The sequence below is a fragment of the Helianthus annuus genome, chromosome 4 (genome assembly GCF_002127325.2).
Source record: "Helianthus annuus cultivar XRQ/B chromosome 4, HanXRQr2.0-SUNRISE, whole genome shotgun sequence".
In the NCBI taxonomy this organism is placed as follows: domain Eukaryota; kingdom Viridiplantae; phylum Streptophyta; class Magnoliopsida; order Asterales; family Asteraceae; genus Helianthus; species Helianthus annuus.
Window position 1 is genome coordinate 143,618,467 of NC_035436.2, and position 72,089 is coordinate 143,690,555.

The 72,089-nt window shown below is 38.1% G+C and overlaps 1 protein-coding gene and 2 long non-coding RNA genes across 3 annotated transcripts in view; all 3 read right to left on the reverse strand.

The window, feature by feature from the left end:
* Nucleotides 1-3,973: 3,973 nt before the first annotated feature.
* On the reverse strand, nucleotides 3,974-6,622 carry LOC118491352. The gene is made up of 3 exons (XR_004891417.1): nucleotides 6,461-6,622; nucleotides 5,399-5,482; nucleotides 3,974-4,016 (listed from the first exon to the last, which is right to left on the reverse strand). It is a non-coding gene; the product is annotated as an uncharacterized LOC118491352 (long non-coding RNA).
* A 2,819-nt stretch (nucleotides 6,623-9,441) lies between these two features.
* On the reverse strand, nucleotides 9,442-12,058 carry LOC118491353. Its single transcript, XR_004891418.1, has 3 exons — nucleotides 11,897-12,058; nucleotides 10,835-10,918; nucleotides 9,442-9,484 (listed from the first exon to the last, which is right to left on the reverse strand). It is a non-coding gene; the product is annotated as an uncharacterized LOC118491353 (long non-coding RNA).
* Nucleotides 12,059-69,698: 57,640 nt separating this feature from the next.
* Nucleotides 69,699-72,089, reverse strand: part of LOC110881157 (replication protein A 70 kDa DNA-binding subunit A-like) — a 2,719-nt gene continuing 328 nt past the window's right edge. Inside the window, exons 3-11 of the mRNA XM_022129513.1 lie at nucleotides 71,926-72,009; nucleotides 71,746-71,842; nucleotides 71,264-71,391; nucleotides 71,083-71,167; nucleotides 70,842-70,980; nucleotides 70,558-70,769; nucleotides 70,339-70,453; nucleotides 69,961-70,038; nucleotides 69,699-69,866 (exon numbers count right to left, since the gene is read on the reverse strand). Of these exons, the coding sequence (XP_021985205.1) occupies nucleotides 69,699-69,866; nucleotides 69,961-70,038; nucleotides 70,339-70,453; nucleotides 70,558-70,769; nucleotides 70,842-70,980; nucleotides 71,083-71,167; nucleotides 71,264-71,391; nucleotides 71,746-71,842; nucleotides 71,926-72,009 (1,106 nt within the window). The remainder of the gene's footprint in view (nucleotides 69,867-69,960; nucleotides 70,039-70,338; nucleotides 70,454-70,557; nucleotides 70,770-70,841; nucleotides 70,981-71,082; nucleotides 71,168-71,263; nucleotides 71,392-71,745; nucleotides 71,843-71,925; nucleotides 72,010-72,089) is intronic.

The following is a 72,089-nucleotide window of genomic DNA, read 5'->3' on the forward strand; positions in this document are numbered from 1 at the left end:
TGAGTAAATCTCGGGTCGAGATTTATTTTAAGGGGGTGAGGATGTAACACCTCGAATTTTTGTGTCCAATAATGTGTTAACACGTGTCATTTGTTTACACGTGGCATTGATATTAAATAAAGGACTAATATTGACAAAACTCGAAAGTATATAAATTCGAGGGTTATAAATGTCAAACAAGGGTAAATATACTGTATAGTAGCCCTAAATGGTGCTTGTACCTTCGAACGAATAAATCATGGATCGTACGGAAGCGAAACACGGAAGAAAGTGAGAGATTACGAGCTACAGGGGTTAACTGTGTCAACATGTTTAATTATACCTCTGAGTGGCCCTTTAACGCTCCCGAGGCTTTGTAACAGTTTTATACGCTCACTAGAACATACTGTATAAATTCCGCGAAGTTCCGTTTTAAAGCAAGAAAGTTATGACCGAATTCGTATGAGAAGGGTTAAAAGCGTCAACAATGAAAGTTAAGACTTTCTGAATAATTAATAAACTAACCGGGGACTTAACAACGCGGGTAAATAACAAGAGGTCCTTAGTTGTAATTAACCGAGGGCCAAACCGCAAAGTTACCCCTTCAAACCCGAAAGGTCAGGTTAATCATTACGAAAGATTTCGTTATTAATTACCAGGATTTCGTAATGATTATAAAAGATTTTAAAAACTTGAAAATCCAACCTCTCGCGACCCGCATTAAGTTTCGGGTTAAGTTGAGGCGGGCCGCGAGCCACCTCTTTTACTCGCCTGATATTTAAACCTCAGGCGACCCGCATTAAACATGCATGGAACTCCCATGCGGGCCGCGTGGGACGCCCAGATGCAGAATGTTTGTAGTTTCTTGCCTTTTGAGCATTATGAACGATCAAACACCAATAAATGAGGCATGGGCACCCTATACTTGACCCATAGCTCCAGGGGACACATGCCCATCATCCATGATCAGTTGTAGGCTGTTGTGTGTTGATCTTGAGCTCATTTTTCACTATAAATAGTCATGTTGTGGTCATAACATTCACACAACTCAAACACTTCTATCTGATCATTCTAAGAAGCTCTCTAGCATTCTCTTCTGCTCTCTAAGCAAGATATAACTTCTGTAAGTCGTTCATACCCATTTTGGTCTTACATTTCCATAGTTCTAGCTTATAAACTCAACCGTCGTAACTAACGGTTGTCATAGCGATAAATCACAAATGGTCCAGTGAATTGTCGGATCAAAAGTAGTTTTGAGTTGGTATTTACGTGGGTAATAAACCCCTAAAAGGGTTTCCTCTGATCACCACTCTAACTATGTCAAATATCGAGTCAAACGCGCACTTAAAAAGTCAACAGAAAGTTGTTTTGCCATTTTGTACATAATCTGTGATGTATATGCTATGAAACCTGTTTTGATAATCATAAAACATAATAATAAGTATGTAAACTTGTTTGCGCTCGTTTGAATCGACCATTTGCTATATTGACCCGGTTCGGAGCCGAATGTCGCAAAAGTTTGACTTTTGCTTTGACTTCAGTTCTGACCCGTTTTAGTGAGGTATAGATATGCCTTAGGACTCTCTTAGGACCAGGTTACATGGTGGTATAAACCTCTGTGATCGGTTCATGAGTTATCCGAGTCTTTTGCACATTTCCGATTAATCGCCTAAAAGTTGACCGTAACGCCATTTTGAAAATAAAACGAGTATTTCGGACATGTGAACGGACCAGAACCTTGCTTACTAAATTATAAGCATGTCCTTAAAGTTTCACGTCAATCCGAGGTCTAGAATGGGAGTTATGCTAAATAGCGCAATTAAAGTAAACTTTTGTAATAAACGGCGCAATTAGCATAACGCCTATCTAAACCAATATTTCGTCACCAAAACTTTTACCCACTGTAGTAAAATAATATTTTGGGAATTTTAAAGATTTTTAATAATTTTTACCTTGCTCATAACCTGCGGTTATGGCTACGGTTCGGTAAATACCGAATATGCCCTTTTCGGCCAAAACTTGAGTTCTACAAGGTCTTTTGACCCGATTCCAGTTGCTACTGATTTTAAATAATAAATAAAGTATTTTAGACTTTATAAACTGTTCGGGAAACTCAGATTTCCTGTAGAACTCGAAAAGCTCTTTAAAAGTCTTTAAAATGACCGAAAAGCCCCTACGGGGCATAGTATTAACTTAAACTCGTTACGGGCATCACGGGAGGTATCCTACTGATACCACAACCTCTTTGAGGCATATTGACTTAGGAAATAAGCGTAAGACTCTCATGGTTAACCGTTTCGCCTATTGCGCGCACGGTTCGGCTTATGAAACTAGTTTTCATAATTTAGCCGATACGGGTCAAATTATATTATTTGAACCCCAAGATCCAGAGTGTGAACCATAAACCCATATAAAACACGTCTCTGAACTTGTTGGGTCAGAATCACACTCCATTCTCGGTTTTCGCCTTTTCGCGCGATTAAACCATATTTATATTCCGGAACCAACCGGTCTAGGCCACGGCCAATATAAAGACCCGTTAGGATTCTAAGAGGTTAATTAAAACCTTCGTTCCAGATTAGGAGCACAGTAAAAGCTATCGGCGATTTAATCAAATTAAGGAATAATACTTGCAAAGGTAAATACTTTAACTTATTTCCCCTATATGGGCTTGGGTTACGGTATATTAATACCGCTTGATTGAGCATTATATTTTTCCATCGCTTAGGTGGTTAATTAAATAATATGATCGGCTCATTTAAACAGTTTTGTTTCTTAAAAGCCTTTGGGGGGTTTAATGACCGTTGTCCCGGATATCCTTGGCATCATTTTACGAAATGGCCACGACCATCGGCATCCCGGTGTAGGCGTACACCCGGTATATATTGTCGACATTAAATTAAAAGACGTAGCCGTTGGTTTTTATACTACGGTTTTACGCAATGTGGTGTGTCTATAAATCTTTAACCCGGCACGCCCCGGGCTACTGAACGCATAAAAGAACATGTAAAACGTTCACAAGATTTTAATAATTTTCGCAAGTTATAAAAGAGTTTGTGCCTTGTGCATTCAAATCAATTTTAATAAGCATTTTCAAATGTGTCAGTTGAATGTATTTACCAGTGTAAACTGACGTATTTTCCCCAAAAAGATTAAGTGCAGGTACTATAGGAAATGGGCTGGTATTAGCTTCCTAAGCATCACGAATAGTCTCGCAAACTCGATGCCGTATCTGAATGAACAATATTTTATTATTATTTTGATCCGCTGTGGATATATTCGACTTCTGTAATACATTTGATATTACAACCAGAGGTTGAAGTATATATTTATCTTTAAGCTTCCGCTGTGCATTTATATAATTGTGTGGTTTGACTATATTGTTGCCAACATCGTCACGGTAATCCCCCACCGGGCCCACCGGTGAGACACGTGGAAATCGGGGTGTGACATTACCCACTCGACGAAACTCCCTAGTTTCGTCGTGATCACCCTTTTGGCGAAACTCCCCCGTTTCATCGTCAACCCCATCGACGAAATTCTCTAGATTCGTTGACATGCGTTTCGTCGACAAGCAACTATTACGTCAAATTAACAGTTTCAAACACAGAAGAACCCTAATCTCAACGCAACGATCTATCATCAACATCAAACCTAGCCACAGATTGCTACCAGATCATTGGCATATACAAGACTATAACACATGCTCGTTTAACGTTCATAGGCAGGCGATAACATGATTTGCAAATATCAAACAGACATAAACAGTTATTAAATCTGTAAGACCCTAATACGTATTTGACTAAAAGTCGCAGCGGAAGTTCAAGCCACAAACTTTCTTTCATTATAGACACCTTAACTTATTTAAAAATTAACTTTAACATAACTCTTTCACATAAATCCATCAATCGACTTATTTACTAAGTAAAAACATAGCTTATGTTTACTACATTATATACATCAACGTTCCCGTACAATCTCACTAGTGACTCGATCCTCGATCTCTGTTCCTTGATGATCCTCATGACTCGTACTACCTGCGCTCACCACATTAAATTCATAACATTAGTACGCATTATAAACATACAAGATTTATTCACGTTTACTTCTTGTTCCGTTAATTCTTTACATCCCAGCTTTCCATCTGATCGTACATTCCGTGGTGAGACTTTCTCATTGTACCTGCGTTACACTTCGTTCACAAGGCACACTATTATTATCGTCAATACTCAATTTCATTGAATACATGCGTATATACTTTCATACATACTTACATATGTGCATCCGTTCACACATAACTACTTACAAACCTACGTACCTACACTCATACGTACGTTCCTACATACGTGCATACCTACATACATACATACATTCATTCATACATACCACTTATATTCACACATACATACATACCTTCATACGTATCTACTTAAGGAAATTCTTAACTTAGAATCCCACATTTAGGTACCATATTACTTCATATTCTTTAGGATCCCACCTTTGGGTACCATATTACTACATATTCTTTAGGATCCTACCTTTGGGTACCATATTACTACATATTCTTTAGGATCCCACCTTTGGGTACCAAATTACTACATATTCTTTAGGATCCCACCTTTGGGTACCATATTACTACATATTCTTTAGGATCCCACCTTTGGGTACCATATTACTACATATTCTTTAGGATCCCACCTTTGGGTACCATATTACTACATATTCTTTAGGATCCCACCTTTGGGTACCATATTACTACATATTCTTTAGGATCCCACCTTTGGGTACCATATTACTACATATTCTTTAGGATCCCACCTTTGGGTACCATATTACTACATATTCTTTAGGATCCCACCTTTGGGTACCATATTACTACATATTCTTTAGGATCCCACCTTTAGGCCCCCTACCCGTCGGCGACGCCCTCTAGTTTTTGCAGTTTTCTGCAGGTTCGTTTCGTCGTCCGTACGCACTAAAACGCACGTAACTTTTGAACCGTTTACCCGTTTGACCTCCCGTTTCTTCCCACATGCTTGTAAATTCACATTCTATCATATGAACTTAAAATCTTACCTCCGGATTACGGAAATCCTTAACTTACATACATTCGACTTAACTATTTTCTAACTATTTGACCCGTTAAGGGTATTCGCGCATTAATTGGTCTATGACTGACCAAACCATCATCCCCACTTCCATACTTGTCCAAAACATTACTCTAATCGAATAACTTGCTTCTAAACCACTTTTAAGTTCGTTTACCCCAAAATACCCATCATGGGCATTTTGGTCAACCTTAAACCCATCATTTACGACGAAAGACTTTAACACATATTTGACCTCAAACATCATATTTAATTCATTACAACACTTTATTACTTACTTGTACTACGAAGTGATTACGGAAATCACTTACCTTGTGCATCCGGGTTCGTATCCGATTCCTTGCCTCCTCTTGACCCGTTAGCCTTTCATGCTTGAGTCCGTCTTGACATGACTCCTATACTTTCATGTCACCAAATTACATTTTCATTAGCATACATCATTGTACATGTTAATGATCATATCAACCGCATATTTCACATTTGACTTCCTTTAGTCACAACTAACAAGCATGAGACATATAATCAATTTCATATCCTTTCAAACTAACGTAATTCATCATGTCATCTCAAATAATGCGTATTAACATAACACGTACCATACGACTTCCTATGAACCTACCTGTACGACAACAATTCAAGTCATGCTTCTTATGTGTAGACGCATAATTGACTTCCAGAAGTCAACGGTTTAACATATAACTTACGACATAACCTCATATTGTATGACATCTACAACTACATGATCACTTACTTGTATACATATACACATATACATACATAATCCATTCCACCCACGCTAGCATTCTCATATTTTCACAACTAACGCTTTAACCCATACTAAGCTAACCCAACATCATTTCAACATAATATCCACACGAACAATATCCAAACACACTTCTCATGTTAGTTTACTATCAAATACATCATTTTCACATCCCACATATATTCATCTTTTACTTACATACAATTTCCTCTATTAAGCTCACCTAGGCATTTCATCAAACACTTGGTGTGCGTACCACTATCTTAGTACAATGTACAACCCATTCATGCATGATCCTCCATGTTGTATTCTTCATTCATCAAATTCAACTAAACATCCATTTAATTCATGTCCTAATCAACTTATCTAAAATAATTCATCACATACAACATACTAAATCACAATTTACACAATTATTGGACATGGTGATTCACTCCCTTCATCATCCCAAATGGGTTTTACTTCTAAACATGAAATTAATCAAAATCATACACAACACATGTTCCATATGATGATTCTAACACATATTCATGCTCAATCTCATACAATTTCGTGGATTGATCATAACCCACTTCATAGCAAGATTATTAAATCACAAATTACAACTTACCACATGCTTGCTAGGGATAGATTGTCAAGAAAACGAGTTCATGCATCGGATTTGAGCCTAATCTCCTTGTCAATTTGAAGCTTGCTTGTGAACTAGGGTTTACACCCATTTTCTCCTCATCCTGATCGATCTCACGCACACACCTAGTGTGTCTGAGATTTTTTTTGTTTTAATTAAACTCAGATTCAAGTTTGGCAATCTTAGTCCCTCATGTTCTCTCTTATTCATAATTGGCACAACACTCATCCTTTAATTGCTTCTACCATACTTTTAACTAGGTTAAATAACCTAGTTATTTATTTCTTGATGTGCCATATTATAACATTTAACGAATATAAAAATTCGGGTTTTTTGGGGTGTTACAAGTCTACCCCCCTTAAATGAGGTTTCGTCCCCGAAACCTTTCTCATTTTCCATCGAACACTAGTTACCTTCCTCACTTTCGTTTGATACTAATCACCTTGTCTTTTAGTTCATCGACACGACCACCAGCCCATCTCATTGACAATCTTATATCTTCAAGAACCCGCCCCAGAGCTCTTATTAGTGTCGCTTTCACTAAAAATGCTAGCTTCTAACATACTTCTTAACTAAAGGTTCATTCATCATTATAATATTCGTATATCATGTTCCATATATTTTGTTCGCTTGAAACAATTCTAACATCCTAATAATAACATTCCTTCCTGTTTATTTCAAATTTCATATCATCTTGTTGACTATGCGATCTAAATTCATCATTTACACATACCTCTTCTATCCTTAATTTGATAGGTACATCATAATAATAGGTAAACTATCCATTCTTTACTCATATATTATTCACATTACCGACTTCTTTCTAACAAGTCTATACTTTTCATACCATACTTTCACCTACCATCCTCATTTCATTGACCCGATTATAAAAGACTTAATGTCTCCATCTCATCTTTTAAGATTTACATTCTATTCATATACATCATATAGCATTCAGTCCTTGTTTTGTTATCTCAACAAAACTACTACTTCATAGTTACACCTACATGCTTAACTCCATAGTTAGCTCATTCTACTCTTCTATAGTCAGCTAAAATAAAATAAAAAAATCAAACTTCCCATATTATACCATACCCATTCCATCATTCATTTCGTAGGTCGTACCCAATTAACCAATTCATACTTATCTAACATAAGTTAAACTTTTTACTGACCTCATCTCATATCATCCATCGACGATCTGCAACCCAGATCGATCCGCATTCTTCACGAGTACTAGTCATACCAGGCTAGATTTCATTCATCCGCGTGCGCTTTCACCCGTGCACATCCTTCCACCAATTCGTTTGGTTTCATCACATCAAGAGTTCCTAACATTATAATCTACAATTTTTGCGGTTAGCACATTTCATTCAAGCATTCATTATACTAGGTGATTACTCACCTATATTTCCTTTTTCAACGTCCTACGTACAAACTTTAACACATTCCGCATTTCATTCCTTACATGCAATTCTTTTATTCTGGTTCCTCATTTCATCAACCTTTGCAGTTTGACCCTTTCCAGGTCAGGCTGTCATTTCTTACTTACCATAGATGTATTGAGGTACTCTTCGTACTTCTTTCCATTCATGCTTACTTGCATAGACATTCATTACATCATTTCGGTATTCTTAACAAAACTTACCTGTTCGTATTTAAATCATTGTCCGGGTCGTAGCCCGTCATTCATTATGACTCCTAAGAGTCCATTACTAACATATTTAACACATAACTTGTTCGAACTTCTTTCTTTCGCTTTAAAATTTAGGTTTGCATGCCCATTACGATCATTCTTTTGTTTATTACTTTACATTTACCCGTATGACTCGTTTGACACAACCATGGTCAAACTGTCGACACATTATGATGTGGATTAATTTCATCCCTTTTTATATTTTAAATCCGTCCCGCGAACTCAAACGTCACATTCATGCCTTTCATTGCTTTCATGTTTTGAATCCGTCTAGCGGTTCCACACATACTATTCATACATTTTCTTCCTTTCGTGCTTTGAATCCTTTTTGCGGATTCAAACATTTCATTTACATTACCCATTCACATCTTTCATTCATTACATGTGCTGAATCTGTCTCACAGATTCAAACATATCATTTTCTGCATTTCATTCCTACATAGTACTCTCAATTTCCCGAGAGCCTTACTACCCACTTCACCCGCACGCCCACCTGCTACCCAATTCTACAGATATACCTGCGATAATTACCACGGTCTCACGAACGTCATATGCTTCTTGCGTACTGGCCAGGTGCGCAATTCACATACTAATTCCGTGCCTTCAGGTAATCATCGCCTTATGTCCGCATTAGTGGGTCTTAGTTCGTGCTACATTTTTACAATTTTACCAAGACAATATCGTTGTCTTCCGTTTAGTACTTACCCTCCCAAGGAGACTTCTTCCTTTTTCTTTTAACAACGGTACCCATACATGTCAACATTGTGTACCTGGGGTCCGTCTGTCCATTCGCATCCTTGCCTGCCTTAGCATCCACCTTAGACTGCATTCACGGATCATCCTCTCCAAACTTTTAAGCTTACCTTACACATAGCAAACCGTTAGCTTCTTCATATGAATACATACATACACGTTTTCATTCCATTTCTACCTTTGGATCTTGATCGAGTCATGGATTGTACAGGTTCCTTATCACAAGAGCACATAGGTTTGAGTTCAAGTACCTACCTTCTCGTACTTGATTCCCTCAAACAGGGCTCTGATACCAACTTGTAAGACCCTAATACGTATTTGACTAAAAGTCGCAGCGGAAGTTCAAGCCACAAACTTTCTTTCATTATAGACACCTTAACTTATTTAAAAATTAACTTTAACATAACTCTTTCACATAAATCCATCAATCGACTTATTTACTAAGTAAAAACATAGCTTATGTTTACTACATTATATACATCAACGTTCCCGTACAATCTCACTAGTGACTCGATCCTCGATCTCTGTTCCTTGATGATCCTCATGACTCGTACTACCTGCGCTCACCACATTAAATTCATAACATTAGTACGCATTATAAACATACAAGATTTATTCACGTTTACTTCTTGTTCCGTTAATTCTTTACATCCCAGCTTTCCATCTGATCGTACATTCCGTGGTGAGACTTTCTCATTGTACCTGCGTTACACTTCGTTCACAAGGCACACTATTATTATCGTCAATACTCAATTTCATTGAATACATGCGTATATACTTTCATACATACTTACATATGTGCATCCGTTCACACATAACTACTTACAAACCTACGTACCTACACTCATACGTACGTTCCTACATACGTGCATACCTACATACATACATACATTCATTCATACATACCACTTATATTCACACATACATACATACATACATACCTTCATACGTATCTACTTAAGGAAATTCTTAACTTAGAATCCCACATTTAGGTACCATATTACTTCATATTCTTTAGGATCCCACCTTTGGGTACCATATTACTACATATTCTTTAGGATCCTACCTTTGGGTACCATATTACTACATATTCTTTAGGATCCCACCTTTGGGTACCAAATTACTACATATTCTTTAGGATCCCACCTTTGGGTACCATATTACTACATATTCTTTAGGATCCCACCTTTGGGTACCATATTACTACATATTCTTTAGGATCCCACCTTTGGGTACCATATTACTACATATTCTTTAGGATCCCACCTTTGGGTACCATATTACTACATATTCTTTAGGATCCCACCTTTGGGTACCATATTACTACATATTCTTTAGGATCCCACCTTTGGGTACCATATTACTACATATTCTTTAGGATCCCACCTTTAGGCCCCCTACCCGTCGGCGACGCCCTCTAGTTTTTGCAGTTTTCTGCAGGTTCGTTTCGTCGTCCGTACGCACTAAAACGCACGTAACTTTTGAACCGTTTACCCGTTTGACCTCCCGTTTCTTCCCACATGCTTGTAAATTCACATTCTATCATATGAACTTAAAATCTTACCTCCGGATTACGGAAATCCTTAACTTACATACATTCGACTTAACTATTTTCTAACTATTTGACCCGTTAAGGGTATTCGCGCATTAATTGGTCTATGACTGACCAAACCATCATCCCCACTTCCATACTTGTCCAAAACATTACTCTAATCGAATAACTTGCTTCTAAACCACTTTTAAGTTCGTTTACCCCAAAATACCCATCATGGGCATTTTGGTCAACCTTAAACCCATCATTTACGACGAAAGACTTTAACACATATTTGACCTCAAACATCATATTTAATTCATTACAACACTTTATTACTTACTTGTACTACGAAGTGATTACGGAAATCACTTACCTTGTGCATCCGGGTTCGTATCCGATTCCTTGCCTCCTCTTGACCCGTTAGCCTTTCATGCTTGAGTCCGTCTTGACATGACTCCTATACTTTCATGTCACCAAATTACATTTTCATTAGCATACATCATTGTACATGTTAATGATCATATCAACCGCATATTTCACATTTGACTTCCTTTAGTCACAACTAACAAGCATGAGACATATAATCAATTTCATATCCTTTCAAACTAACGTAATTCATCATGTCATCTCAAATAATGCGTATTAACATAACACGTACCATACGACTTCCTATGAACCTACCTGTACGACAACAATTCAAGTCATGCTTCTTATGTGTAGACGCATAATTGACTTCCAGAAGTCAACGGTTTAACATATAACTTACGACATAACCTCATATTGTATGACATCTACAACTACATGATCACTTACTTGTATACATATACACATATACATACATAATCCATTCCACCCACGCTAGCATTCTCATATTTTCACAACTAACGCTTTAACCCATACTAAGCTAACCCAACATCATTTCAACATAATATCCACACGAACAATATCCAAACACACTTCTCATGTTAGTTTACTATCAAATACATCATTTTCACATCCCACATATATTCATCTTTTACTTACATACAATTTCCTCTATTAAGCTCACCTAGGCATTTCATCAAACACTTGGTGTGCGTACCACTATCTTAGTACAATGTACAACCCATTCATGCATGATCCTCCATGTTGTATTCTTCATTCATCAAATTCAACTAAACATCCATTTAATTCATGTCCTAATCAACTTATCTAAAATAATTCATCACATACAACATACTAAATCACAATTTACACAATTATTGGACATGGTGATTCACTCCCTTCATCATCCCAAATGGGTTTTACTTCTAAACATGAAATTAATCAAAATCATACACAACACATGTTCCATATGATGATTCTAACACATATTCATGCTCAATCTCATACAATTTCGTGGATTGATCATAACCCACTTCATAGCAAGATTATTAAATCACAAATTACAACTTACCACATGCTTGCTAGGGATAGATTGTCAAGAAAACGAGTTCATGCATCGGATTTGAGCCTAATCTCCTTGTCAATTTGAAGCTTGCTTGTGAACTAGGGTTTACACCCATTTTCTCCTCATCCTGATCGATCTCACGCACACACCTAGTGTGTCTGAGATTTTTTTTGTTTTAATTAAACTCAGATTCAAGTTTGGCAATCTTAGTCCCTCATGTTCTCTCTTATTCATAATTGGCACAACACTCATCCTTTAATTGCTTCTACCATACTTTTAACTAGGTTAAATAACCTAGTTATTTATTTCTTGATGTGCCATATTATAACATTTAACGAATATAAAAATTCGGGTTTTTTGGGGTGTTACAAAATCCAGTCCTATCAATCACTAATATACATCAATTCAGATCCGATTTTCATATCCCGAGCGCTATCCCTACTCCTACGGTTTGATTAACAAGTTACATGTTTATTATAATCCGATTCAAGCACACACACTGATCATTAAAACCCTAGATCGACATCATGATTCACATACAACCATGTAACCAATCCATCATGCGTACCATAATCAAGAACACCATAATCATATATTTAGAGTTCAAGCCAATTAGGTGTGAGGTTACTAACCTATCCGTAGAACGTGAACAGGAATAGTCAAACAAGGATCTGCCGTCGCACAGGGGAATATGGAGAGGGATAGAGAGACTTTAGGGTTTCTAATTCGCTAAAGGTGTGACGAATGAAATAGTAATACCCAATAAGTATACGCGTAATCGTACTGGGCCCCTAATGGGCTTCGGCGAAACACTGGGCCGGCGAAACAACTTGTTTCGTCGAGGTGTGTGTGACGAAACACACTTGTTTCGTCGAAGTGGTTTATGGCGAAACACTCCTCTGTTTCGTCGGGTATAGTTCTAATCTCAAACAGTATACAAGTTCATGTAACCAAACACTTTAATCACATTAAATAGATAACATATCAAACAAACATCTCAACATATAATCCAATGTGTACAATTACAAGGCAAACAAGTCGTGTAAACAAACAACTTAACAATTAACGTGCAATTAATGCAATGGTGGAATCTTGGAAACTCGAGTTGTCACATTATCCCCAACTTGAAAGAAATTTCGTCCCGAAATTTAGCATGCGGTTACTGAGGAAGCTAGTTAAGTTGCGTGGTTTACTGGTTTTCTGGGATGTCACACTCATGGCCTCGCATTACCTGTTTACAGATATCATTAGTGTACATTCACCTGTAAGACTGAATATAGGAGTCATGATACGGGAGTATATTCTGAGGTGGGACACGCGAATAAGTTAAGTCCAGTAAAACACTAATCTCCTATCTCGAAACAGTTGAACTTTGTGTGAAAATTTAAGTGGATCAGTATACTGACAATCTAAGTGAATCGTTTAGACTTAAATTGTTTAAAGCTCAATGGTGCTAGTGATTTGTCAAAAAAACTGATATGATCCTCTTACACAAACTCACAAAAATATTGTCTGTAAATATTTCTTTACTGCTTTTCTTTAAAGAAAAAAATCCAAAAAGAATGTGATTTAGCATAAAATTTTGAAAATTCAAAAATATTTTATTTCATCTTATTTTCGGCAACTGATGTTGAAAAGCTGATTTTCAAAATTCCGAATGCTAAACATGATGAACGACAACAGGTTTGGGAGAGTTTGTTTGAAATGGGAAATGATTTTGAAATAATTAAATGGTTCATTAATTTGAAACCAAATTTGAGTGTTTCGATTACAAGTGGTTAAACAGAGATTAAAATTGTTATATATAAAAATTTACTTTTGGGTAGAGATTTGTGCAGATCCCCGTGTCTAAACCTAAGCAAAGTGTGAGCCAGGATACGATCCCGGAACAACTTAAGGGGGGGTCTACTAGCAAAGGGGAGTTTGAAGTTCATAAGAGCCAGACTCAGATTCTGGATCAAAGCTCGAGATAGAAGCTGCTGATGTTGTTAAACTTAAAGAATCAAGAGATCTGATCAAGAGAATTAGAGAGAGGATAGAGCCAGGTTGAGATTCTGAGAGAAGAAGATAGAGATTGATGAAGATGCTTACAGAGAAAGACATTTTGGAGAGAGCATTAAGACTGATCAAGACTGAAGACTCGACACACTGAAGACTCGTCAACATCCAAGGGGGAGTTTGTTGGTGCATATGTCTGTCGACTTCATCTTGTGTCGAGTCATGTAATAGGTTAGATAGACCAAGACACGTAGTTCGAGAAAAACGGGAAACAAGTCTAAATTGATCAGTTCGTGCGAACTGACCAGTTCGTACGACCTGGCCAGGTCGTGCGACATGGACCAGGTCGTGTAAAGCTGTTTGGTGCGACCTGGTAATCCCTATAAATATGAGGTCTTGGTATATTCATTTGTAATTTGTGATTCCGGTAGTGAAGCTCTGCCGAAGTTTCGCCAAGCCTGTAAAACGTTCTGAAAATCAATACAATCGACATTTAATCTACTTCTAAGTGCATATCAAGCTGAATGAAGATCAAGTCAATGAATTTCGCCTCTGATTTGGTCTAGAACTCTTCTGATCGACTCGTTTTGATCGATTCGCCGATCCTTTGTTGGTGCATATGTCTGTCGACTTCGTCTTGTATCGAGTCATGTAATAGGTTAGATAGAACAAGACACGTAGTTTGAGAAAAACGGGAAACAGGTCTAAACTGATTAGTTCGTGCGAACTGACCAGTTCGTACGACCTGGCCAGGTTGTGCGACCTGGACCAGGTCGTGTAAAGCTGTTTGGTGCGGCCTGGTAATCCCTATAAATATGAGGTCTTGGTTCATTCATTTGTAACTTGTGATTCCGGTAGCGAAGCTCTGCCGAAGTGTCGCCAAGCCTGTAAAACGTTCTGAAATCAATACAATCGACATTTAATCTACTTCTAAGTGCATATCAAGCTGAATGAAGATCAAGTCAATGAATTCCGCCTCTGATTTGGTCTAGAACTCTTCTGATCGACTCGTTTTGATCGATTCACCGATCCTACATGAAACTTTAACGAAAGTTCATCACCAAAAGCAATATTGCAAGATCTCAGATAAGAAGACCATCCAACAACAACATAACTGAATCCAGTATTGGTTTTTGGAGATGTTGTAAACAGTTCCTGGACTTCACATTTGAGATTCTGGATCTTGATAGGCTTAGGATTGTCAGTATGTAGATCCAACGCAGAAGATACATCTAATGGCAGATGCTAAAAAACAGAAAATTGAATAGTGAATTTTATAAAATATTGATATATAACTGAAATTGTTGAAATAACGAAACAAAGCAACGACTGCAAAAGCTTACAAGTCTGTCTTCAGTATGTGTGGTGAAGTGTAAGATTGATTCTGAAGTGGATGATACTAAACGAACCTTTCGAACTTTACACGGTCTATCAACAACTTTATTATCCTCTACAATTGTCTTGCCATGAAGTTTGCGCATCTTTTCCACCTAAGTAAATTAATTTAGAATATAACAACTCTAAATTCTTGAAATTTTATAACTTTCTTTATCAACACAAACTATCTTCTCAACTCAGCCTTAATCATACAGAAGAATATCAATATATTGAGACAATAATAAAATAGACAGTATAAAACTAATAAACACTTACATTAGATACAACACTTGAAGAGGCAGAAATGTCACGAACAGGATAATCTTTAGACGGTAGTTGAGGATCGTTAACATCATCAGCTATTTTTACAGAATGATCTTCAGGCTACAACAAAATTTTAAAAAACCTTCTTATACTTATAATACAATAAAATATATGCGTAGAAAATTATAAATTTACAGCATTTTTAACATCTGACTCATCAACCAGACACGCAATCTTTGAATCAAATTGCCCATCATCAGCAAACTATATTTATAAGAAGGACCATGTAGAAGAAACCATATTTTAAATCATAATAATATATAAATATTACATGTGTATATAGACATTAAAAATATCCTCAAAACTTGTAAACTGCATAGAATTACCAACCGAAGCTCCAGTATCCTCATCATCCAAAGCAACTTCCCCAGAATCCAGAAGCTGTTTATGTTTAGCCTACAAAATGAGATTTCAAAAGTTATTAGCATAATATAATAAAAGTTACTTATCACCGTCATGTTATCAAACAATGTATTTTATCATCAAAATTTTATACCGCAACCAATAAATCAAACCCATCATCTCCATAAACTGAATCATCTAAAACAACTACATCAGCTTTCTTGAAGGAAACCTCAGTTCCAGTCTCGGAATGGAAAACAGAAAGCTCAAACGTTTTAGATGCAATCATGGTGAAAACCAACCAAGATTCAATTGGTATGGGAACTTCTTCAATCAATTTTTACCATCCATCAGTAAATCTGCATCCATCAGTCCATCCTTTCATCATCACATTCCAAAACCTTTCGCCAACATAGATAGTTGCCATCCCATACTCGTAATTTTTACCATAGAATTGTTTCCAACATTTGTCAGCAATTAGCTATAGAAGAAGCAAAGGAATATTTAGTGCAGACTTACAAATTTGATATGAACTAATGAGCAACAGAAGTTACAACGGATTAGTCAACAAAAGTTAAAATGAGAATTACTCAACAGGGTTAGTCAACAGTAGTTACAATATTTACACACAACCTAACCACTGTTTGGCTATCAACTTTTACATACCTCTGTTGCTATCCAACAGAGGTTTCGTAACAACTGTCATCCATTATGTCCAGCAGAGGTTGCAATGTGAACAGATCTTAAATATCAGATGTTAGTCAACCGAGGTTAAAAGACTTAGTCAACAGATGTTAAAAAGGTTAGTCAACAGATGTTTAGATTATAAGGAAACATACGTTAAAAGGGCAAACAAATGTTAGCAAGTTGTTGAGCTAGCAAAAAATTTTTACAGTAAGTAACAAAATAATATATCGTTACTTACAGTCATGCCAACTTCAGGTATAATATTTGCTGAAATGTAAGAGTTCTTGTAGACATTTTCTTTAAAACATGAGACAATGAATGGCAAACATCTAATAGCTTTCACCAATACAACATCTTTCGTTTTCAAACAACAATCTTGTCACACCCCGATTTCCACATGTTTCACCGGTGGGCCCGGTGGGGGATTACCGTGAAGTAGTTGGCAACAATATAGTCAAACCACACAATATTTAAATGCACAGCGGAAGCATAAAGATAGATAAATTCCGACCATTAAATGTAATATCCAAGTATCACAAACAGTCGAATATAATCCACAGGGGATCAAAATAAAATAGGAAATATAATGTTCAACAGATAGTGGAATCCCAAGCTTGCGAGACTCTAACGATGCTAAGGAGTGGCCAGCCTATTTCGTGAAGAACCTGCATTTAATCTTTTTGGGGAAAATACGTCAGTTTACACTGGTAAATACATTCAACCGACACTTTTGTAAAAGGTTTTAATAAAATTGATTTGAATGCACAAGGCACAAACTCTTTATAACTTGGGATAATTAATCAATCAAATCTTGTAAAAGAATTACATGTTCACTATGCGTTCAGTCGCCCGGGTCGTGCCGGGTTTAAGGTTAATAGACACGCCACAAAGCATGAAGCCGTGGCGGGAAAACCAACGGTTATACCTTTATAAATATAGACACATTGTCGGGTGTACGCCTACACCCGCGTGTCAAGGTCGTGGCCATTTCGTAAAATGATGCCAGGGATATCCAGGACATGGTCATTAAGCTCCCAAAGGCGTAAAGCCAACAAAACCAATTTTTAAACGGGCCACATTGATAATACCCAACTACTAATGAGTTGGGGTCAATTGCCCAACCAAGCGGTATTTTGTATACCGTAACCCAAGCCCGTATAACGGAAAATAAGTTAAAAGTATTTACCTGAGCAAGTAATAAACTCAATAAACAAATGCAAGTATCTTTTACTGGTCTCCTATTCTGGAACGAAGGATTATAACAACCTATTAGAATCCTAACGGGTCTTTAATTTAGCCTTAGCTTAGACCGGTCAGTTTCAAAGGATAATTACGGTTTAATCGCGTGAAAGGTGAAAACCGGGAATGGAATGTGGTTTGGACCCAAAAAGTTTGAAGACTTGTTTTATACGGGTAATATAACCACACTCTGGATTTTGAAGTAAAAACGATAACGTTTGACCCGTTTCGGCTAGTTTATGTAAACTAGTTACATAAACCGAACCGTACGCGTAAAAGGCGTAACGAGTAACCGTAAGAGTCCTACACAGGTTTCCTAACTTAATATGCTTTAAAGAGGTTGTGGTATCAGTAGGATACCTTCCATAATGCCCGTAACGAGTTTAATTCCAATATACGCTCCGTAGGGGTATTTCGGTTATTTTAAGGATTATAAAAGAGATTTCCGAGTTCTATAGGAAATCTGAGTTTTCCGAATAGTTTATAAAGTTCAAAATACTTTATTTATTATTTAAAATCAGTAGCAACTGGAATCGGGTCAAAATACCATGTAGAACTCAAGTTATGTCCGAAAAGGGTATATTCGGTTTTTACCGAATCAATGCCATAACCGCAGGTTATGAGCAGGTTAAAAATAATTAAAAATCTTTGAAAATCTCAAAATATTATATTACATCAGTGTGTAAAAGGTTTGGTGTCGAAATTTGGGTTTAGATAGGTTTTATGCGAATTGCGCCTTTTAATTACTACAGTTTCCGTAATTGCGCTATTTAGCATAACTCCTATTCTAGACCTCGGATTGACATGAAATTTTAGGGACATGCTTAGAATTTAGTAACTAAGGTTATTGTCCTTTCACATGTCCAAAATTCTCGTTTTAAAGTAAAAAGGGCGTTATGGTCAACTTTTAAGCATTTAACGGAAATGTGCAAAAGACTCGGACAAACAACGAACCGGTCACAAAGGGTTATACCATCATGTAACCTGGTCCTAAGAGAGTCCTAAGGCATATCTAAATCATACCATAACGGGTCAGAACTGAAGTCAAAGCAAAAGTCAAAGTTTTGCGACTTTCGGTTCCGAACCGGGTCAAAACAGTAAAAGGTCGGATCAAACAAGCTTAGACCACTTATAATACTTATTATCATGTTGTATGAGTGTTAAAACAGGTTACACGCCATCTACATTACTGATTGTGCATAAAATCGAAAGTTAGCATTCTGTTGACTTTTTCTAAGCAACTTTGACCCGATATTTGGACTAGTTAGAGTGGGAATCAGAAGGTGCCCTTTTAAGGGTTTAAAGCCCACATGATTACCAACATATAACTACCTTTGATTCGGCTAATCACTGGACCATTAGTGATTAATCATTAAGTCAATCGTTAATTATGACGAATTGACTTTTAAGCTATATCTAAGCAAAACTTAACCAAGAAAGGGTGGAGCACACTTACAAGAGTCCTATGCATGACCAGGGATGAGTATTGAAGGCACTTGAGCTCCAGAAGTGATCAAGAAAGTAGATTGAAGTGTGAAGAACATTGATGGACATCATGGCCTTTTATAGTAGTTTAGGATGCATAAGATCATCACAACAAGGCCTACAAGTGTTCTTGGATGATCAACAACTGTCCCTGAGTGCTAGGGGACGTTTAGGGGGTGCCCATGCTCTCATTATTGCTCAATAAGTCGGTTAAAACACTCAACAGTGCTTCTGTCCGACTTTTCTGCATCTGGGGCATTGAAGCAGCCCGCGTAAAGGATCACTAAACCTTTACGCGGCCCGCCAGAATCCTTCTGACAAGCCCATATCTTCTACTGTCAATGCGGCCCGCGTAAGGTCCTTTGATACTTTCACGCGGCCCGCCTGAGACCAAAAAGTAAGATTTTTCAAATCTTTTCAATTATTACTGTTGGCCTTTGGCGATTCGAAGGGGTAGCTTTACGTTTTGGGCCACGTTAATTTACGTATAAGGGCCTCGTGACTTTTACCCTCGCCGTTAAGTCCTCGGTTAATTTATTATTTTCCAAAAAGTCCTAACTTTCAATGTTGACGCTTTTAACCCCTCGCATACGAATTTGATCATAACTTTCTCGTTTTAAAACGGAACCTTGCGAAATTTATATCGTATATTCTAGTGAGCGTAAATTACCATTACAAAGCCTCGGGTTTGTTAAAGGGTCACTCAGAGGTATAACTTAAACATGTTGACACATTTAACCCCTGTAGTTTGTAATCTCTCACTTTCTTCCGCATTTCGTTCCGTACGATCCATGATTCATTCGTTTGAAGGTACGAGCATCATTTAGGGTTACTATACAGAATATTTATCCCTCGTTGACATTTTGAACCCTCGGATTCACATACTTTCAATGTTTGTCAACCTTAGTCCTTCTTTAGTATTTATTACCACATGTAAACTCATGACACGTGTCACTACATTATAGGATGCAAATTTTCGAGGTGTTACATCCTCACCCCCTTAAAAGAAATCTCGACCTCGAGATTTATTGAAATAAATGAGGGTACTTTTCTTGCATCGTGGACTCTACCTCCCACGTGTACTCGGGACCTCTACGGGCATCCCATTTTACCTTCACTATCGGTATATATTTCCTGCGAAGTTTCTTAACCTGTCGATCCTCGATCGACACAGGTTTTTCAACAAATTTAAGATTTCATCATGTGTACATCTGTGTGCGGTATAACCAGTGATTCGTCAGCGAAACACTTCTTCAGGTTACAGATGTGGATCACATTGTGGATACCACTGAGCTCTTCCGGTAAGTTTAATTTGTAGGCAACCGATCCGACACGTTCGATTACCTCTAAGGGTCCAATATATCTCGGGCTTAACTTGCCTTTCTTACCGAATCACATCACCCCCTTCCAGGGTGATACCTTAAGCAATACCTTGTCGCCTACTTCGAAATTGAAAGGCTTACGCTTCAAATCTGCATAGCTTTTCTGCCTGTCTCGGGCAGCTTTCATTCGATCGCGAATTTGGATAATCTTGTCCGATGTTTCAAATATTATATCAGGTCCTGTCATCTGGACATCTCCAACTTCTGCCCAACAAACGGGCGTTCTACACTTTCTACCATATAGGGCTTCAAAAGGTGCAGCCTTAATGCTTGTATGGTAGCTGTTGTTATAGGAGAACTCGACTAAGGGTAGGTGGTTATCCCAACTACCACCTAAGTCGATCGCACATGCACGAAGCATGTCTTCCAACGTTTGGATTGTACGCTCACTCTGTCCATCTGTCTGAGGGTGGTAAGCAGTACTGAAATTCAAACGCGTGCCCAAAGATTGTTGGAAACTTTTCCAAAAGTGTGACGTGTATCTGGTATCTCTGTCAGAGATAATAGACACCGGCACGCCATGAAAGGCTACAATCTTATCTACAAACAACTGGGCTAATATATCGAAGCTATGAGTCTCCTTTATGGGTAGGAAATGTGCTGACTTAGTCAGTCTATCAACTATTACCCATATTGTATCGTTTCTCTTCTTTGTCTTTGGCAACTTGGTGATGAAATCCATCGTCACCATTTCCCACTTCCACTCAGGAAGTTCAGGCTGTTGTAGCAAGCCTGACGGCTTTTGATGTTCAGCTTTTACTTGCGCACAAGTCAAACAATTTGCTACGTAGGTGGCTATAGACTTTTTCAAGCCTATCCACCAAAAGTTTGCCTTCAAGTCCTGGTACATTTTATCAGCTCCAGGATTAACGGAATATCGGGAACTGTGGGCTTCCTGAAGGATAACGTCACGAAGACCTCCATAAACAGGAACCCATATCCTTCCATTCAATCTCAGAATTCCGTCCTTGCCATAGGATAACTGCTCTTCAGTTACTCCTAGCTTTCGTTAAGATAGTTAGCTTCTAACACAGCTTCCTTCTGCGCAGCTAACAATCTCTCATTCAGACTGTTCTTGATTTCAATACTCTTGGCATTGATCTTTATTGGTTTCACTCTTTCTTTTCTGCTCAAGGCATCTGCGACTATGTTTGCCTTGCCTGGATGGTATCTTATTTCACAGTCATAATCGTTCAGAGTTTCCATCCAACATCGCTGCCTCATATTCAAATCTTTCTGATTGAACAGATGCTGAAGGCTTTTGTGATCAGAATAGATCACAAATTTAATGCCATATAAGTAATGTCTCCATAGCTTTAGTGCAAATACAACGGCACCCAACTCCAAGTCATGGGTGGTGTAATTCTTTTCGTGCACCTTTAATTGTCGCGAAGCATAGGCAATCACCTTGCCCTTCTGCATAAGCACACAACCCATCCCGGTGTGCGATGCGTCACAATACACTACAAATTCTTCCATTCCTTCCGGCAATGTCAAGACAGGAGCATTGCTTAGCTTCTATTTGAGGATATCAAAAGCTTCTTGCTGCTTAGGGCCCCAATTAAACTTTATATTCTTTCTAGTTAAAGAAGTTAGGGGTGCAGCAATTCTTGAGAAATTTTCGATGAAGCGCCTGTAGTATCCTGCTAAACTTAGGAAACTGCGAATCTCTGTAGGCGTCTTCGGCTCCTGCCAATTCATGACGGCTTCAACCTTGGCGGGATCCACTTGGATACCACGCTCACTGACTACATGTCCAAGGAATTGGACTTCTCGTAGCCAAAAGTCACATTTAGAGAATTTGGCATAAAGCTTTTCTTGATGAAGCAGTTTAAGAATACATCGAAGATGTGTCTCGTGTTCAGCTTGACTTCTTGAGTATATGAGGAAGTCATCGATGAAGACAATGACAAATTTATCCAGATAAGGCTTACAAACGCAATTCATGAGATCCATGAATGCGGCAGGTGCATTAGTGAGCCCAAAAGGCATCACTAGGAACTCGAAATGACAATAACGAGTCCTAAATGCAGTCTTGTGCACATCTTCGTCCTTGACCTTCAATTGATGGTAGCCTGACCTGAGATCAATCTTGGAAAAGTAGCTTACTCCTTGCAACTGATCGAACAGATCGTCGATCCTGGGCAAGGGATACCTATTCTTGATTGTAACTTTATTAAGTTCGCGGTAATCGATGCATAGACGCATCGAACCATCTTCCTTTTTGACGAACAAGATTGGCGCTCCCCAAGGAAATGAACTTGGTCTAACAAAACCTTTGGCTAGCAGATCATCTAGCTGCGTCCTCAATTCTTTCATTTCCGTGGGTGCCAATCTATAAGGTGCTCTTGCGATAGGCGCTGCTCCTGGAATGATGTCGATACTGAATTCCACTTGCCTATCTGGTGGCAAACCAGGCAGTTCTTCCAGGAAAACTTCAGGATAGTCAGAGATGACTGGGATGTCTTCAGTCTTGGGTTTCTCCTCACCGATAGTCACCTGTGCCATATAAATGACACATCCCTTCTTCAAACATCTGTATGCCTTTAGCATAGACACTTGCGCAGGCAATCCATGTCGAGTATCTCCCTGGATGGTAAGTGGTTCTCCAGACGAAGTCTTGATTACCACTTGCTTCTTGTTGCACATAATTTGGGCTTGGTTATGCCATAACCAATCCATACCCAATACTACGTCGAAACCAGCTAGTTTAAAGGGTAACAGAGATAAAGGAAATGAGTGATTCCTAATGGATATAACACATCCATCTAAAACAGTTGAGACTGTTCCCATAGTCCCATCAGCTAGTTCTACTTCATATTTCACATTCAAGGTTTTATCAGGCAATTTTAACAACTCACAAAACTTATCATCCACAAAGGATTTATCTGCTCCAGAATCAAACAATACTCTTGCGAATACAACATTGATAAGAAATGTACCGGTTATGACGTTGTCGTTCTGGATAGCCTCTTGAACATTCATCTGAAAGACCCTCGCATTGGTCTTTTTCCCTTCTTCAGCCTTCTTCACTATCTTCGGGCAGTTAGTCTTGATGTGCCCTTTTTCGTTGCAACTATAACAAGTTGCATCCTTGAGTTTCTTGCACTTAAGAGTCCTATGCTCGGAGGACTTGCAAATCCCACATGCTTTCGGCTGGGATTTCTGCTCATATCTGCACTTTCCGAAGTGGTGCTTCTTGCAAACATTGCACTTGGGCCTATCGCCCGACTGTCGGTCATTCTTCTTGGTCTCCGATCCCTTCTTGTGGTCATGATTTCCCCGATGCTTCTTGCTTGACCTACGTGAATCATCATCTTCACGTTTCCTTTTCTCCGTGTCAGCATTTCGCAATGATCTCTGTCTCACTGCATCCAATGTGAGAGACAGAGATATATCTGCCACGGATCTAAATGTAGCAGGCCTAGAAGCCTTCATGCTAGCCTTTATCTCTGGGGCCAAACCCCCAATGAAACGCGCGATCCGTTTAGGTTCCGGGGTCACAAGGTACGGAACCAATCTTGACAAGGTGTTGAAACTCGTGAGGTACGCCTGGCAATCTAGGTTCTTCATGACCAGTGATAGGAAATCAGACTCTATCTTCTCAACCTCGTGCTGAGGGCAGTAGTTTTCTTTGATGAGAGCAATAAATTCCTCCCATGACATGCTATACAAAGCAACCTTCCCAGAGGCTTGAACCAATGATCTCCACCAAGCTAGGGCTTTACCCTTGAATGACTGGGATACAAACTTCACCACATCCCTCTCAGCACAACCACTAATGTCCACTACTGTGTCCATTTCGTCCAGCCAGGTCATGCAATCCACCACGCCCTTTTCCCCAGTAAAATCTCGGGGCTTGCAAGAAACGAAATACTTATATGTGCAACCCCTGGCGCGAAGTGCATCATTGACCACTATGTTCTTAGGACGTACACTATTCTCATTTGATAAGTGTCGATCCTCATCCTTCTTAGGTTTAGACTGGGTCGAGGGTGGTTTGCTGTGATGTTCAGAATGGGTTTTTGGTTTAGAGTGTGGTGCAGATCGGGTCCTGCTTCGAGACTCGCTATACTCTTCATATTGCCGATCTAAGGCAGTCTTAACAGCGTCGTCTACTAAAGCTTTCAATTCAGCGCCCGTTATATTAATTTGGGCGTTATCATTGTCATCCTCCTTTGATTGACTATTAACTCCATTTGGGTCAGCCATTGAGATCTTGATCTGCTACAAGGAATATGACAGAATTTTATTTAGGAGTTTATTATGGAATTGTCTTTTATGGCAATTCATTAACCATGGTAAACATAGACCATATTTGGTTAATTTGTTACTCACTTTTATTTTGGATTCGAATATAACTTATCCTATTTAAAACAATATTGTTAGTGGCACAAAAGCCTAGCCACAAGGACATTTTATATATTATCAGCCAGGATTTCAGAGAATCAAGGCATGAAGGTTTGAACCATAGTTCTTTTACCTTTTCTGGCAGGGAGTCATAGACTACAACTGTCTTTTGTCTTATGTGACAATAAGTATGGCCCGTAGGCACTACATCACAAATGGATGTTTGATAAGTGATCATCTTAATTGATGATTTAAACCCATGATTTATAAATCATTAATTTAGGTCTTGGAATCCCTTAAAGGATTCTTATATAAGAATGACGCGTGCGATTTTAACGAATCACATCTGCCAAGAATGTTAACATGTTTATAGAGGTTAACAGGAATCTGAATCTTTTACTCAGGTCTCACCATCTTGGCCGGGTCTTATAATGACACCAGGCTAGGTCTCACCATTAAGATTCTTTATTTAGGCAGACTTAATTAAAAGGAATGATTTTTAATTTATTTCATATACAAATGTATTAAAATGACAAAAATGAAATTTATAAACTTAACATTTCATAATAATGATTTCACACTGCCCTAAACGGGACTTTCAATAGACAAATACCTACGCAGAGGTTTACAGAAAACAAGTCCACGCAGGGACCAAATACAAGGATAGATGTCCGCGCAGGGACTAAAACAAATAGATGTCCACACAGGGACTCGATAGGAAATACAATAGAACATATAAAGACTAATGATCTCGCTTCTTCTTCCCTTTTAACAGGTTTCTAGGCCTTTAAGGAATCCACGATTGTTCTTACGTTCTTGCTCAAAGTCTCATTCTACCATATTTAAACGGTGAAGGATTTCTTCCTGCTCCGGTGGGGAAAAACGTGGCTGCTGCGACGGTTGTTGAACCGGAGGTCTAGCAGGTGCTGGATAACCACGAGCTACGTATCCTAATCCCCAAGGATTTCCATAAGGTCCTTCGGGATGGAGAGCATTGTAATTAGCCGCTACCAAATATGGGTCGGCATCAGCATAATTATAGTGAGTGTGAGTCGGCAACTCAAAAGGGTTGTACGCGGTGGAACCGGCGTACGCAGGTATCGGGTTATCATAGCCAAATGGTGGTGGAGGTGGTGCAACTAGTGCAGAATTCACCTCTGCAGGGTGGCTCGAAGGTTCACCCATTTGTGGTTCTTCAGGCAATGGCGGAAAATGACTTGCACTCGAGTGGCGAGGGGTGCTAAAGTGAAATTCCCCTCCTCGTGTGGACATCCGCGCGCCTGATCTCCTACGCCTTGGTGGATCTGGAGGTGCTTGATGAACTGGTGGCGGTAGAGGCGGTGGCGTAACTGCCACGAAATGCGAATCCTCGGAAGGATCCTGCTGCTGTTGCTGCTGGTGAGGTGATGAATGGTGGGAGGGTGTAAAGTACCACTCGCACTGGTTAAACCTCTCCTGGTAACTTTCTGGACCCTGATAGGGTGTTCCATGAAAGGATGACCTATCAGAGATCTCGATAGGATGGTTGGGAGTACCTCTTGCATGTTCTATGGGGTCCGTGTCCTCATCCATATCTACCGCATTATCTTCGGAGAAATGGTCTTCGGGTCCTAAAGGGTTAAAACCTACTGGTTCCCGAACATAGTCTGCCGGGTTGAACTGGCCTTGAAAGAAAGGAGTAGGGTCGCCATAGGAACGGTGTGAAACAGAACGCTGGAGAGGTATGAAAGAAGGTTGTGGGTTACTGGGCTCGTTTTCCGAATTTGGCCCAAAAGAGTGACGGTATGTGTAGGATCGTTCTCCGACCTGTTTGAGTCGTTCAGAGAAGTTCGTATCCGAATTAAGAGGCGGAAACTAATAATTCGGTGCTATTGAAGCTGTATTCACTTTAATATTGCTGTTTTATTGATCTTCAACTCAATTACAAGGTTTGACAGCACTTCGGCAGCACTTCGTGGCTCAACCGGAAGATTACACCGTTAACTATGTGTTTAGATCGCTCCCCTATATATAGACATGCCAGGTTCGCTTATATTGTGACACTCGAGGTTTTTCCGAACGATCACCTTGTAATATTTTGTGTGTATATAAATATTATTAAATGAAAACGTGATTTTTACTTGATATGTGACGTATGTATGTATTATATAGGTAAATATGAGAGCCGAAACCACGACCCGAGACCATGACTCGCAACCGGGCGGTTGCGAGTGGGTCACTCGGTTGCGAGTGGGCCTTTGGGCCGTAACCGGTTTGGGTCGAAACCCCCAAGCCCAACCCGAAACACCCTATGAATATATATCCCACCTCCTCCTCATTTCCTTCATTTGTTACACCAAACAAACACACACCTCTTCTATTTTCTCTCAACTAAAAACCCCAAGCCAACAACATCCAAACTCTTCCAAACTTTCGGTTCAAGCTCAAGGATCTCGGACAAGGAAACTCGGTCAAGACCAATTCGGACACTCCATCTTCTCGGTTCTCTTTTCTTTGTTTTCGGCTCCTCCTTTCATAACCGGTTAGTGTTATCTTTGTGTATCTTTTGTGTATAAGATTTATGTGGGTTAAATGAACTAGAAATATTATGCTTGGTTAGAAATACTATGCATGATTTTTAGGAAGATTGTGAAGTTTTGACTATGTGTGTTAAACCCTATGTATGATACTTGCTAACATGCTTAAATGGTTATGGAATAATGGTTTAAGGATGTTTAGGGCCAACCGAGTTATGTTAATGCCACTAAGTGTATGTTTTACTTGTTCTTGCATATTAATCTTGTTAGAAATAGGTGATTTTCGGTCCAAAATGTGTGATTATGTTGGCATGAAAACCCTAGAAAAACTATGAACTTGATGAACTTGTTGAAGATAGTTTGAAGATTTTAAAATGGTAATGTTTGATCTATTGTTGTATATGGTCAAAATTAGGAAAAGTGTTTGTAGAAACCCTATTGGCTGTTTCCAAATATGGGTCTGATTTCATATGTACAATTTGGACTGTCTTTTCTGCATCATCACGTGTATATGAAAGTGACAGATTACGACTCGCAACGACAGCATTCCGACTCGCAACGACAGCATTCCGACTCGCAACGACGGCATTACGACTCGAAACCACACGGTTGCGACTCGCAACCAAAGCATGACAAGTCGAAACCACGAGATTTCGACTCGAGACTACGACGGTTGCGACTCGCAACCAACACGTGACAACTCGAGACCACGATTGCGACTCGCAACCATAACGAGACAAGCCGAGACCACCTGGTTGCGACTCGAGACAAGCTGGTTGCGAGTGGGCTGTCCATTTTGGTTATTGGGCCATTCTGTGTTAACTTGGACTATCTGTTAAATGGACTATGTGATGCGGTTGACTGTTTAATTGTTTAGGCCGGCCCAATAACCCAATGACTGTTTACTTATATGCTTGATACGTGCCTATATGTGTTTTACGTGAATGATTGTGCACCGAACCTGACCTATACCGGTAACCATGTTAGGACGTGGTGACCAACGTGATTGACAAGTAACCTAAACCTACCGAGCAACCCAAGGTGAGTTCACAACTTAAAAGCATGCGTCCCGGTGGTTTGGGACACGAGACTAACAACCCTATCCCCTGGTAAAAGGGGATACCATTTACATACCTTCCCTAGTTATTGGGAACAAAACTTACTTTTCCTTCCCGGGTATTGGGAAACCTTTTGGTTAATTACTGTTTATACGGATTGCAACTAACGGCACTAAACGAAACTCTATCACTCAAGTCCCTACTACAAATACCGATTAGTCGCCGGGTTAGGCGAACGGGTTATTAGTTGATAGCGCTATTTAGGTGTTTACCAGCCTCACACCGTGCCCTGGTTTGGGACGGGCGTGAACTAATGTACTCAGAAATCCGTCAATGATGATAGAACATTGACATCGGGGCATCCTGCGGATACGCAACGGTTACCTAGTGTTCGGTATTGGAAAAACAGTTTAGTCGCTAACTTTTGGGGTAGCTCCCCAGGGCATGTATAAACGGATAAATTAACCGGTGAAACAAAGTTTTTGGGTAATTAAAACTGGACAACTAGTGAACTCACTCAGCATTATTGTTGACCCCTTACTGCATGCTTTGCAGGTAACCAGTGACGGTGGAGCTTGCAGCTTGGGAATGCGTAGTGTCTGTTCACCCCTGTGTTGGGTGTTACCTCATTTTGAATCATGAACTTGTTTTAAACTACCTTACCTATGCTTCCGCTACTTAGTATTGTTTTGAACCAAAACTTTAAACTCTGAACTTAATATTTGCTAAGCTTACGAATAGTAAGTATTACTTTTGTTATCAACTAAAGTATTCAGTATAATTGGTGGCTGGATCCTGGTCGGTCACGCCCCCGAAGCGGGTGTTATCCGCAGGTGGATTTTGGGGGTGTGACAGATTGGTATCAGAGCCATTGGTTATAGTGAACTTGGTTTTAAAAAGGGAAAAATCTTTTTGGAGAAAACCAGACTATAACCCGTGACTCGCAACGACACTACACTCCAAGTGCAAGGCTCGACACTTTTGACCTCATAGCTCGGACCAGTGTTTACTTGTTGCTTACTTTATGTTTCCTGTTATGCTATACGTACTAGTGTGCCTAAACTAGATAGATACACCTCTCTCTTCTATCTCATTCTCGCTACACTACGACATCACACTCATACTGTGTTTTCTGGTTATGAAGACAATGAGTGGACGCGGAAGAGGAAACATTAACATGACGCAGGCTCAGTTCACCAACCTGCTCAACACAGTGGCTGCGGCTTTTGCGGCTCACCCTATAGGTAAGCTCGTTGTTTTAGGATGTATAGATCCTACCGCCACATCGACTTTTCGCCTCTAAACCTATGCGTTTCGCTTCTCACCCTATAGGTCAGCATGCACCTGCGCAACCACCAGTGTGTACTTTCAAAACTTTCATGGATTGCAAGCCTCTCCCTTTCAACGGCACTGAGGGTGCCATAGGTCTTCTGCATTGGATTGAGAAAATTGAAGCTGTTTTTGCCGTTTGCGAGTGTCCCCCTGCAAATTGGGTGAAATTTGCTACTGCTACGCTCGAAGGAAGCGCGCTTTCTTGGTGGAAGGCGCAGATTCAGATGTTTGGGTTGGAAACTGCAAATGCTACTGCGTGGGAGGATTTCAAGGATATGATTAAGGATGAATACTGTCACCGGGATGACATCCACAAGCTTGAGAACGAGTACTATGAACTCAAGATGGTTGGGTCGGAAATTGAAACTTACACCAAGCTGTCCAACGACTATGCTGCTCTCTGCCCGAACATGTCTCGACCAATGTATCGAAGAATCGAACTGTACATCAAGGGTTTGGCTCCTGAAATTCGAAGCCATGTCACTTCAGCCAACCACACTACCATTCAGCCGATTGTTCGACTTGCTCATAAACTTACTGATCAGGCCGTAGAAGAGGGCCGGTTGCCCAAAAGGATCGGTGCTACTGTCGGAACTTCTAGTGACAGCAAGCGTAAGTGGGAAGGAAGTCAGAGCAAGGATGTTAACCCCACTCAGGCCCCAGCACAGCAAAGGAAAACAGAAAACAGCAAAGGCACCCAGCAACAGGGTGGCTACCGGGGAAGCTACCCAAAGTGCAACAAGTGTAACAGACACCACCATGGGGCGTGTAACAAGGGTCAGTGTCAGCGATGCCACAAGATGGGGCACGAAGCCAAGGATTGTAGAAGTCAGTTCCCAGCTAAACAGAATCAGCAACAACCCCAACAGCAACAGCAGCAGGGAAACGACCGAGCATGTTTTAAATGTGGGGCAACAGGGCACTTTAAGAAGGATTGCCCTGAACTGAATCAGAACCGCAACAATAATCAGGGAGCTGGGAACAACAATCAGAACAACAATGCTGGGAATGGTGCTAGAGGAAGAGCTTTCGTGATTGGAGCTGGTGAAGCAAGGAATGACCCCAATGTCGTGACGGGTAAGTTCCTACTCGATGATCGTTATGTTTCTGTGTTATTTGATTCCGGTGCCGATGCTAGTTATGTATCCCTACGTATTAGTAAGAAGCTTAAGCGTCCGCTTTCGTTACTAAGTTCTCCTCATATCGTTGAGTTAGCTAATGGTAGAAACATCGAGGCCTCACACGTTGTCAAGGGTTGCAAACAAGAGTTGTCTGGTCAGACATTTAGTATCGATCTTTTCCCTGTTACTCTTGGAAGCTTCGACGTCGTTATTGGTATGGATTGGTTATCCAAGCATCGCGCTGAGATCCTCTGTCAAGAGAAAGCAGTTCGTATTCCTCGCCGTTCTGGCAAACCCCTCATTGTACAAGGTGGCAAGGGTGGAGAAATCTCCGGCATTATCTCGTTCTTGAAGGCCCAGAAGTGTTTACGGAAAGGGCACACCGCTATCTTGGCACTTGTTACCAACACGCAGGAAAAGGAAAAGAGGATTGAAGACTTTCCAGTAGTACGCGACTATCCCGAGGTATTTCCTGAGGAACTACCTGGACTCCCTCCCCACCGTCAGGTCGAATTCCAAATCGAGCTAGCTCCCGGAGCAGCGCCTATAGCTCGTGCACCTTATCGACTAGCCCCCGCAGAATTAAAGGAACTCTCTACTCAACTACAAGAACTTTTGGATAAAGGATTTATCCGTCCTAGTTCATCACCCTGGGGAGCACCGGTACTCTTTGTTAAGAAGAAGGATGGCACGTTCCGAATGTGTATTGATTATCGTGAGTTGAATAAGGTTACCATCAAGAATCGTTACCCTCTCCCGCGAATCGACGATTTGTTTGATCAACTGCAAGGATCGAGCTACTATTCTAAGATTGATCTGCGATCAGGCTACCATCAGTTAAGGGTCCGTAACGAAGATATTTCCAAAACTGCATTCAGAACTCGTTATGGTCATTATGAATTCCTCGTTATGCCCTTCGGAATGACCAACGCCCCTGCAGTGTTCATGGATCTTATGAACCGAGTATGCAAACCCTACCTCGACAAGTTCGTGATCGTGTTTATAGACGACATCCTGATCTACTCGAAAAGTCAGGAAGAGCATGAACAGCACCTACGCCTTATCCTCGAACTCCTTCGCAATGAGCAACTGTATGCCAAGTTCTCGAAATGCGACTTCTGGCTTCGAGAAGTCCATTTCCTTGGGCACGTGGTTAACAAGGATGGAATCCACGTCGACCCAGCTAAGATCGACTCTATAAAGAATTGGCCTACCCCTAAGACTCCGACTGAAGTTCGCCAATTCTTGGGATTGGCAGGTTACTACCGCAGATTCATTCAAGGATTCTCAAAGATTGCACAACCCCTCACTACGCTCACTCAGAAAGGCGTCACCTACAAGTGGAATGAAGCACAGGAATCTGCTTTTCAGAGGCTTAAGGATAACCTCTGTAGTGCTCCTATTCTCTCGTTGCCTGAAGGCACTGACGACTTCGTGGTTTATTGCGATGCATCTATTCATGGGCTCGGTTGCGTGTTAATGCAACGCGAAAAAGTTATTGCCTATGCATCCCGACAACTCAAGGCACACGAAAGGAATTACACTACGCACGACTTAGAACTGGGAGCAGTGATATTTGCGCTTAAGATATGGAGACATTACCTGTATGGTACCAAGTGCACCATTTACACCGATCATAGGAGTCTCGAGCATATCTTCAAGCAGAAGGAATTAAACATGCGCCAACGTCGATGGGTCGAACTTTTGAATGACTATGAATGCGCCATCAAGTATCATCCGGGCAAGGCCAATGTTGTGGCAGACGCCCTCAGCCGAAAGGACACTATACCACGGCGCGTGCGAGCATTACAACTTACCATCCAGTCTAGTCTCCCTACCCAGATTCGAAATGCTCAGATTGAAGCTCTGAAACTGGAAAACATCAGGGCTGAGTCCCTGCGAGGATCGAGACAGCAACTAGAACAGAAAGAAGACGGCGCCTACTATGTGGCAGGGCGCATTTGGGTCCCACTTTACGGAGATCTACGAGAGCTTGTGATGGACGAAGCCCATAAGTCCCGTTATTCAGTACATCCTGGTGCAGATAAGATGTACCACGACTTAAGAACCACTTACTGGTGGCCTGGCATGAAAGCCCACATAGCAGCCTACGTTGGCAAATGTTTGACCTGCGCAAGAGTCAAGATCGAGTATCAGAAACCAGCAGGCCTACTACAGCAACCGGAAATCCCGAAATGGAAATGGGAACAGATTTCCATGGATTTTGTTACAGGGCTACCTAGATCTCAACGCGGGAATGATACTATCTGGGTGATAATAGATCGATTGACTAAGTCTGCACACTTTTTGGCCATTAAGGAAACAGACAAGTTTTCTACCTTAGCAGAAATCTATTTAAAGGAAGTAGTCTCCAGGCACGGGGTGCCAACTTCTATTATTTCCGACCGAGACGCTCGTTTTACTTCCGAGTTGTGGCAAGCTATGCACAAATCCTTTGGCTCACGTTTGGACATGAGCACCGCTTATCACCCGCAAACGGATGGGCAATCTGAACGCACCATCCAAACCCTGGAAGACATGCTTAGAGCATGTGTGATCGATTTTGGCAAGAACTGGGAGAAGCATCTACCGCTGGTGGAATTCTCCTACAACAACAGCTATCACACTAGTATTCAGGCGGCACCTTTTGAGGCATTGTACGGTCGTAAATGCCGATCACCTCTCTGCTGGGCGGAAATAGGTGACAGTCAACTCACAGGCCCAGAACTAGTGGTAGATACAACGGAAAAGATTTCCCAGATCAGGCAACGCATGGCGGCAGCTCGTGACCGTCAGAAAAGCTACGCTGACAAGCGTAAGAGACCGTTAGAATTCCAGGTCGGGGACCGGGTTCTACTTAAAGTCTCACCCTGGAAGGGTGTGGTTCGTTTTGGTAAACGAGGCAAGCTGAATCCACGGTATGTTGGACCGTTCGAAATTACCGAGAAAATCGGTAAGGTTGCTTATAGATTGAACCTGCCTGCAGAGCTGAGTGCAGTGCACAACGTTTTTCACGTGTCTAACCTGAAGAAGTGTTTGTCGGATGAAACACTTGTGATTCCTTTTAAGGAACTGACGATTGATGAACAGCTACACTTTACTGAGGAACCGATTGAGATCACGGATCGAGAAATCAAAACCCTCAAACGTAGCCAGATACCCCTTGTGCGAGTTCGTTGGAACTCACGGCGCGGCCCAGAGTTTACCTGGGAGCGGGAGGACCAGATGAAGTCCAAGTATCCCCAGTTATTCCCAAACGAAAACCCCAGCACTGAAGCTACAACCGAATTTCGGGACGAAATTCCAAACTAACGGGGGGATGATGTGACACCCCGTTAAAACACGCTAGCTTGGCAGTGGCTGCTTCAACTTTCGGGACGAAAGTTCTTAAAACTTGGGGATAATGTGACACTCGAGGTTTTTCCGAACGATCACCTTGTAATATTTTGTGTGTATATAAATATTATTAAATGAAAACGTGATTTTTACTTGATATGTGACGTATGTATGTATTATATAGGTAAATATGAGAGCCGAAACCACGACCCGAGACCATGACTCGCAACCGGGCGGTTGCGAGTGGGTCACTCGGTTGCGAGTGGGCCTTTGGGCCGTAACCGGTTTGGGTCGAAACCCCCAAGCCCAACCCGAAACACCCTATGAATATATATCCCACCTCCTCCTCATTTCCTTCATTTGTTACACCAAACAAACACACACCTCTTCTATTTTCTCTCAACTAAAAACCCCAAGCCAACAACATCCAAACTCTTCCAAACTTTCGGTTCAAGCTCAAGGATCTCGGACAAGGAAACTCGGTCAAGACCAATTCGGACACTCCATCTTCTCGGTTCTCTTTTCTTTGTTTTCGGCTCCTCCTTTCATAACCGGTTAGTGTTATCTTTGTGTATCTTTTGTGTATAAGATTTATGTGGGTTAAATGAACTAGAAATATTATGCTTGGTTAGAAATACTATGCATGATTTTTAGGAAGATTGTGAAGTTTTGACTATGTGTGTTAAACCCTATGTATGATACTTGCTAACATGCTTAAATGGTTATGGAATAATGGTTTAAGGATGTTTAGGGCCAACCGAGTTATGTTAATGCCACTAAGTGTATGTTTTACTTGTTCTTGCATATTAATCTTGTTAGAAATAGGTGATTTTCGGTCCAAAATGTGTGATTATGTTGGCATGAAAACCCTAGAAAAACTATGAACTTGATGAACTTGTTGAAGATAGTTTGAAGATTTTAAAATGGTAATGTTTGATCTATTGTTGTATATGGTCAAAATTAGGAAAAGTGTTTGTAGAAACCCTATTGGCTGTTTCCAAATATGGGTCTGATTTCATATGTACAATTTGGACTGTCTTTTCTGCATCATCACGTGTATATGAAAGTGACAGATTACGACTCGCAACGACAGCATTCCGACTCGCAACGACAGCATTCCGACTCGCAACGACGGCATTACGACTCGAAACCACACGGTTGCGACTCGCAACCAAAGCATGACAAGTCGAAACCACGAGATTTCGACTCGAGACTACGACGGTTGCGACTCGCAACCAACACGTGACAACTCGAGACCACGATTGCGACTCGCAACCATAACGAGACAAGCCGAGACCACCTGGTTGCGACTCGAGACAAGCTGGTTGCGAGTGGGCTGTCCATTTTGGTTATTGGGCCATTCTGTGTTAACTTGGACTATCTGTTAAATGGACTATGTGATGCGGTTGACTGTTTAATTGTTTAGGCCGGCCCAATAACCCAATGACTGTTTACTTATATGCTTGATACGTGCCTATATGTGTTTTACGTGAATGATTGTGCACCGAACCTGACCTATACCGGTAACCATGTTAGGACGTGGTGACCAACGTGATTGACAAGTAACCTAAACCTACCGAGCAACCCAAGGTGAGTTCACAACTTAAAAGCATGCGTCCCGGTGGTTTGGGACACGAGACTAACAACCCTATCCCCTGGTAAAAGGGGATACCATTTACATACCTTCCCTAGTTATTGGGAACAAAACTTACTTTTCCTTCCCGGGTATTGGGAAACCTTTTGGTTAATTACTGTTTATACGGATTGCAACTAACGGCACTAAACGAAACTCTATCACTCAAGTCCCTACTACAAATACCGATTAGTCGCCGGGTTAGGCGAACGGGTTATTAGTTGATAGCGCTATTTAGGTGTTTACCAGCCTCACACCGTGCCCTGGTTTGGGACGGGCGTGAACTAATGTACTCAGAAATCCGTCAATGATGATAGAACATTGACATCGGGGCATCCTGCGGATACGCAACGGTTACCTAGTGTTCGGTATTGGAAAAACAGTTTAGTCGCTAACTTTTGGGGTAGCTCCCCAGGGCATGTATAAACGGATAAATTAACCGGTGAAACAAAGTTTTTGGGTAATTAAAACTGGACAACTAGTGAACTCACTCAGCATTATTGTTGACCCCTTACTGCATGCTTTGCAGGTAACCAGTGACGGTGGAGCTTGCAGCTTGGGAATGCGTAGTGTCTGTTCACCCCTGTGTTGGGTGTTACCTCATTTTGAATCATGAACTTGTTTTAAACTACCTTACCTATGCTTCCGCTACTTAGTATTGTTTTGAACCAAAACTTTAAACTCTGAACTTAATATTTGCTAAGCTTACGAATAGTAAGTATTACTTTTGTTATCAACTAAAGTATTCAGTATAATTGGTGGCTGGATCCTGGTCGGTCACGCCCCCGAAGCGGGTGTTATCCGCAGGTGGATTTTGGGGGTGTGACATATATGGACTGCCACATAAGCGATCCTGAACCATTGCCATATAAGCGATCCCAAACATGACCAAATGAGCGATCCTATACTAAAACATGACACATAAGCGGTCCTAGAACATGTATACATAAGCTATCCAATACAATTCACTATTTCTAGGATTCCGTGCCATTTCCGATCTGTTCAACTTCAAGACTCGATGTAAGACGCAGTCAGCAGACGTAAGTGCACCAACAGACTCCCCCTCGGATGTTGACGGAGTCTTCATAGAGTCTTCACACATGTCTATCTACAATCTTCATCAGTCGACAATCTGCCTCTGAAATATCTGTCGCTTCAAGAATCCTCAGTTTTTATCTTCATCATCAACAAACTCTTCTCTCTCAGCTGTTGACACGGCGTCTTCAGACTCCCCCTCTCACACAGCTGGGATCGTAGTCTGGAATTCACACTTTCACTGGTTCTAAAATCATTAACAGGCTCCCATCAGGTTCCAGATCAAAACCTGGCTCCATTCTCTTTCAGGATCAATATCTGCCTTAAGTCCTGCACAATCTCTACCGAACCATAAGTTTCTACAAAGATTAAAACTTTTCAACAATTTAGAAACTATGTTAAACCAAAACAATAATGATTTTGCATTCAAGGATTTATTACAGATTCTTATCAAAAGAACTTAACCATCTACACACAAACACTCCCCAAACCAGTTCTTCAAGTTTAGCACTTTAAAATTTCGAAAATCAGCATCTCAACACCAGTTGTCTAAAATCTTTTTGATTTTTCAAAATTTATACTAAAACACACCTAAAATCTTTTTGGATTTTCTGAATGAAAGTAAATGCAGAAAATGAAATATTTACAGACAATATTTTTGTGAGTTTGTGCAAGAGGATCATATCAGTTATGAAACATATCACAAACACCGTTAAGCTTGATTAGATATTCAGTTCTAAACAATTTACCTAGATTGTTAGTATGTTTGTCCACTTAAATTTTCACATAAATTTCAACTGATTCGAGATATGATATTAATGTTTTAGAGACTTAAACTTAATTGTGTATCACTCCACTTGAATATACTCCTGTATCCAGATCCCAAATATTCAGTCTTACAGGTGAGTATACCACAGATGATATCTGTAAAGGGGTAGATGCGAAACCGTGAGAGCTCAGGTCAGAACTTCCGTTCAGCAGAGAGATGACGGCTCGACTTTTGGTGGGTCCCCTTTAGAGGATCTTTTGTTACAACAGCAAAGATTACCAATTTTATTGTTTAATCAGTTTGCTGAGGGCGGCGCTTATGTTTCAAAGCTTTTTGCAGAAAGTATTATTCGGGGACTAGGTCAGTATTTCCATACAGCAGAAGTCCCGGAATAATACCCCAGATATCACTGAGCATAAAGACCTAGTATCTCAGAATACGGGACCTTTCAAATAAGATTTCGGGGGTTACCCATATATCCAAGAATAGTTACCCACGAATTAAGTAAGTTTGATTTAGGTTTATATCTCGTTTCAATTTACTAAATGTGCGAAAATCTACTGACACATCCGCAGTAAGATTGTTTATCACATTTTGACTTTCCAATTCTTTAGCGTGCTGTGATAGTCCACTGATGTACTATCATTTCCTCTTTTATGCAACAAATACTCATTTTTCAATTTTATCATGTTTTTGGCTTTTTCAAATTTTCTGATGTTTTTGGATTTTCTAAAAATTCTTACTCCCCCTAAAATTCAAATACATCTAATGAAAATTGAAAACAAACTGTACAAAACATGACAACTGATATCAAAACACTTCAATTCTCCATCCGTTTTGTTGGACTCTGTATGCCCAAGACACATGTTAAATTGATGTGGCTAGTACGTTATGATCCAAGTCGAGTCATACCCAATAACAAGCTAGACAAAACACTTATATTATTTATTTGTGATATGATCAAACAAATAAATACTAACACTTACAATATTTAGAAATTGGTTTTCTAAATAGTTACACTTGAGAAACTAATAAATTATATGGATAATTTATTTTGAGAGAATATTTTTTTTATGGGTTAAATAACAATTTTAAAGGTTGTATTAAGTCTTGCATTTATGTAGTGTTGTATTTATAAAAGTTATAAGTATAAATATATATATAAACCAAGACTTAATTTTATAAAAGAAATTTATTTTTTTTTTAAAACCCACATGGGGCCGCCCCCCCTTTTGTCTCCTTCCAAAATTCTTGTTCCAATCACATTTCATGCATATGCATGGATTTAGATTGGGTGGTCTATCCAAAGTCTTTGGTCCAATACCTTTTCATGCTTTTGCATGTGGAAGAAGCCTCTTGATTGGGCAAAAGGGAGGTGGCTCTTCTCTCATCTTTTATATATTTTGTATGACAAAAAAAATAGAGGAGATTGGAGATAATAAAAAGTGGAAGAGCTGAATTTTTGCTCTCTAATTTTCGGCCATAAGAGGGTTCTCTCAAGTGTTCGGTTTTGATCCTTAGTGTTAAAATCCTAGCTATTTCGTGGTGTTTTGTTGGAAGCTTGGGGTATACAAGCTTGAGGCCTTCTACCCTTGAAGGCAACCATTCTCGAAGCATCATCCGTTTCATTCTCATTACTCCAAGAAGGTAGTTTATCTAAACACCCTATGGTTGTGTATGATAGTATGCATCTTCATATATGGATCCGGGTTTTGGGATTTTACTTATAAATGAAATTTACATCATAAAAGTAACATGTTTTAAATATTATTTCCGCTGCGTTTTTATTTCATATGGATGAAATTGCTTTGATAAACATGTTAAAATCCCATCAATGGCATCTAGAGCCGCTTATGTGAGTGCATACTTCAATAGATTAAAAATTTTGGGTTTCGGGTTTGAATAAAACCCTATGGCCGAAAATTTTAACATGGTTAACCCTTTTGTTTTTCAAGATTATTTTCTTACATGCATAAGAAAATCTTGAAAATTTTATTTCATATGGATGATTTGTTTGTTTGGACAAAACTTACCTTTTCGGTTTTGTGAACATAGCCGAAAATGTTTACAAAAGGGAACCATTTTTTTTATGCTTCTTGAAATTAATATATATATATTTGGATATATATTTTGGTGCATATGACCTAGCCATAACCTTGTGTTGAATGATTGTGTTGTTTTTTATTATTTCAATGGGTTGTAATAATTATTATTTTGTTCTTCCACTAGAAGATATGTAATTTATTTATTTATTTTCATTTGGTATGTAAAATAAATAGATTAGGTGCATTTTATTTTACTAGAAAAATGTATTAGGATATATTTTGTAAAAGAAGATGCACATGAAAATGCGGTTTTGGTATGGACCAAAATATTCGGTCCAAAGAACTTCATCGTTCTCAACGGGATTTTAACCCGATAACCAAAACTCATTTTTGGAGTCCAAAGGAGTTTGGAGCTGAATATAAAAGACTTTTGGAAGCTCAAAGAAGGTGGAGAAATCACAACACAAGAAGGAGACTTGAAGCATTTAGATGCGGGATCAAGTGGGAGTTCAACGACACATTGCTTGTGTCATTTTTCACCCCTTAGGAAGGACCTTTTGGCACACTTGTTTCGGCTAACAAGTGTTGTCAAAATAGTTGGCTATGGTTATGCACCTATTATTATGAATGATGTGCTTGTTTGGTTGCTTATTTTGTTGTTTAGATGATATATCGATATGCATGACTTAACAAACTAATAATCAACAACAAGCGTAAAATTGGTTCTTAACAAAATCATTAAAATGGTTAATAAAAGGTTTTATTAAAAATTAATGATTTTTTTATAATAAAATGGGTTTTATTAAAAAGAACCTTGAAAATTAGTTTTCACCAAAGTACCATTAATTTGAATGCATGCAAATGTATGGTACATAATATTTTCTAACTAGAATTTTGAAATATTGAAAACCCTTTTATAAAACAAGTCAAACACCATCCTTTTATACAACACTCGAAATACTTGGGAACTCTTATTGTGGGATAAAGGTCACCTAACCACATTTGAGGGAACTTGTATGTTCGAGGTGGGTTTACCATGTTTGTGGGATAAAGGTCACCTAACCACTTATGTGTATAAACTCACACGTGTGTGTAAGTTGGACGACTTGATTTGGAAACCATGAACTTAGGGTCACCAAAGCATGGGGAACAAAGGTGTTGATGGGATTAAACATGCCAACTAAATATAAAGATATTTAACCGATCCCATATGGCTAGAAATTGCAAAGAGTTGCAATTGTCAAACGTTGACTACCTTGTTAATTTAAATAGAGGGATAAAGGTCACCTAACCAATATTTAAATGTAACGTTGGATTCTAGATTTTAATTGTTAATTGTCTTTAAGACACAAAAGGGTATTAATGATTAAAATATAATAATATCGAAAATACTAAAATTGAACTTGTTAAATTTTGTAGATGGCCGCTAACAATGCAAACCCGATTACCCAAACCGTCCGAAACCTATCACTAAGAACCATCCTTGAAAAGGATCGTCTCAACCATAACAACTTCATGGATTGGTTTCGAAACTTGAGAATCGTTCTCAAGCAAGAGAAGATATCCTATGTGTTGGATGATCCTATTCCCGATGAACCTAACGTGGAAGATGTGGAAGCCTACAACGATTGGGTTAAGTATACCGAGGACTCCATGCAAGCCTCATGCCTCATGTTGGGAACTATGATTCCCGAAATTCAAAAGGATTTTGAACACCACGGGGCATACGACATGATTACCCAGTTAAAGGAAATGTTCCTACAACAAGCAAGGGTAGAACGCTTCGAAACTGTTCGGGCGCTTCATGCATGTCGAATGGAGGAAACCCAATCGGTATCATCTTATGTTCTCAAGATGAAAAGCCACATTGATCGCCTCGAACGGCTAAATTGTCCCGTCTCCAAAGAGTTGGCTACGGATTTGATCCTCAACTCTTTAACAAAGAAATTTGAGAGCTTTGTTATGAATTACAACATGAATGGATGGGACAAGAGCATTGGTGAGCTTCATGCAATGCTCAAAACGGCCGAAGCAAGTATGGGCAAAAGGGCTTTACCCGTCCTAGCGATCAATGAAGGAGGAAATAAGAAAAGGCCCCACCCCGACTCTAAAGCAACCAATGCTAAAAGAAAGGGACACGTCAAGGGAAAGGGAAAAGGAAAAGCTAAAGCAGAACCCGCCAAACCAAAAGAAAAGAAGCAAAAGGTTGCTACGAATGACCCATGTTTTGAATGTGGTGAGATAGGACATTGGAAGAGAAATTGTCCGACCTATCTCAAAGAGTTGAAAAACAAGAGGGATGCGGGGCAAACCTCAGGTACTATCTTTATGATACATGTTGAGCTTAATGTTATTTCTTCTAACACATGGGTACTAGATACCGGATGTGGAACTCATATTTGCAATTCGTTGCAGGGGTTCAAAAGAAATAAACATTACAAGAAGGGGGACACTAGTCTTTTTATGGGCAACGGAGCAAAAGTTGAAGTCGAGGCTCAAGGAGACTATGTTTTAGAACTTCCAAGTGGTTTGGAAGTTATTTTGAAGAATGTTTTGTATGCTCCTAGTTTGACTAGGAACATAATTTCAGTTTCCCTTTTAAAACAATCTGGTTTCAATTTCGAATTTGTTAACTATGACATTTATGTTTCTAAGAATGATGTGTTTTATTTTAAAGCTATGTCTTTAAATGGTATTTATGAATTAGATCATGATAACGCATCATATGATAGCTCAATGTACCAAGTAACCAACAAGAAACTCAAAATGGATTTGAGTGATTCCTACCTTTGGCATTGTCGCCTTGGACATATAAGCAAGAATCGCATGCATACACTTCAGAAAAATGGTCTTTTAAATACAGATGAAGATAATTCATTTGATGTATGCGAGTCTTGTTTACAAGGCAAAATGACCAAGACGCCCTTTAGTGGAACATTTGAAAGGGCTAAGGACTTATTAGGTATCATACATTCAGATGTATGTGGTCCTTTTAAGCCGATGACTAGGAATGGTGAAAGATACTTCATTACCTTTACCGACGACTATAGTCGTTATGGTTATGTGTATTTACTAAAACACAAGGATGAAGCATTTGAAATGTTCAAAGACTTCAAAAGTGAAGTAGAAAATCAACTCAAGAAAACAATCAAAGTCCTTCGCACCGATAGAGGAGGTGAGTACCTTAGTGGTGTTTTTCAAGATCATCTTAGGAGTTGTGGGATTATCTCACAACTTACTCCACCTGGAACACCACAACACAATGGTGTATCTGAAAGGAGAAATCGAACTCTATTAGATATGATTCGATCTATGATGGCTAGAAGCACATTGCCTCTATCATTTTGGGGTTACGCTTTGCTCTCCGCAGTCCGTATATTAAATATGGCCCCAACCAAGAAAGTGGAAAAGACACCTTTTGAAATATGGCATGGAAACCCTCCATCATTATCATTCTTAAGGGTTTGGGGTTGTGAAGCTTATGTTAAGCAATACACTCCAAATAAATTAGAAGTCCGATCTACTAAGTGTATCTTTGTAGGATATCCTAAAGATGATATAGGATATTATTTCTACGACCCAACCGAGCAAAAGGTATTCGTTGCTCGAAAGGGTAAGTTCTTAGAAGCTAAGTTCCTTATGGAAGGAACCAGCGATAGAACAGTGGAACTTGAGGAGGATCAAGAACCACAAGACGATACACGTTTGGTTGATACTAGCACTCAACAAGAGGTTGTTGAAAACGATCAAGAGGTTGATCGAAATACACAAAATGTTCGCAGATCTGGTAGAATTAGCAATCCACCTGAAAGATATGGATTTTTCATGGATGGATGCTACGTGGTAGATTCAGATGAACCAACCACATACCATGATGCAATGTCAAAATCCGATTGCGACAAATGGCTTGAAGCCATGAACATAGAGATGCAATCCATGTATGACAACCAAGTTTGGGAATTGGTTGTGCCACCACTTAACTCTAAAGTAGTTGGAAGTAAGTGGGTTTTCAAGAAGAAAACTGATATGCATGGTAACTTGGATACTTACAAAGCAAGACTTGTAGCAAAAGGTTTCACTCAAACTCAAGGGATTGATTATGATGAGACCTTCTCGCCTGTGGCGATGCTAAAGTCAATCAGGATATTATTTGCCATAGCCGCATATTATGACTATGAGATCTGGCAATTGGATGTCAAAACGGCATTTCTCAATGGATATCTTGATGAAGATGTCTATATGGTTCAGCCTGAAGGTTTTGTCGATCCAAAACATCCTGACAAAGTATGCAAGTTAAAGAAATCAATCTATGGATTGAAACAAGCATCTAGAAGTTGGAATCACCGTTTTGATGAAGAAATTAAGAATTTTGGATTCATCAAGAATGGCGATGAAGCCTGTGTGTACAAGAAAGCTAGTGGGAGCATCATCACCTTTTTAGTATTGTATGTCGATGACATTCTACTATTTGGGAATGACATTCCAACCATGGAAGGTGTAAAAGCTTGGCTTGGAAGTTGTTTTTCCATTAAGGATCTTGGTGAAGTAGCCTACATTCTGGGAATAAAGGTCTATAGGGATAGATCAAGGCGCTTGATAGGTTTAAACCAAAGTGCATACATTGACAAAATCTTGAATAGGTTCCAAATGGAGAACTCTAAGAGAGGTTTTGTACCTATTCAAAAGGGGACAATTTTGAATACATCTCAATGTCCAAGCTCAAAGGATGAGCAAGAGAAAATGAAAAGAATCCCATATGCGTCAGCTATAGGATCCATCATGTATGCAATGATATGTACTAGACCGGACGTGTCATGCGCCTTGAGCATGACAAGTAGATACCAACAAAATCCAGGTAGCAGTCATTGGATGGCTGTTAAAAGCATATTGAAATATCTTAGAAGGACTAAGGATATGTTCTTAATATATGGATCTGGTGAGGAGGAACTCGTTGTAAAGGGTTACACGGACGCGAGTTTTCAAACCGATCGAAGTGATTCTCGATCGCAATCGGGGTATGTCTTCATTTTAAATGGAGGAGCAGTCTCCTGGAAGAGCTCAAAACAAGACGTGGTAGCATTGTCCACTACAGAATCAGAATACATCGCCGCTTCATTGGCAGCCCAGGAAGCTGCATGGCTGAAGAAATTTATAGCCGACCTAGGGGTGGTCCCTACCATTCAAGATCCCCTAGAGATCTTTTGTGATAACGAGGGTGCGATTGCTCAAATCAAGGAACCTCGTGCGCACCAAAAGACTAGACATATCGAGCGGAGATTCAACTACATAAGGGATGAAGTTGAAAAAGGAAAGATATGTATCCGCCAAGTTCACACCGATCAAAACATTGCGGATCCACTCACGAAGCTCCTTGACAGAGGAAAACATGAGGGTCACACATGTTCCTTAGGACTTCGATATTCTAGTGATTGGATTTGATCAAATTTTGTATTTGGATATTGAAACAATTGTTATTTTAACTCATTTATGGTATTTTGAGTTACGTTTCATATTAGCATGTTTAAATCCGTGAATAACTTAATTATTCTAAATGTCCGTAGTCAATCATAATTGTGGGAACAATTATGAATGTAAGACTATTATGAACTTGGATTGGTGGATATTCATTTAGAATGAATATAGAGCAAAGTGTTGCTACCAAAGTTCATAGATATTTGTGGGATACAAATATCGGACTGACTCGCTCTCAAATATTACTGCATGGAATCATTTGTGATTGATCATAAGTAAATTTTGAGTTAAGGCGAATATCATAGTATCCTCTGACCTGAGATACATATTGGGTCTTGATATTCACCAAATATTATGCCTTGACTCATTTCTTCGCTGTCAGTAATATGACAGTACATAAGGCTGAGCTCAGGTGTAGTACAAGGTGGTTGTGAGAGACGTATGTAGTCAAGAAGGGATTTGTTCCTCTTATTCGTTGAGAGTAAGATGTCTAAGGCCTGATAAAGTTAAATCAACAGAGAGTGATCACTCTATGTCTCTGGATTTAACATGACATCTGTAACGAAAGGATAAATGATAAATTCACCTAAATCATATTCAAGTAAGGGACTTGAAAGGGATGATGTTATTGAATGGCAAATATAGTCATACGTATTGGGGGTAGTAAACCGTAGTTAGGCGTCATTTACTGCTTACATCAATCTTCTATGTATCTTGTGCAAGTGGGAGATTGTTGGACTCTGTATGCCCAAGACACATGTTAAATTGATGTGGCTAGTACGTTATGATCCAAGTCGAGTCATACCCAATAACAAGCTAGACAAAACACTTATATTATTTATTTGTGATATGATCAAACAAATAAATACTAACACTTACAATATTTAGAAATTGGTTTTCTAAATAGTTACACTTGAGAAACTAATAAATTATATGGATAATTTATTTTGAGAGAATATTTTTTTTATGGGTTAAATAACAATTTTAAAGGTTGTATTAAGTCTTGCATTTATGTAGTGTTGTATTTATAAAAGTTATAAGTATAAATATATATATAAACCAAGACTTAATTTTATAAAAGAAATTTATTTTTTTTTTAAAACCCACATGGGGCCGCCCCCCCTTTTGTCTCCTTCCAAAATTCTTGTTCCAATCACATTTCATGCATATGCATGGATTTAGATTGGGTGGTCTATCCAAAGTCTTTGGTCCAATACCTTTTCATGCTTTTGCATGTGGAAGAAGCCTCTTGATTGGGCAAAAGGGAGGTGGCTCTTCTCTCATCTTTTATATATTTTGTATGACAAAAAAAATAGAGGAGATTGGAGATAATAAAAAGTGGAAGAGCTGAATTTTTGCTCTCTAATTTTCGGCCATAAGAGGGTTCTCTCAAGTGTTCGGTTTTGATCCTTAGTGTTAAAATCCTAGCTATTTCGTGGTGTTTTGTTGGAAGCTTGGGGTATACAAGCTTGAGGCCTTCTACCCTTGAAGGCAACCATTCTCGAAGCATCATCCGTTTCATTCTCATTACTCCAAGAAGGTAGTTTATCTAAACACCCTATGGTTGTGTATGATAGTATGCATCTTCATATATGGATCCGGGTTTTGGGATTTTACTTATAAATGAAATTTACATCATAAAAGTAACATGTTTTAAATATTATTTCCGCTGCGTTTTTATTTCATATGGATGAAATTGCTTTGATAAACATGTTAAAATCCCATCACGTTTGGCTTAAACAATCAGAACTCCCCCTCACAACAAACTATTTTCCCATTGTGATCTCAAAACACTTAAGTTTGTTTTAATCAAAATGGTTTTTCCGGAAAAAAAGTTTAGTTGCTTTTACCTTTGGTAAAAATGGGGCAAAATCATCACATTGTTTACCAAATTCTTGAATGATAGTTAAGTCAAGTTCAATTCAATGACTCTGATTTAACCACTTGTACGAGCAACACCATTCCACAACTAAAAAACTTTCAAACCTGTTTTTCAACCAATTACCATCTTTTGGTTGAATTCTCAAGATGCCGATTCCTACTCCTCGCCTACAAACCTGGAAGTTCTGGCAAGTCCCGCAAAAACCTCAAATACAGATTAAGAATGATGCTGATTCATGATCCACGATACCATCTTGGGATCTCCGGCAACTCAGGATTTTATTCTTGGAAAAATATATCCACCCAAGCCTGACCTTCCTTGGGTGTAATCTCATCATTTTCATTGTTCCTTTCAACCGACTTGTCAGAATAAAATTGATTTGAAATTTCAACTTTTCCGATTTTAGATTTGTAATTTTTAGCATTCAGTGGCGGAAAATTCACATCGTCCACTTTTGGAACTTTCTTTTCAACCTTTTTCTCAACACGTGGCTCCTCTGATTTTATGGAATCAGATTCATCACTAGAACAATTACCTGAACCTTTCACAACCCATTTCTGATTTGGCACATTTTCTTTCCTTTTTGAAGCACTCTTTGAACATTCTCCCTTTTCATAAGTTGAATTTTCAAAACCTGTGAACTTCCGGGTTGACAGTTCAGTCTTTTCAATAATTTTTTCTTTCATTTTTCTTGAGACTTCTTGTTTTGGTCGAAACGTCTTTGGACAATCTTTAGCGACATGACCCACAGCTTTACACTGAAAACAAGATCTCTTTTCAATCTTCTTCGGAACTTCCTTCTTCTTCATATCCTCTTGCTTCTTAGCAAGGAATTCTTGATTTGTCTGATTTCTGAAAGATTTTTCTTTTTCAGCTTCTGATGTATTTCCTGCAACAAACATTGTTTTTGGTTTATAAATTTTCTCATTTTTATAGTTTTTCGGTGGAATAAAACCAAGACCTTTCTTTTTGAAATTACGATTATGGTTTGGTTTCTGTTGGAAACTATAACCACAATTGTAACCCATTTTCTTGTTGATTCTCTGTTGATCTCTTGAAGTGTACTGTTTAGGTTTTCCATTAAGATTTAAATCTCTTATTTCAGAAATATTAATTTCTGTTATTTTGAAAACCTTTTGAATCATTTCAAGTTTGACACTTCTTATTGGAAAACTCTCGTCAGAATATAACTTGTCAGAACCTTTCAAAGTATATGCTACTTTGACTGATTCATCATTCAAATTAGATTTCGAAAGTAAAAACTCTTTATCATAAACCCGTTTGTCCTTTTTATTTGTCGGCTTTGACGTATTTGACCCAGACTTTGACTCGGGTTTGGACTCCAGATTTGACTCCTCACTGTCATCTTTATCTAACACCTGATCAACCACACTTTTTATCAACTTTGACTCATGATCAGTGTCTGATGACGTGTATGTGACATCAATACTTTCTGGTAAGTTATCCGACGGCCCAGACTCCCATTTCAAATTGATTGCTTTATTGACTCTTTCAGAATTCGGATTTCGAGGCATAAATCCATATTCGACCGGGGGCGGACATCTATTGTAGGATACACTCGGTTTCTTACCAGAAGTTTTCACTTTTTCTTCAACTTCAGTTACAATTTTCTCTTCTTCAGACATCTTCACTTCTTCAAACGTTTTCAAGTTCTCCACCACTGGATAAATCCTGTCAACAACAAAAGACGAACATGAGTATCTGTCTAGCAACTTTTTAACTTTCTCAGTCTCTATTTTTTGTGTTGCCAATTCCAACTCTAAATCAGCACACTTTTTGATATGAAAGTTAGCATCATCAAGCTGTCTAAGATATGCTACTTTCAACGTGTTCATCGCCACTGCTTGTTCACCACTTGAATCAGTATATTTGTTAATTTCCCTGTTCATTGTATCATACGATTATTTCAACTTGTGAATGTTGTGCAACAACTCATTGTTTTGTTTAATCAGCGAATCACAGTTCATGCACTTTTCTTGGACCATGACCGGTTCAGCTTCAATCTTTACTTCAAATTCTGGAACTTCTTTGACATTTCTGCTCGGTTGTAAAAACTCAGCTCTTCTAATCTTTTCAGCTTTAGCTTCTTCCTTCAATCTCTCTTCCTCTTCTGCCTCTTCTCTGATCCTTCTTCGTTTTTCTTCAGCAGCTTCCATGACTTTTCTGCACCGTTCTGCACATTTCAAATCATAAGCATTAGCAAAGAAAGCATGAGAAGTGTTTTTAGACATCTCTTTGACCATAAGATTTTGATCTGGACAAAAATCATCCCAGGTAAAACCTTCAGACAATTTCTCATCATCTTGCTCAGCTAAACACACTTTGCTGTCTTTCGGAAGCTATTTTTCCCAGGTAAAATTATCATATTTTCCCTGACTAACCACACATGCTCTTTTCGAATTATCCATCACATCTCTCCCATGAGCTGTCTGTGCCTGCTGCTGTGCTGGTTGAGTGATTTGATGATATATGGCTTTCTTGTGATAATCATTGTTTCCGAAAGGATTTTGGGCACCGGTAGCTTCACGGTTTTTGCATTCCCTCTTGAAATGCCCCTTCTCCCTACAACGAAAACACGTAACTTTAGATTTGTCAAAACCTAAAGCTGAAACGTTTGCATCACGAAAATCATCACGGCCGGTAATTTGTTTGAACTTTTTAGCGCGTCTCATCACACTCGCCATACACCATTTTATATCCATCAATTCCATTTCTTCAGCATCAATTTGATCGTAATCCTCTTTCGTGAGCATTGGATTTCCGATCTTTCCTGCAACAAAACAACTATAAGACTCTAAAATCATCCCTAACAAAGACATTTGATTTTTTGCAATATCTTCAGTGTAGTCTTGATCATTTTCAAGGCTTAACACAATGTTACACTGAAGTTTTCTACCATTCTTTGTTACAGAGATATTAGGATCGAAAGATGAAAATCTTGTGCTGTTGCTTGATCCTTGAGATGTCTTCTTTTCAGGAGAGTCTTTAACACTGTAAGCAGTTTCGATCTTAGGAGAAAATTTTGTTGAATCAGTAACACCATGCTTGTAGTACAAACTGATATCCTGTTCTCCATCGTAGTTCTTCATCCTAGCGATCTTTCTCTGCTCCATCTCTTGAGCTTCCAAATGCTTGATAAAATCTCCCAAAGTCATAGCTCTGTAATCTTTTCTGTTAGATCTTAGCATCATCAGAAATGTTCCCCATGTTTCGTGTGGAAGCGCATCTGCAAGTTTTTCAATTAATTCATCAGTTTCTTTCTTAATACCCAGTTTTGTCATATTTCTCACCAAGTTACAATATCTATCAATAATCTGCTTGGTGTTTTCAGACTTTAAACCACGAAACAAATCAAATTCTTTCTTCATGAGAGACTTTTTATTCTTAAGCATATCATCACTTCCAATAAACTTTGCTTCCAACTCTGTCCAAATTGAATATGCAGTTCCGTCATGTTGAAGCAAGATCAGAATATCTTCTTTTATTGCTTGCTGAAGTAGACTCACCATAAGTTTCTCATCACGGTATTTCTTTTTATCATCTGAACTCATTTCTCGAAGTGTTTGCTGCACACCATTTTTAACTGGTCTAACATATGGCTCTTCAGTGTGTTCCCATGCATCGAGATGATAAGCTTCGACCCAATTTCCGAATCGTTCTGACCACACGTTATAATCATCAATATCCATGAGTTTAGGTGGTTTCTGAGACGTTCCGGTTTCGTTTTCAATCAAAGCACTTTGAGTAATCGAGGTCACTTGTAAGACCCTAATGCGTATTTGACTAAAAGTCGCAGCGGAAGTTCAAGCCATAAACTTTCTTTCATTATAAACACCTTAACTTATTTAAAAATTAACTTTAACATAACTCTTTCACATAAATCCATCAATCGACTTAATTACTAAGTAAAAACATAGCTTATGTTTACTACATTATATACATCAACGTTCCCGTACAATCTCACTAGTGACTCGATCCTCGATCTCTGTTCCTTGATGATCCTCATGACTCGTACTACCTGCGCTCACCACATTAAATTCATAACATTAGTACGCATTATAAACATACAAGATTTATTCACGTTTACTTTTTGTTCCGTTAATTCTTTACATCCCAGCTTTCCATCTGATCGTACATTCCGTGGTGAGACTTTCTCATTGTACCTGCGTTACACTTCGTTCACAAGGCACACTATTATTATCGTCAATACTCAATTTCATTGAATACATGCGTATATACTTTCATACATACTTACATATGTGCATCCGTTCACACATAACTACTTACAAACTTACGTACCTACATTCATACGTATGTTCCTACATACGTGCATACCTACATACATACATGCATACATTCATTCATACATACCACTTATATTCACACATACATACATACATACATACCTTCATACGTATCTACTTAAGGAAATTCTTAACTTAGAATCCCACATTTAGGTACCATATTACTACATATTCCTTAGGATCCCACCTTTGGGTACCATATTACTACATACTCTTTAGGATCCCACCTTTGGGTACCATATTACTACATATTCATTAGGATCCCACCTTTGGGTACCATATTACTACATATTCTTTAGGATCCCACCTTTGGGTACCATATTACTACATATTCTTTAGGATCCCACCTTTGGGTACCATATTACTACATATTCTTTAGGATCCCACCTTTGGGTACCATATTACTACATATTCTTTAGGATCCCACCTTTGGGTACCATATTACTACATATTCTTTAGGATCCCACCTTTGGGTACCATATTACTACATATTCTTTAGGATCCCACCTTTGGGTACCATATTACTACATATTCTTTAGGATCCCACCTTTGGGTACCATATTACTACATATTCTTTAGGATCCCACCTTTGGGTACCATATTACTACATATTCTTTAGGATCCCACCTTTGGGTACCATATTACTACATATTCTTTAGGATCCCACCTTTGGGTACCATATTACTACATATTCTTTAGGATCCCACCTTTGGGTACCATATTACTACATATTCTTTAGGATCCCACCTTTGGGCCCCCTACCCGTCGGCGACGCCCTCTAGTTTTTGCAGTTTTCTGCAGGTTCGTTTCGTCGTCCGTACGCACTAAAACGCATGTAACTTTTGAACCGTTTACCCGTTTGACCTCCCGTTTCTTCCTACATGCTTGTAAATTCACATTCTATCATATGAACTTAAAATCTTACCTCCGGATTACGGAAATCCTTAACTTACATACATTCGACTTAACTATTTTCTAACTATTTGACCCGTTAAGGGTATTCGCGCATTAATTGGTCTATGACTGACCAAACCATCATCCCCACTTCCATACTTGTCCAAAACATTACTTTAATCGAATAACTTGCTTCTAAACCACTTTTAAGTTCGTTTACCCCAAAATACCCATCATGGGCATTTTGGTCAACCTTAAACCCATCATTTACGACGAAAGACTTTAATACATATTTGACCTCAAACATCATATTTAATTCATTACAACACTTTATTACTTACTTGTACTACAAAGTGATTACGGAAATCACTTACCTTTAGTGTTCGTATTCGCATCCGTTTCCTCGCCTCTTTTTTGACCCGTTAACCTTCCATGCTTCCATCCATCTTGACATGATCCCTATACTTTCATGTCATCGCATTCACATTCTTGTTAGCATACATGATTGTACATATTAACAATCATATCAAATTCATGTTTCACATTTGACTTTCATTAGTCAATTCTAACAAGCATAAGGCATATTTCCACAAGTTAATCTTTCAAACTCATACAATTCATCGTGTCATCACATATAACACGTATGGATATAACACGCATCATATGACTTTCTATAATATCACAATTGTGACAAAAGTCCAACATTGCTACTTATGCACAGTTGACTTTCAAAAAGTCAACAATTTATCATATGAACTTTCGACTTAACCTCATACATCCATGTCATTATAGTAGACTATACTAATGACACTATATACATTTCATACTCACGATGCAATAAGCATACAACCACATGATCATCTAGTTATATGCACATACCAAACATATTTAATTCCGTTCATTCTAGTAACATAATTCTACGACTAACACCATGACCTATGCTTAACAACCCAACATCATTCTAACTTCATCCTATTCTAATGATCTCATATGCTTCACATTTAGTGTACTTTTACTTATCAATTTTGATTAAGCAATTATTCAAACATGTAGTAAACATCATACCACTCCAACATAGAGTACAATATTCTAATGCATACTTTTACTAAATAACATGGCCAACCAAATCCTACATGAATTCCATATAAAAATAGATTTCTCATGTTTATTTATCATCAAATACATCATATCCCCATATTATACGATTTCATCCATTACTTGCATACCATTTCATCTATTAATCCCACCTAGGCATTTCATCAAACACTTGGTGTGCATGCCACAATTTATGCATAATGTACAAGTGTTTCATGCTTTACTTCCTACTTCATGCTTTCATTCATCAATTAACACAAAAACATCAACAAATTCATATCACATTCAATCTACCTAACAAGAACGCATTACATACACCATAACACAACAAGATGTGAACAAGGATTGGACTTGGGTGATCATTCAAGTCATCATCCTTACCAAAACAAATGGGTTTCACCTCTAAACATCAAATTAACCTAAATCATGCATAACCCATGTTCAATATGATGATTCTAACACACACCCATTCACAATTTCATACAAATTCGCAATTTACATCATAACCCACTTCGTGAAAGATCACCAATCTAACTTTTAAGACATACCTTACGATCCCCTTGTGAAGGTGATCATTAATCCGTGTTCATTCATGAATTTAGACCTTGATTTGCCCTTCGATTTGATGATTCTTCACGTTTAGGGTTTCTTGAGCTCTCATGAGAGCTCCTGCTCCTTTCTAGAACACACGAATGTGTGTGTTTGTGTGTGTTGATTTTCATAAATAAAACCCATCTTTCCATCCTAACCGTTTTGGTCCCTCAAGTTTTCTCACTAATTAGAATTGACACAACTTTCATTCCTTATTTGTTTCTACCATACTTTTAACTAGGACGAATAACCTAGTTATTTATTTCTTGATGTACCCGATCATAACATTTAACGAATATAAACATTCGGGTTTTGGGGTGTTACAAGTCTACCCCCCTTAAATAAGGTTTCGTCCCCGAAACCTTTCTCATTTCCTCTTACACACACACATCTATGTTTGACTTCATAGTCATATCATAATTATATGTAATCATCCTATCTCAGTTCATATTTATTCATACTATTGACCTTTTTTATAATAAGTCCATATTTTTTCACACCATACCTTCACATAACATTTTCATTTCCCTTGACCCGTTTTTAATAGGTCAATATACATACTTCTTCAAGCTTGTGATAATACGTTCATTCGTAGGATTTGTTTATAACGGATCTAATACTTTCATCTTGTCTTTTAAGATTACATTTCATACACACATTCTATAACATTCAACTCTTGTTTTGTTATCACAACAAAACTACTACTTCATAGTTACACCTACATGCTTAACTCCATAGTTAGCATCATTCTACTTTTCTATAGTCATTCGTACCTTACATATCCTTACGTTACCTTCAACTTGCCTCATTCGTTCTACATTACTATACCTCTCATTTCGTGCCTTACTTATTTTGCATAAGCATACGTGTCGTGCAATTCATTTCATGAGATTTTAACCAATACTCGAACTTTTCACTCAAAACCTTTGAGATTCGCTTCTTGATGACATAGTTTTCTTCTTATGTCAACTGAAAAAAAAATCAAACTTCCCATACTATACCATACCCATTCCATCATTCATTTCGTAGGTCGTACCCAATTAACCAATTCATACTTATCTAACATAAGTTAAACTTTTTACTGACCTCATCTCATATCATCAATCGACGATCCGTAACCCAGATCGATCCGCATTCTTCACGAGTACTAGCCATACCAGGCTAGATTTCATTCATCCGCGTAATGCGCTTTCGCCCGTGCACATCCTTCCACCAATTCGGTTGGTTTCATCACATCAAGAGTTTCTAACATTATCATCTACAATTTTAGCGGTTAGCATATTTCATTCAAGCATTCATTAAACTAGGTGATTACTCACCTATAATTCTTTACAATTTCCTACGCACATGCTATAACATTTTCCACACTTCATTCCTTACATGCAATTCTTTATTTTGGTTACTTATTTTGTCGACCTTTGCAGTTTGACGTTTCAAGGTCAAACTGACATTTCTTACTTACCGTAGATGTAAAGAGGTACACATTCGTACGTCTTTCCCTTCATGTTTACCTACAAGGACATCCATTACATCATTTTGGTATTCTTAACAAAACTCACCCTTCTCATTCATACTTAAATTATTGTCCGGGTCGTAGCCCGTCATTCATTATGACTCCTAAGAGTCCATTACTAACATATTTAACAGATAACTTGTTCGAACTTCTTTCTTTCGCTTTAAAATTTAGGTTTGCATGCCCATTACGATCATTCTTTTGTTTATTACTTTACATTTACCCGTATGACTCGTTTGACACAACCATGGTCAAACTGTCGACACATTGTGATGTGGATTAATTTCATCCCTTTTTATATTTTAAATCCGTCCCGCGAACTCAAACGTCACATTCATGCCTTTCATTGCTTTCATGTTTTGAATCCGTCTAGCGGTTCCAAACATACTATTCATACATTTTCTTCCTTTCGTGCTTTGAATCCTTTTCGCGGATTCAAACATTTCATTTACATTACCCATTCACATCTTTCATTCATTACATGTGCTGAATCCGTCTCACAGATTCAAACATATCATTTTCTGCATTTCATTCCTACATAGTACTCTCAATTTCCCGAGAGCCTTACTACCCACTTCACCCGCACGCCCACCTGCTACCCAATTCTACAGATATACCTGCGATAATTACCACGGTCTCACGAACGTCATATGCTTCTTGCGTACTGGCCAGGTGCGCAATTCACATACTAATTCCGTGCCTTCAGGTAATCATCGCCTTATGTCCGCATTAGTGGGTCTCAGTTCGTGCTACATTTTTACAATTTTACCAAGACAATATCGTTGTCTTCCGTTTAGTACTTACCCTCCCAAGGAGACTTCTTCCTTTTTCTTTTAACAACGGTACCCATACATGTCAACATTGTGTACCTGGGGTCCGTCTGTCCATTCGCATCCTTGCCTGCCTTAGCATCCACCTTAGACTGCATTCACGGATCATCCTCTCCAAACTTTTAAGCTTACCTTGCACATAGCAAACCGTTAGCTTCTTCATATGAATACATACATACACGTTTTCATTCCATTTCTACCTTTGGATCTTGATCGAGTCATGGATTGTACAGGTTCCTTATCACAAGAGCACATAGGTTTGAGTTCAAGTACCTACCTTCTCGTACTTGATTCCCTCAAACCAGGGCTCTGATACCAACTTGTAAGACCCTAATGCGTATTTGACTAAAAGTCGCAGCGGAAGTTCAAGCCATAAACTTTCTTTCATTATAAACACCTTAACTTATTTAAAAATTAACTTTAACATAACTCTTTCACATAAATCCATCAATCGACTTAATTACTAAGTAAAAACATAGCTTATGTTTACTACATTATATACATCAACGTTCCCGTACAATCTCACTAGTGACTCGATCCTCGATCTTTGTTCCTTGATGATCCTCATGACTCGTACTACCTGCGCTCACCACATTAAATTCATAACATTAGTACGCATTATAAACATACAAGATTTATTCACGTTTACTTTTTGTTCCGTTAATTCTTTACATCCCAGCTTTCCATCTGATCGTACATTCCGTGGTGAGACTTTCTCATTGTACCTGCGTTACACTTCGTTCACAAGGCACACTATTATTATCGTCAATACTCAATTTCATTGAATACATGCGTATATACTTTCATACATACTTACATATGTGCATCCGTTCACACATAACTACTTACAAACTTACGTACCTACATTCATACGTACGTTCCTACATACGTGCATACCTACATACATACATGCATACATTCATTCATACATACCACTTATATTCACACATACATACATACATACATACATACCTTCATACGTATCTACTTAAGGAAATTCTTAACTTAGAATCCCACATTTAGGTACCATATTACTACATATTCCTTAGGATCCCACCTTTGGGTACCATATTACTACATACTCTTTAGGATCCCACCTTTGGGTACCATATTACTACATATTCATTAGGATCCCACCTTTGGGTACCATATTACTACATATTCTTTAGGATCCCACCTTTGGGTACCATATTACTACATATTCTTTAGGATCCCACCTTTGGGTACCATATTACTACATATTCTTTAGGATCCCACCTTTGGGTACCATATTACTACATATTCTTTAGGATCCCACCTTTGGGTACCATATTACTACATATTCTTTAGGATCCCACCTTTGGGTACCATATTACTACATATTCTTTAGGATCCCACCTTTGGGTACCATATTACTACATATTCTTTAGGATCCCACCTTTGGGTACCATATTACTACATATTCTTTAGGATCCCACCTTTGGGTACCATATTACTACATATTCTTTAGGATCCCACCTTTGGGTACCATATTACTACATATTCTTTAGGATCCCACCTTTGGGTACCATATTACTACATATTCTTTAGGATCCCACCTTTGGGTACCATATTACTACATATTCTTTAGGATCCCACCTTTGGGTACCATATTACTACATATTCTTTAGGATCCCACCTTTGGGTACCATATTACTACATATTCTTTAGGATCCCACCTTTGGGCCCCCTACCCGTCGGCGACGCCCTCTAGTTTTTGCAGTTTTCTGCAGGTTCGTTTCGTCGTCCGTACGCACTAAAACGCATGTAACTTTTGAACCGTTTACCCGTTTGACCTCCCGTTTCTTCCTACATGCTTGTAAATTCACATTCTATCATATGAACTTAAAATCTTACCTCCGGATTACGGAAATCCTTAACTTACATACATTCGACTTAACTATTTTCTAACTATTTGACCCGTTAAGGGTATTCGCGCATTAATTGGTCTATGACTGACCAAACCATCATCCCCACTTCCATACTTGTCCAAAACATTACTTTAATCGAATAACTTGCTTCTAAACCACTTTTAAGTTCGTTTACCCCAAAATACCCATCATGGGCATTTTGGTCAACCTTAAACCCATCATTTACGACGAAAGACTTTAATACATATTTGACCTCAAACATCATATTTAATTCATTACAACACTTTATTACTTACTTGTACTACAAAGTGATTACGGAAATCACTTACCTTTAGTGTTCGTATTCGCATCCGTTTCCTCGCCTCTTTTTTGACCCGTTAACCTTCCATGCTTCCATCCATCTTGACATGATCCCTATACTTTCATGTCATCGCATTCACATTCTTGTTAGCATACATGATTGTACATATTAACAATCATATCAAATTCATGTTTCACATTTGACTTTCATTAGTCAATTCTAACAAGCATAAGGCATATTTCCACAAGTTAATCTTTCAAACTCATACAATTCATCGTGTCATCACATATAACACGTATGGATATAACACGCATCATATGACTTTCTATAATATCACAATTGTGACAAAAGTCCAACATTGCTACTTATGCACAGTTGACTTTCAAAAAGTCAACAATTTATCATATGAACTTTCGACTTAACCTCATACATCCATGTCATTATAGTAGACTATACTAATGACACTATATACATTTCATACTCACGATGCAATAAGCATACAACCACATGATCATCTAGTTATATGCACATACCAAACATATTTAATTCCGTTCATTCTAGTAACATAATTCTACGACTAACACCATGACCTATGCTTAACAACCCAACATCATTCTAACTTCATCCTATTCTAATGATCTCATATGCTTCACATTTAGTGTACTTTTACTTATCAATTTTGATTAAGCAATTATTCAAACATGTAGTAAACATCATACCACTCCAACATAGAGTACAATATTCTAATGCATACTTTTACTAAATAACATGGCCAACCAAATCCTACATGAATTCCATATAAAAATAGATTTCTCATGTTTATTTATCATCAAATACATCATATCCCCATATTATACGATTTCATCCATTACTTGCATACCATTTCATCTATTAATCCCACCTAGGCATTTCATCAAACACTTGGTGTGCATGCCACAATTTATGCATAATGTACAAGTGTTTCATGCTTTACTTCCTACTTCATGCTTTCATTCATCAATTAACACAAAAACATCAACAAATTCATATCACATTCAATCTACCTAACAAGAACGCATTACATACACCATAACACAACAAGATGTGAACAAGGATTGGACTTGGGTGATCATTCAAGTCATCATCCTTACCAAAACAAATGGGTTTCACCTCTAAACATCAAATTAACCTAAATCATGCATAACCCATGTTCAATATGATGATTCTAACACACACCCATTCACAATTTCATACAAATTCGCAATTTACATCATAACCCACTTCGTGAAAGATCACCAATCTAACTTTTAAGACATACCTTACGATCCCCTTGTGAAGGTGATCATTAATCCGTGTTCATTCATGAATTTAGACCTTGATTTGCCCTTCGATTTGATGATTCTTCACGTTTAGGGTTTCTTGAGCTCTCATGAGAGCTCCTGCTCCTTTCTAGAACACACGAATGTGTGTGTTTGTGTGTGTTGATTTTCATAAATAAAACCCATCTTTCCATCCTAACCGTTTTGGTCCCTCAAGTTTTCTCACTAATTAGAATTGACACAACTTTCATTCCTTATTTGTTTCTACCATACTTTTAACTAGGACGAATAACCTAGTTATTTATTTCTTGATGTACCCGATCATAACATTTAACGAATATAAACATTCGGGTTTTGGGGTGTTACATCGGGGTAGCAAAGGCGTTATAAAATTCAGTATCCATCGTTCAAATTGTTCACAAATTCACAACAATTCCAAATCTTATACAACTGTTCAAAAGAGCGGACTGACACAAACAAACCAATAAATCTTGATCAATTAAGTGGACCAGTCAACTTATCCAGATAAACGGACCAACTAGACAAGCCGTTCAAGCGAACTGTCAAATAAGCGATCCAACTAGTTTACCAAATAAGCGGCCCAGATAGTATCCGTTTGAGCGGACCAGAAATGCTTGTTCGAGCGGATCAGAAGTGCTAGTTCGAGCGATCCAGAAATGCTAGTTCAAGCGATCCAGAAACTGTCACTGGAGCGGACCAGAGACTGTCAAATGAGCGGTTCAGACTGAAATTTCGAGCGAACCCACTTAAAACTGTTCCTTGGAGCGGTCGAGATAGGTAATTTTGAGCGGTCCAGATGCTTACGTCATCATTTGCGCGAATCTGTATGAACAAACCACCTAAAATCTTGGTTTCTACTTCGATTTTAGATCTGAAAACTTCAAGGATTTGTTAATTCATGATTCCGAGTGCACTGTGTGATTTTGAGCTTGTTTTACCGTGAAAAATTTTGAAAAAGTGAAGAAAGTGTAGAAAATCAGAAGAATTGCAGCTAAAATGGCAAGAACTCCTCCTCCTGAGCTCTGATACCAATTGTAGGATCGTTCTCCGACCTGTTTGAGTCGTTCAGAGAAGTTCGTATCCGAATTAAGAGGCGGAAACTAATAATTCGGTGCTATTGAAGCTGTATTCACTTTAATATTGCTGTTTTATTGATCTTCAACTCAATTACAAGGTTTGACAGCACTTCGGCAGCACTTCGTGGCTCAACCGGAAGATTACACCGTTAACTCTGTGTTTAGATCGCTCCCCTATATATAGACATGCCTGGTTCGCTTATATGGACTGCCATATAAGCGATCCTGAACCATTGCCATATAAGCGATCCCAAACATGACCAAATGAGCGATCCTATACTAAAACATGACACATAAGCGGTCCTAGAACATGTATACATAAGCTATCCTATACAATTCACTATTTCTAGGATTCCGTGCCATTTCCGATCTGTTCAACTTCAAGACTCGATGTAAGACGTAGTCAGCAGACGTAAGTGCACCAACAGTATGAAGGTGTCGAACTGTGTGAGGTAGACCGTCTAGCGGGCTCAAAGAGGTTCCTTCTACGCCTCTGAGGTTCTTCACTCCTTGTGCTGAAAGGAGCTCGCATATGTGAAGGTCCGGCCTCGTGATCATTACGGGTAGTGATTGGCCCTTTGCCTCTTCCTCCTCTTCTAATTGCTGGTGGCATATTTCCTGCTTAAGCAATTTTAAATCAACAACAAACAATAAAAGACAACTAGAACAATAATTCGAATTTGTCCTATGTTCTTATCTAGACTCAAGTATGTGCAATTGTGTCATTGAGATTAAACACACAAGGATAGTGTTTAATTCACTCAACGTTGGCTCTGATACCAACCTGTCACACCCCGATTTTCACATGTTTCACCGGTGGGCCCAGTGGGGGATTACCGTGACGTAGTTGGCAACAATATAGTCAAACCACACAATATTTAAATGCACAACGGAAGCATAAAGATAGATATATTCCGACCATTAAATGTAATATCCAAGTATCACAAACAGTCGAAGATAATCCACAGGGGATCAAAATAAAATAGGAAATATAATGTTCAACAGATAGTGGCATCCCAAGCTTGCGAGACTCTAACGATGCTAAGGAGTGGCCAGCCTATTTCGTGTAGAACCTGCATTTAATCTTTTTGGGGAAAATACGTCAGTTTACACTGGTAAATACATTCAACCGACACTTTTGTAAAAGGTTTTAATAAAATTGATTTGAATGCACAAGGCACAAACTCTTTATAACTTGGGATAATTAATCAATCAAATCTTGTAAAAGAATTACATGTTCACTATGCGTTCAGTCGTCCGGGTCATGCCGGGTTTAAGGTTAATAGACACGCCACAAAGCATAAAACCGTGGCGGGAAAACCAACGGTTATACCTTTATAAATATAGACACATTGTCGGGTGTATGCCTACACCCGCGTGTCAAGGTCGTGGCCATTTCGTATAATGATGCCAGGGATATCCGGGACATGGTCATTAAGCTCCCAAAGGCGAAAAAGCCAACAAAACCAATTTTTAAACGGGCCACATTGATAATACCCAACTACTAATGAGGTGGGGTCAATTGCCCGACCAAACGGTATTTTGTATACCGTAACCCAAGCCCGTATAACGGAAAATAAGTTAAAAGTATTTACATGAGCAAGTAATAACCTCAATAAACAAATGCAAGTATCTTTTACTGGTCTCCTATTCTGGAACAAAGGTTTATAACAACCTATTAGAATCCTAACGGGTCTTTAATTTAGCCTTAGCTTAGACCGGTCAGTTTCAAAGGATAATTACGGTTTAATCGTGTGAAAGGCGAAAACCGGGAATGGAATGTAGTTTGGACCCAACAAGTTTGAAGACTTGTTTTATATGGGTAGAATAACCACACTCTGGATTTTGAAGTAAAAACGATAAGGTTTGACCCGTTTCGGCTAGTTTATGTAAACTAGTTACATAAACCGAACCGTACGCGTAAAAGGCGTAACGGGTAACCGTTAGAGTCCTACACAGGTTTCCTAAGTTAATATGCTTTAAAGAGGTTGTGGTATCAGTAGGATACCTTCCATAATGCCCGTAACGAGTTTAATTCCAATATACGCCCCGTAGGGGTATTTCGGTCATTTTAAGGATTATAAAAGAGATTTCCGAGTTCTACAGGAAATCTGAGTTTTCCGAACAGTTTATAAAGTTCAAAATACTTTATTTATTATTTAAAATCAGTAGCAACTGGAATCGGGTCAAAATACCATGTAGAACTCAAGTTATGTCCGAAAAGGGTATATTCGGTTTTTACCGAATCAATGCCATAACCGCATGTTATGAGCAGGTTAAAAATAATTAAAAATCTTTGAAAATCTGAAAATATTATATTACATCAGTGTGTAAAAGGTTTGGTGTCGAAATTTGGGTTTAGATAGGTTTTATGCTAATTGCGCCTTTTAATTACTAAAGTTTCCGTAATTGCGCTATTTAGCATAACTCCTATTCTAGACCTTGGATTGACATGAAATTTTAGGGACATGCTTAGAATTCAGTAACTAAGGTTATTGTCCTTTCACATGTCCAAAATTCTCGTTTAAAGTAATAAGGGCGTTGGTTAACTTTTAAGCATTTAACGGAAATGTGCAAAAGACTCGGACAAACAACGAACCGGTCACAGAGGGTTATACCATCATGTAACCTGGTCCTAAGAGAGTCCTAAGGCATATCTAAATCATACCATAATGGGTCAGAACTGAAGTCAAAGCAAAAGTCAAAGTTTTGCGACTTTCGGTTCCGGACCGGGTCAAAACAGTAAAAGGTCGGATCAAACAAGCTTAGACCACTTATAATACTTATTATCATGTTGTATGAGTGTTAAAATAGGTTACACGCCATCTACATTACTGATTATGCATAAAATCGAAAGTTAGCATTCTGTTGACTTTTTCTAAGCAACTTTGACCCGACATTTGGACTAGTTAGAGTGGGAATCAGAGGGTGCCCTTTTAAGGGTTTAAAGCCCACATGATTACCAACGTATAACTACCTTTGATTCGGCTAATCACTGGACCATTAGTGATTAATCGTTAAGCCAATCGTCAATTATGACGGATTGACTTTTAAGCTATATCTAAGCAAAACTTAACCAAGAAAGGGTGGAGCACACTTACAAGAGTCCTATGCACGACCAGGGATGAGTATTGAAGGCACTTGAGCTCCAGAAGTGATCAAGAAAGCAGATTGAAGTGTGAAGAACATTCATGCACATCATGGCCTTTTATAGTAGTTTAGGATGCATAAGATCATCACAACAAGGCCTACAAGTGTTCTTGGATGATCAAGAACTGTCCCTGAGTGCTAGGGGATGTTTAGGGAGCGCCCATGCTCTCATTATTGCTCAATAAGTCGGTTAAAACACTCAACAGTGCTTCTGTCCGACTTTTCTGCATCTGGGGCATTGACGCGGCCCGCGTAAAGGATCACTCAACCTTTACGCGGCCCGCCAGAATCCTTCTGACAAGCCCATATCTTCTACTGTCAATGTGGCCCGCGTAAGGTCCTTTGATACTTTCACGCGGCCCGCCTGAGACCAAAAAGTAAGATTTTTCAAATCTTTTCAATTATTACTGTTGGCCTTTGGCGATTCGAAGGGGTAGCTTTGCGTTTTGGGCCTCGTTAATTTACGTATAAGGGCCTCATGACTTTTACCCTCGCCGTTAAGTCCTCGGTTAATTTATTATTATCCGAAAAGTCCTAACTTTCAATGTTGACGCTTTTAACCCCTCGCATACGAATTTGATCATAACTTTCTCGTTTTAAAACGAAACCTTGCGAAATTTATATCGTATATTCTAGTGAGCGCAAATTACAATTACAAAGCCTCGTGTTTGTTAAAGGGTCACTCAGAGGTATAACTTAAACATGTTGACACATTTAACCCCTGTAGTTTGTAATCTCTCACTTTCTTCCGCATTTCGTTCCGTACGATCCATGATTTATTCGTTTGAAGGTACGAGCATCATTTAGGGTTACTATACAGAATATTTATCCCTCGTTGACATTTTGAACCCTCGGATTCACATACTTTCAATGTTTGTCAACCTTAGTCCTTCTTTAGTATTTATTACCACGTGTAAACTCATGACACGTGTCACTACATTATAGGACGCAGATTTTCGAGGTGTTCCAAATCTCTAACAAACTTTGTCCATCCATCCGTAAATATACAATGATCATCTCTCTTCCTTACTCGTACTAACCATGATTTGTCACCAACAAGTAACTCTACAATTCGCCCATACGGGACCTCCTTGCCCCACAACAGAGTCTCAAAATCAATTGGTATATTCTGCAACAGTGGTTAAAAAATATCTTACATCAAAAATTAACGTAGAATCCTAATAGTAGCAAGAAAGTTAAAAAACATACCAAAAATATAAAATCATCTTCATTAAGGAATTGTAAAAAGGATGTTGTTCGATTGGATAGACTCATATCTGCAATAAACAATTTAAACTTACAAGTTATAAAGATGAACAACATCCAACAAAAGTCATAGACAAACAACATTATAAAATAGACATCACTAACATCTCTAAAACTAAATCAGCACTTAAAAAACAAAAGTACCAAATATTAACCGGACTATTTGTGTAATCACACACTTAAGGTATTATAAAAACAAAGCACAAAACGAAAATCATCATCTCTTACAACAGTTAAGCAAATGAGCATCAACAAAAAATTATATGGTTGATTTATCAATCGTAATGTAGAAGACAACATCACGAAGATGCATGCACAAATTGTGACAGCGAATGCTATCAGTAACTTCATTTAAGTTAATGCAGTACTTAATTAATAAAAATACACCGGATTACAACAACTATTATTTGCTTCAAGAAAGAATATGAAACACCATCAGTGACAAACACATACTCATAACATCAAATAATGATTAATCTAACATATATAATACAAACAATAAATTCAAAGAAACAATACTTGATTTTATAGCGTGTAATCTATATTATGCAATAGAACCTTGCCGATTTTGATAAGAAAGTTATTTGAGAAAACTTCCGAATATGTTTTCTGGAGCTTATATTCAATAATGGAGATGTAAAGTATATTAAATGGAGTTAATACAGATGTTACATTTACCCTGGTTGGTTGAAATTAAGTTTTGTAAAATTTATACTTTACCCCCTTTTACATTAAAACAGGGCAATTTTTGCACAACAATAACCACTGCTTGACTATAAATTTAAAATGTTAAATACGAAAAACTTATCTATTAATTTAATATATTTATATTTATATAATTAAAAATAGTTTTTAAATCCCGATATTAAAGATTATTATAAGTTAAATAAATAAACAATTACAAGTTAATAGATAAATATCTTATTTTCAACAATCCCAATACAATCTCACCTCTTCTTCTCCGGCGAAAAAACTCTACAGTTTCTTCTTCCTCAGACTTGACGATCAGAAGTTTAAAGTTTTAGATCAGGTATTTTTTTTGTTCTCTTGTGTATTTTACAGGTATGCTTTGACATATTCCTTTTAGTTTCCTCATTTCAAATTATATAAACATCAAAATCATAATCTATTGATGTTAAAATAAATAAACTTATATGAACTTGTTTTCTTTATTTTATAATAAGATTTATATCAACCTATTTAGTTACATTTTGATTCATTCCATCTAAATAACAATCTGAAATATTATTGTTTCATAAATATTTGGTTGTAAATTTTACGAATGGTTTTAGAATTATTGTATGAACTGCCATGTAGTGTTGATACATTTGTTCTATCAATATTAATTTTGATAAAATATTCTGCAATCAGTTTATAGTACTCATATGTCTTATTTGTAAGTGAATATAGCTTTGTCTGTTGAAAAAAACTGAAGTTTGAAGTTGACACAAACATGGATATTTGAAAACTTTATTGCCATATAATACTTTTTATTATACAAGAATAAAAATTTGATCTTACACAGTGTTAGATTCGTACTGTTGGTTGTAGGACCATATTGAAGTACACAACATATAAGTTTGGTCCTACAGAGTGGTGTATATTTTTTTATACCTTAAATAGAATGCTTTTCAGATACAATTGATTTTATATTTTAGTATTTAACTGTTACTATATTTTTTACTTTCAGACTGAGTTTATGATAATTATCAACGTCTCTGAATTGGCAGACCTAAATGAGGGATTGGTAAGCTATATTCTTAGAACAAATTAGCTCAAATCACAATTGTATGCTAAAAACTATATTTATAAAATTAAAGATATATTAAATGTTGTGTATTTTATATACATAGGTACTTCCAAGGATAATGACTAACCAATTACCAAGAAAGTATGAAGTAATAAAGTTTGTTGATTATACGGGTTTTAAGTATAAGAGTGCAGTACAGAGCATCGGTCATAAAAGTAAGAGGATAAACGGGCCAGAATGGACTCGGTTTGTTGAAACTTATAGAAATAACAACATAGACAAGCTGTGTTTAAAAAAATTGAAGGAAGCAAAATTTGAGATAAATGTTTTGAACAATGAGGGATTAGAGATTAGAAACGATGGCTCGAACAAAGATTATGTTCATGGTTACTTGATACAGGGTGAAGAAGAAACATACTGCAAGCAGGTTAAAAATTGCTACCTTATTTTTATATATTGCCAGTGTATCTTTTGGACTGTTAGAAAAACTTCTAGTTTATATTTTGTATCCTATATAAAATCTAATATGACATTTCTGAAATGTATGAAAATTATAGCATTTACCACACGATTCGCTGAAGCTGTTGTTGCAGAGGAGATTAAAAATTGATAACTTGGTTGCAAAAGTACATGGACCAAAGCAGAGTAGTAAAGTTGATGTGCATTATGTTTTCTCTCCTGAAAACAAAAAGGGATTAGCTGCTGGTTTTATGGGACCAGGATGGACAACTTTTTGCTTCAAAAATGACATTGAGGAAAGCTGCCGACAGCTGTTTCAATAGATGGGAAGTACTCCTGAAGACGACTTTAACTTCACTGTGAAGGTTTTTAACAAAGACGGGATTGGACTTCACGGGGAGACAAAACATCACTGCAGCCGTACCAATCACCAACACCGCAAAAAGCGTCCACATTGTAAAAAACAGTTTGAATACCATGTTTTAGAGACACACAACTTGGTATTTACATATCTACTTTTAATATGGTTGATTTTACTTCTAATCTTGGATCTATTTGTTATTACTTAAAGTATATGCTGTTTTGAATGAATAACTAAAGAAAGAATTTTCCTTTACAGGCACTACCGAGGAACTTTGTTCGAGAACACCAGCTAAATGATTACCGTAGAGCTGTGCTGTCATTTGGTCATGTGAAGTTTTTGGTACAGTTGGTTGTTAGGAGAGATCCTAGAAGACCTGACGACAACAACCATCTAGTGATGCATACAAACTGGCAGCGTATCATGGATGAAACGGGAATATCTGTAGGGAAAAGGCTGAGGTTTGAGATAGTCGAAGAAAAAAGTGTAAGAGAAGATAAAATACACTTTGAAGTTTGTTGACATGGTCTTTGAACACCTTTTCAGCCTTTAATAATTTATGTTTTAGTTGACATGTTTGATGGACAAATTTCTTCTTTGGAAACTAACTTAAGAATGAAGTTATGTAGTCTTAGTATATACTATCAAAACTTTGTGGTTTTACCTTTTTTATATTTTTCAACTAAACATTACTATATTTTGCATCTAAACATTACTATTTTCCATTACATTTCCCGATCACTCAACAAAAAGAAATATAAGACTCAAAATTAATAAAATAGTATACAACTTGAAATTCCAAATAACAGTGTTTTAAAGATTGCTCCTACCAAAGGGACAAACACAACATTTGTTCCGCTAAACTTTGCAAACCAAAACGTCTGTTGAAGACAACCACTGTTGAAAGAAAAGTCTGGTACTTAAACCAAACAACCTCAGCTCATGAGCCAAACAAACTCTGCTGATGAACCAAAAGGTCTGTTAAGAGAAAGACTGCTGAAGCAAAGGTCTGCTAAAGAGAACCTCTGCTAACGAAGCAAAATGTATGATGAACCTAAGTTCTACTGTGCACTAACAGATATTACACAATTCAACAAAAGATCTATAATATAAGATCTTTAACAGATGATGATCAACAGCTCATAAGGTCTGTTGAAGCACGCTATAATAGTGCTTAGCCTTTAACAGATCTTTAACAGTGCTTAGGGGTTAACAGATGTTAGCACGCTATAACAGTGCTTAGCCTCTAACAGATGTTAATGTATCTCAGACCCCAACAGTTTTCTGACTAACCAATTGATTAAATTTTCATTCATCAATCTAACAATAATATACAACCCTACTACTTATCCAGTCCATCAAGATCACCAAAAATGTATATAATTTATAATAACAATATTATATAACAAACAAAAGGTTAACCTTACTTGATATTCAAACCGTAGACATTACATACCATATTCATCATCGTAGCCCTTACAAACCAAACTTTTAACCAGAGTTTGTTAAAACAACAGTTAACAGACATAAATAAAAAACCACAACGATTCTTCAAAAATAAGTGGTTTCTACTTATCTCTCATAAGAATTGTTTTTTCATAAGCATCTAATTGTTAAGCTTAGTCAGCTTCTTCTGGGTTCTTCTCACATTAGTGGATAGCTCACCAACGTTGACAACATCAGCATTTTGAGCCATCCGCTTTCCATTGGGACTTGATATGGAATCCTTTTCAACTTCAACGGCTGAAGAGTCGGCCGTGACAGAGACAGCATCCTTGCAACAGATCACAAAACAACTATTGATCTCATTTAATAAAAAATGAACTCTTTTTAAACATACTAAACATACTTTAAAAATAAATACTCACCCTTGAAGTTCGTTCATCAGACACCTGGGAAGATTCTAAAAGGGTAACATCTTTAACGTCAGCTACCTCTTGAGTAACCTAAAGGATCATAATATATGATATCATATAAAAAGTGCAGAATCCAGTGTTTAAAACCCAAAAGAAAAATAAATAGATTGAAAGAGTAATTTTATATGCTACCTCATCAATATTTTCATCCCATTACCATCTCCACCAACCAACTCAGCAATTATTACGGGATCATCACATGTTTTTTTGCACAGTATAAACACGATAGTCATTTTTAAGATTGAACTCTAAAACATCAATCTTAAAAGCAGCCTTCTTATCAACCAATCAAAATATCTCATGAGGGAATCCAGTATCATTGGCCTTAACCTGCCTCTCTCTTATGTCACTCGCGGCTAATCCAAGAAGCTTCTGAACATCTCTATCAAACATAACAAAAGAAACACTACCACTCTCATCCTGCACCCGTACTTGCACCTTGAACCTGAATATACACAACTAACTAAGTAAACTGCAAAACTATATTCAAATATCAGTCTTAGAATGTTACTTATATAAATATAACGCTAAATAATCATCATTGCTTACTTTGTGGTGATCGATGTACATTCACTATGACATTTGGGACAAACCAAAGAAGTCGCAGGCAATCGAACAATATCATCTAAAACATTTTCAACATTCTGCAAGTATTCACTTTTACCCATCACCTTCTTGAAACACTTAAAAAAGGCAGCATAAAACCAACCATGCTCTTCTTGCACAATCTTAATTGTCGCAACCACAACACAAGACATTTCCTGTAAAAACACAAGACACTTCCTGTAAAAACATGCAGGTGACAAACCAAACTATATAAAAAGATGTGAAACCTTTTCTATCTCACTAATCTCATCGACGTGTTTCTTCACACCATCAGTTACAAATTCTTTATGCAATGGAAAAACATTCTGAGACGATAGTATTGTTTGAGAAGTAGAACCACTCCCTTGTCCAAACTTCAGTATAAGCCTTTTGAATACCACAAATGATTAGAATTAGTATACAAATAATATGAAACCAAGTATTTGACTTGAACATCTATATACAAGAGAAATTACAATGACAAATTACCACCTCCTTAGCTCATTAACTTCATCAATTTCTTCATTCAGAAAAAATCGTGTTGCCAACTTATCACTTTGAACAGTATATTCACCTACATGGAAAAGTATATAGATATTTAATGTATACTTGTCTTTATATTGCCAGAAATAAACAGTATAGTGGGATTTGCAGAAAGTAACAAAAATACATTTCCATTCCTTACACTTTCCATGCTGTATAACAGCCATCACATGCTCATGAGGTGGGATTTTAGAAATGAAGTCCTTAATCTGCAGAGCATAATCATTCCACATAGTACACCGCAAAACCTTACCCCTACATGAAAAGAATATTCATATGATGATTTACTAAAGACTAATTTATGACCATTTCTTTACAAATCTTTGATATCAAAACAACATTGAATGAATAAAAACAGAAAATCAAAGGAAAATTAAGACATTTATTAAAGTAGCAAATGAGCCATAAATTAACTACCATATTCACTAAGAATAAACTGTAGACCTCATTTATTACCATGATTCAGTATTACATACAAACACTATAGATCTCATTTATTACCATTACCATGATCCAACATTAAATACCAACATTCTTCATCTTATTCATTAACATCATGAAATACAAACAATGATCTGTACATGACTGCACATGTAAACAACAACTTACTCCAAGTCTTCAATATCGAAATTCATCTTCTTAGTCTGCTTTGGAGGTCGATCAAAGATTTCAAGATCTCCACAATAAATCACAGATCCAGCAACATCTATATGATCACATTATACAAGAATATAAGTAAAACTCTCTAATATTATACAAGCAAGACATGATTACAAAAATATACACTACCAACACTCAAGGCGTTTAACGCCTCTCCTTGAAGAATATCTTCATAAGCTCTGAAGTTGAAACCATACTCAACACCTTGCCAATCTCTCATAGGATTAACAATTGTTCATCTATAAAAGTTGATTTTATAAGGCTGCACCACTACTTTATATAAATCTTTATTC